The following is a 72,089-nucleotide window of genomic DNA, read 5'->3' as shown; positions in this document are numbered from 1 at the left end:
TAAATAAAATTACGTAACTATCATTAAACACCAAAATACATATAGTAATTATGCTAAAACAAAAGCGAAGAATCCACTTGTAGGTGGCGCAAATTAAAATGCTACTAACAATTTTAAAATCTAAAACCAATACTAATATTAAAAACAACTTACAAATTATGGATACATATCACATGCTGAGTTCTTAGTTATCTTTTCCAAACTGGCTTACATTATGAAAAGTGACTTATACAGTTGTCGAAGACAAACCAGTGTTACTATCTCAAAGCTAATAGTACACATTAAACTAATTTGGTCCTGAATCAGAAGTACACCAATTACAATGTTTCGATTGCAATTCCTGGGGAAAACAGGGGGGGTAAGCTTGAGATTAGATTTCGTGAGCTTGTGAAATTGGGGATGAGGGATATAACTGAAAAATTAAATTTTCCTACCCATCTTGTTGACACTGATCATGGTGCTCCAGATTTGCTTTCGCAACTGAAGTTGCTGCACAGAGGGGTAAGGGCAGGTTTTTGTATCTCCTCAAAGAAATGAAGATATTTTGATATTAGAGATCTCCCCTAGTCATATTTTTCAATGAGAAGAAAAAAATTCTAGGACTTTCTAGAAAGCCACTTTATTACTAAAAAAAGAGGCAAAAAATTCTCAAGTATGGCTCTATGTAATGAGGCGCGACAGCTCATAAGTCAGAACAAGTTTTATAGCTCATGAACCTAGCCGGTTTCCCGGTAGCCACTGACAGTGCATGTGTCTGTATCATTATTAACACCAAACCAACATACGTTTCTATAAAAAAAAATGAAGAGATTTTATGAGATATTTTGCAGTTTGCAACTTCCTTGACATCGTACCACTAGTTTATACTTGACAACCAGGTAAGTTACTTTTCATAATGAAAGCCCTTTTGGAAGAGATAATTATGCCCTCAGCGTGCGGTGTGTATCCATAATGTATAACTTATTTTTAATATTCCTATTGGTTTTAGATTCTAAAAAATTTTCATAGTATTTTAATTTGCGCCACTTGCAAGTGTTTTCTTTGTTCCTGTTTTAACATAATTACTGAAAGTATTTTAGTATTTAAAGACGCCACTATAATTTTGTGTATTTTTATTACAGTTTATTTTTTAAACATTTTTTTAAACAACTCATAAAAAATGGGGTGGAATAGAAATGACAGTAATAAAGAGGATGCTAGTTACTACCGACTTCACGTTCCGAGGTTAGTTGCATGGAAATGCAAGCAATAAGCTCAGTTTAACTGATGGTTGTTATCTGTAATGTCAAGTGGTGCTATGTGTTATTATATTTACGATGAGTCATCATGTCTTGAATATAATGGTATGTAAAATTGCGTTTTGTGGTAAGGTTGCATTTATATTTCAATGCCTGATTCACATTATGTTCTTGTATTCATGTAACATTGAAAATAGCTACACAGTAGCTGAAACCAATCTGCAATAAACAGATTAAAAATTTATGACCGATGCTGCTATTCCTCCTATCGTGAATCTCATCAATCCGGTCGAGGAGCAAGCTGTTCCTGATGGAAACAAACGTGAGGAATCTGTCTGTGGTATGTTGTATCTAATCTCATTGGACAGAATATTAGTTGCACCGTTAAAGGAGCAGACTGGTCACTTTGGAGCGCTCTAATTGGTTTGAAACAGGTACCAAGGGATCATGTGACCCCTACCGCTGACATAAGGCAGTGAAATGCTGTGTGTGTACCAGTTTGCATCTACATCTACTGTGAAATGTAGGGCAGAGGGTAGGACCCATTGTACCAGTTATTAGCGTTTCTTCCCGTTCCATTCATTTACGGAGCGCGAGGAAAATATTTAAATGTCTTCGTATGTGTTGTAATTAATCTAACATTGTCCTCACTATCCCTACATGGAACGATGTATTGGGCGTTGTACTATATTTTTAGAGCCGTCGTTCAAAGCTGTTTGTCGAAATTTTGTCAATAGGCTTTCTCGGAATAGTTTACATCTAGCTTCAAGAGTCTACCACTTCAGTTTCTTCAGGATTTGTGTGACTTCCTCCCACGGTTCAAACAAACCTGTCACCCTTTGCGCTGCCCTTCCCTGTATACGTTCGATGTCTCCAGTTAGTCCTGTTGGTGTGGGTCCCGCAATATACCAGACTGGGTCGCACGAGTCATTTGTAAGCCATCTCCTTTGTAGACTAACTGGATTTCCCCAGTATTCGACCAATAACCCGAAGTCTGCCATCTTACTTACTCACGTCGGAGCCTAAGTGATCATTCCACGTCATATTCCTATGAAGTGTTACACCCAAATATTTGTTTGAGCCGACAGATTCCAACCGTGACTCATTGATTATAATCAGAGGACACAAAGTCTTTTTGGTTTTGTGAAGTGCACAGTTTTGGATTTCTGAACATTTAAAATGTTCAGTTGGATGTATGGAATCAAATTACTGAATTACTTTCTTGTAGTATGGGTCCACAGCTTCTATAAATTTATTAAAGGATTTCATCTTGCTTTCAGCTGTAAAATTTTATTTTGCCACGCGATTTCGACATTAAACCACTTGCAAGCGTAAGATTTTGACATAAAGATGAAATCCTTTAACAGGTCAGTGAGTTTGGTCAATGAGGAGAGATGACAGAATGACAAAAAGAAGCTATCGTGTTTGGACATGCTACAGAGTATCGGTCAATCGTACAATGCCTGCCGAAGGCTACCGTCTAAAATTATACAATTCTTTTCGACGAAAACTGAAAGGTCAGTCAGCAATAAGTACGCAAGAAAAGAAAAAAAAGAATAATAATATTTTAAAATTTCCCGCGTAGGGTTGTTTTTACCCCCATCGGGCGCTTCCCCGGGTGGTGGATAGGGGAATGCTTCCTAGATATAGGTGGCACAGGGGAAATCAAATACCCAGGATGGACTAAAAACCAACAAAAAACCCAAGCCCAATGGTGTCTTTTCAGCATCTGGCGGCCAGTGGCATCTGGCGGTCTGTTCCTCTAGTTGAGGCGGCTGCACTAAAATCTTCTCGAACTCAAAAATCGAGTCGTATACCTGTGGTCTCAACAGAGATCATCACAAAAACCAAAATTCAACTTGAACGCATGGTGGAAAATACGACCACAGATCCACTACCCCAGGCACCAGTCGATAGACTGGATTCACCTGATCATCGGATTCTGGGGAATTAGGGACACCATGCGGAGAAGAATCGGAGCTTCTCAAACACTTCTCCCACTCTCAAAACGAAACTTAAAAACTTTATTGGCACAATGAATGTGAACAACCGCACTATAACAGCCAAATTAAAGCAACTCACCAACGCAATGGCAAAATTTGACCTGAAAATCACTGCACTGCAAGAGACAAGATTCACGGATGAATGACACTTTAACACACAGAATTACAGTATCTACAAGGGCAAACCTGCCATAAAAGAGGAAAACTACCACTTTTCGGAACTGGATTCGCCGTACACACTTCCGTGCTCTCCCAATGAAAGAGCCTCCCTGCTTTCAGTAAAATCAGCTAATAAAGCCTACACTTTTATCAATGTGCACGCCCCCACAAATCATCACAATAAGATCGACCCTGAAACAGTGGCCAATTTCTATGAAAAACTAGCAGAAACACAAATAAAATACCAAGGCACAATGTGAAAATCTTATTAGGCGATTTTAACCCTCAGTTAGGCAAGGGGAAAAACTATGGGATACCACTGGTCCCCACACCAAACACATTCGTACCAACAAGAATGGTGAAAAACTAGCAGTCACAAAACTGAATAAAACCGTGAGAACTTTCTTAATACCCAAAAACAGACCTAAAATAATTAGGATAGGAAAACGGGGATATCACAACAACACTCTGCGAAATCCAGCAAGATTGCTTCAAAAATGATACAAGTAATTTCTGTAAGACTTTCAGAGAAAACTTGCAGGGATACCAAGCGCCTAGTTTGTGCTTCGAAAGACCAGATGGCTCTTTGGAAACTAACACGAAAAATAACTGCAAAATCTTAGTCCAATATTTCAGTTCCGTCCTCAACTACGAACCATCCCAAGAAAAACTTGTATTCTCTTCTCCAGTATTCATACACCCAGATTCACATTCCCTGGATCTCAAAAACATTATGGAGATAGTCAAACAGTTGAAAAATAACAAAGTACCAGGAAAAGATGGGATCATTGCTAAATTCTGGAAACTAAACGATACTGTACTTATACAGAAAATACATCATATAACATCAGACATATGGATGACGGAGCCAATACCAGAGGACTAGAAATGCGCTCTAATTTACCCGCTACACAAAAAGGGCAATAAGACAGAGGACAGACATCAACAATTACAGACGAATTTCCCTGCTCCCAGTCGCTCACAAAATCCTTTCCAAACACTTTTAAACAGGATAGAATCTCAAGCAGATCCACTAATTGGTGAATAACAGGCCGGATTCAGAAAGGGACGGTCATGTGCGGAACAGATCTGGTGCTTAAAGACAATATTACAGATGAGGAAACGCAGAAACTCAGTAATTACATTCATAGACTTCAGAAAAGCATACGATTCAGTTGACTTTGAAAGCCTGTTTAAAATAATGGAAGAATTTGGGATCGATCGAAAGACACGAAAAATCACAGAACAGACACTTACAGAACAACATCCAAAGTGAAATTCATGGGCGAAATATCAGAACTCTTCGAAATCAAAACTGGAGTCCGACAGGGGGACGGACTTTCCCAATGCTTTACAATATTGTTCTAGAAAAGATCATCAGGGAATGGGAATCTAGTCTAAAGGGCATTCAAATTGGTATCAAAAAAGAGAACCGAATTAAAGTCAAGTGCCTTGCTTTCGCTGACGATATTGTAATTATCAGAAGCGATTCACGCAGTGGAAAAACTACATGAAATTTCACAAAAAACCGGACTGCAGATATCTTATGAAAAAACCAAATACATTGAAAGACAGCCATAAAATAAGACCCCTTTAATCACAAAATGGTAAAATTGCACAAGTCTGCCATTTTAAATACCTCGGAGAAACTATACAGTCCTCAGGATTAAACCGAATCGCCAATGAGCAAAGAATCACCAAGCTCCAGAAGGCCTAGAAGCTAACATAGATCCATCACAACAAGAAGTGCATTTCTACAGACGCAAAATTAAGACACTGTAGAACAGTGATTCTGAAACAATGGTGATTGATGGTCATTCAAAAATTAGGGAAATAGAGATGCAGGAAAGAAAAATGTTCAGGAAGATTTACGGGGCAATCAACAAAAACGGCATTTGGATGAAGAGCTCTATATAAAGATCAAAACAGTAACAGACGAAATCAGAAAACGCCGAGCCAAATTTTATACACATATCTACAGCATGGAAAACTCCAGAACAGCAAGGAAACTTTTCAATATTATAACAAAGAGTAAATGCGGCACAGAATGGCTGATAGAAGAGCAGAGGGATCTGCAGCGGATCCACATAAAAAAATCTAGAAGACCGCACTGACTGCCGGAGTAAAATCACAAGTGTGAAGTTTGAGGAAAGAACATTGCGCCAGCCTGTTAAAAAAATTGACAGAAGAACGGAAGAAGGAGGATTCTGAGAGGATGAAGAGAGAAAAACCTCCGGAGATGGAATTCTAATTCAAGTTCAAGCTCTCTCCTAAAAAAATAACAATCGTTATAATAGTAATAATTTTAAAATTTACTTTTATTAAATCTCAAAAACGTTATAAGTACTTTGATCATAAACGTTCTGTGTCATGGAATAATTATTATTAGAATTACATTCCATCGTAGCTTACTCCACATTAAAAGACGTTGTATCATATGAAGTATTACGGACATGCAATTTGAGCTTATTCTCACGAACATCATGGAAGTTGCTAATTAAAAAGGCTTTAATATGAATAGTAAGTAGAAGTTAATTTATCACGGATGTGTATATCAAGAATACACTTGCAAAAGAAAGAAAATTAAGTTTGCTCTTTCTTATTAAGTAATGCTGAGAAAAAATGTTCATTATTTCAAAACCTAGGCGACACGGGCAAGAAAGAAGGGATACAACACCGTGGCTATAAAAGATGTCGGAAGAATTTTCCTCATTTACGAAATACTCATAAAATCACTGTACAAGGGCATGGTAAGAAAAGAAACTGTACACTCCTTCATTGAAGTACGCGGATTCCAAAAATTGACTCAAGAATCAATTGTAATGCATTGTATTACATACATATAACTTTCCGAGATAAGTCACACCGTTGTATTATCACCATTACCACTACACAGTGTAAATTACAGTATAGTGACCATGGACACAACGCCACTGAAGTTGTCCCATTTGTCGGTGTATCAACGCCGACTGTCGAGTGTCTCCGCAAGGAATAATTTATCAGTCGCAACCATGTACGGCGTGACAGTAGTCGTCACAGAAGGATCCTAAGCGACAGGAATCGGGGACCAGTGTCACCCCATGCTAATGACAGCCAGTTTCAAATTCTCTGCTGCGAATCAAAGCAGCTGCTTATCAACCAGTTTCTGAAAGAACAATACGAGGGAAACTGCGTGTAATATTCACTTTTGTCATGGGGTGACCTCCAGCTGACGACGAAACGCAAGGATGCACGTCTTCAGTAGACTAAACAGACGCAGAAGCTGGACGGCTGATAACTGGAGATGTGCAATACGGTCAGATAAATAGCGATTTAGCCTCTAACGCAAGGAATCGAGTGTGCCAATGGCTCGATGGGAACCCGCAGTGTGTTGAGGGCGCAATTCAGGCCGTAAGTGGTTCTGAGGTGTTTTGCGTGTGTTATTTGTGTCCTGTTCCGGACCCATTCACTTACGTGAACGTCATTATGAAGCAGGATACTTATTTCAGCATTCTCGACGGTCAGGTGTTGTCCTTCCTTCAATTTCTTCCTGATGAGTTTGCCATGAACACTCCCAAGATGACTGCCTTATTCACAGTATTGCACACAGAGGTTTCTGGTTTGACGAACACTCACGCACCCTATCACACCTCAAGTGACGCGGTAAATCATCCGATTTGAATCCAGCAGAACATGTTTGGAATTCTTTGAACTAGGGCGTCAAACGTAGCAATTCGCGTTATTGCAATTCGGTAGTTCTACTGGATCCAGTCATCAGTCAGTGGAATAACTGAAGATAGATGTAAACAATCTTCCACGCTTACATGAGGCCATTATCGAAGTTATAAACGAAGTTTCGTGGTAGCAGAGTGATGTCTCTAGGGGATGGGGGGAGAGGGCGACTAATTTATTCGCCAGTTTGGTTATTTCTAACAGTTTTGCAACAAGACTGACATCACAGAACTGGCGATTCCGGAAAAAAGACAATGCGAGCACAACCGTGGAAAGGTACTGTTGAGGACGTGGTATTCATGCGCGTGTGGCGCATTTATGGGGAAATGAGATGATCCTGGGTGTGACATTCGTCGCCATTGAACAGCAGTTTAAAACTAGACCACCGTTCCAGTGCAACGGAAGGGCTACTAAAAGGAATATCACTTTCACAACACAAGATCTTAGGTAATGTTTAGAAATGACATTGCAGTAAGTGTTTCCCATCTGAACATCAACATAAAACATTAAAGACAGTAATGGCACTTGCCACTCCACGGAAAGTCATTGTCCCAAAATGCTAAAGAAAAGTGCCATTGGGCAATATTCCACCTAAACGGTTACTTAATATTTCCACAGGCGCTTCTGTTTTGAAGTTGATTAAAATGTGCTTTCTTGTCACTTCGCAGCTGCCGGTCATGAATATTTAGGGCCGAAGTTTTTCTATTAGCATATTAATTGTAAATAAATAACATTTTTATATGAAGGAACTTTTGCGTCAAAGTGTACGACTTATAGGTCCCCTCACGTAAGATTAAAATTCAATTTGCAATCTCTAAAACCGTCTATTGCTCGTTCACATGGGCAATTGTAAGAGTTCAGAATCGGTTCTGATGTTGGATTCCTGTTCTTTTGAACTGTTCCTTAAGTGCATCACATTTAGTCAGAGAAAAAATCGATGGTATGGACTTGACAAAAATCAAAATTGTCAGAGTCCTACACTTATTTTCTTGCTTTGCATTAAAACTGCACGGGAAATATTGTAGACGGATTATAAACAATCGTGCGTTTCTATTTACAGGTACGTCACATCTCCAGTAATCGTTAACAGCAATTACCGCTGTAAATGAGGTTTCTGCTGTCCCAATGTGTATAAGAGATGTGTACACATGAATCATTGGCAGATACATAGAAATCTCTTCTAGGACATGCAGAACGGTTTGATGATTTCGCCGGAGAGTACGTTAAAGATTTTTTTTTAACTAGACCGCGTGTGATGACGGGTACCTTATTTTCATTGTGTTCATTGCGAGTGACAGAAAGGAAATACCTCAATTAGTCCGTTCTAGGCGCTCAGTCCGGAACCGCGGGACTGCTACGGTCGCAGGTTCGACTCCTGCCTCGGGCGTGGATGTGTGTGATGTCCTTAGGTTAGTTAGGTTTAAGTAGTTCTAAGTTCTATGGGACTGTTGACCACAGATGTTAAGTCCCATAGTGCTCAGAGCCATCTGAACCATTTGAACCTCAATTAGAGTTACTACAACTAGTTATAGTGACAGTGTGCGTACATAACGGTTCTGCTAAAGAACGAGTAAGAGAGAGGAGGACTCACACACACACACACACACACACACACACACACACACACACACACACACACACACATGCACATACACACACAAACACACAATGTTTTGTGCATTGTCACTGAACTGCGACACAGAAAGAAAATGTAGCAGTTGTATAAAAAGGTAACCTGTACTTCAGTTAAATTGAATATAATATGCGGTACATTCTCAAATTATAGAAGTCGGCAGAGTATGGTACGTGTTGACTACATGTTTTACCAGTTGACTTACAATATTGTATCTGTTCTGACAGCCGAAGACGACATCCTATTCCTATTATTTACAGCACTGACATAACGGAGATGCAAACAACACTGATACAATGTAGGTGTTGAAAGGATATAACAGCATATCCACAAGCATTTCTTCATTCTCGAAGTTTATTTGTAAAATGTCCCATTTCTGTTAATGTATGTCTTGTGACAAACTGTGCAATGACAAACTGTAGAACTGTATTTTGTTTTCACATATGTCTAGGGTGTAATTGTAATACAATTTAGAAATATTGTGCTGTGTGTACGGTAATGCGACGATGTAGCCGGGGATATATTTTGACTTCCCAAAAATTGTCAAGACTGAGGAAATTCTGGTGTTAAAGCTGGAGAACGTAAATGGAAATGTCGGGAGGAGTAAGTGCGAATACATCGAGACGCCTGAATTAGTTTGATTGTGAGCCATTTTGGTAACGGATTTGTGGTTTGACAGTGTGTAGTTTCGGAAGTAGTTCCACAGAGACCTTCTGGTTATATTTGGCTAAGTGACCGCGCAATGGTGGCTGTGGAATAGTAATTCCCTAAGCCGCATTGTTCTTCAAATGGAAACTACTGCTGTGGTAAATTCGAAGGTTACTGAAACTTCGTGGTCATGGATTTGAAGCGTGAGCGAGGTTGAAGTTTGATAAGTGAGAATTCTTGATATGAGCTGTAAGCTCTGTTAATTAGATGCTGAAATATATCGAATTGTATTCCGTTCTTCTGAGTTGTATTATGGGGAGACAATACTTTAAGCAATCGACTTTGTGTGCACAGGAAATTGTAGTTTAAACAGACAGATAAGCTGACCGACTCTGCTGGTAATTCGTACATCTTGTGTATTGTGTGCGTGGAATAAAATAAAACTGCAGGCTCTGATGAAATAATCGTCAATCTGTAGAATTACGGAACATACTTTTTGCTGACATGTGAGGTTGTTAGAGAACAAAAATCTCCCCTATAGGAATCAACATGGGTTCCTCAAACAAAGATCTTGTGAAACACGGCTCATTCTGTTCGTCCATGAGATCTAGAGCGCCGCAGACAAAGTCTTTCGTGTTGATACCATGTTCCTTGACTTTCGCAACGTATTGGGAACAGGACCATACTGTCATTTACTGAGAAGACTTCCGAGCTTTCCGATTATCGGATCACATTTATACCTGAATTTATGTCTTTTAAGTAGTTAGAACTTAACGCGTCTTGGATTCTTCACATGTGTAAACAGCTTCGGGGGTATTCCAAGGGAGTGTTACGAAGCCATTGATGCTTACAACATATATAAGAGATCCACTGTGTAACGACGGATGTTCTGTGAAGCTGTTCGCCGACGATGCTGTTGTCTGAAGGGTCGGTACAACACCCAAGGACTGTTTCTTCAAGGACAGTTAGTTAACCCAGAGCGTAAATAAATAGAACGTACTGCACATGAAGGGGCGAGTAAATCCACTACTGTTTGGTTACACTATAGACGATAAATCATTGTAAAATATGTGGGTCTAGCCGTCCGAAGTGAGCTCAAGTGAAATGATCACTGAAGTCAGAATGAGATTCAGTGGGAGAATTCTAACAAAATATGAGAGTTGGAACTTAAATAGTGGCAACTATTTATTCACAACCGATACAAAAGAGTTACACATCTGCATCTGTTCCTGTCCTTCAAAGTAGTCCCTAGCGTTGTGTAGAACCCGTTTCCAGCGATGTGGAAGGCGTAGTATAACGTTAGAAGAACCTATTCAGTTGATGGTGCGAATGGAGAGGTCTACTGCCTGTCGAATCTCTGGAACACATCTAAAGCGAATACCACGAAGTGGTTCCTTCATCTTCGGAATCAAATCAAAGACACAAGGACTTCAGTCCGGGGAGTATGGTGGATGGTTCAGTACTTCCCAGTTCCATCGACCGAACAGAGCAGCCACAGCTTGCGCTGTATGCGCCCTCGCATTGATGGGTGGGTTGCGCATAAAGTGTCGCCGCTTCTTCCGCAAAGGTGGTCGCAGATGATGCTCCAAAAACGAACAGAAATACTGAGCATTGACGTTCTGTCATGGAGAAATGTAATGCGTTAGGATAACACCACCGTAGTCCTACACGAGAATCACCATAACTTTAGACCGTTCCATTCGCACCATCAACAGAACAGGCTCTGCTAACGGTATACTATGCCTTCCACATCGCTGGCAACGGGTTCTACACAACGCTGGTGACTACTTTGAAGGACAATAACAGGTGCAAACATGTAACTCTTTTGTATCGGTTGTGAATAAATAGTAGCCACTATTTAAGTTCCAACCCTCGTGTATTTGGTTCGTACATAAGACGTAGCAGTTTTGTTTTGCATGTTGGTATTCCGGTTGCTATGCGTTTATCGATTGCCATTTCATATTTCTTGTTCATTGTTGCTCTCTGAGTGCACGTATTGTCATTTTGTCATTTGGAGATAGTGAGTGGAGCTGTGGACACTAGAAAATGGAGTACCAAGTGGAGAAACCGGAACATTTACGACATATTTTTCTGTTTGAGTTCAATAGAAGGGTGTGCCGTGTGTGGGCATAATGCCATTGGACAGAGCACAGCAAGAAAATGGTTTCCTAGTTTTGAGGGAGATCATTTTGACATTAGTGACTCAGAACTTTCAGGAAGACCTTCAGGTTTTGATGAAGATAGTTTAAACACATTAATCCACAATGATCCAATTCAGTAAACTCGATGACTGAAAAATGTGATGAAATGTGATCAAAATGGTTCAAATGGCTCTGAGCACTATGGGACTTAACATCTGTGGTCATCAGTCCCCTAGAACTTAGAACTACTTAAGCCTAACTAACCTACGGACATCACACACATCCATGCCCGAAGCAGGATTCGAACCTGCGACCGTAGGGGTCACACTGTTCCAGACTGAAGCGCCTAGAACCGCACGGCCACACAGGCCGACAAATGTGATCACTCCACCGTCGTGCGACGGGGAAGATTCAAAAATCGGGTGTACGTGTACAACATGTTCTAAGCCAAAATCGTAAAAATCAGCGGGTGACCACTTTGCTTGCTCATCATCAATTGGCTCGTAAACAACACAGACAATTCCTATCCCTTTTTATACCTGGGATTCTCTGTCATGTAGAACTTTATGAAAGACATATTTTTACAGTCACTGGCGCAAATATGATGTATTTTATAAAATTCCTATCCTGTATCGTTACTTGTGGCAAATGGTGTCCTTCTGCTAACATAAGGATAAGAAAGGAACTACTGAGTCCAAACAAAGCAGTAAATGCAGTACAAAGTCCTACGCACATTCATAAAAGATAAAGTTATGCATCTGGCGGAGCAGCGATGGTGTGGTGTACTAAGAGTTGCTTCCTCGAAGTGTAACCATCACTGCTGACATTTATTGTCAAAAAGTGAGACCTTTTGTGGGCGTCTTGTCCAAGAACAACGACCAGGAAGACTACGTGAGGTGAAGCTACTCCACGATAACACCCTCCAGCATTCTGCTAGACTGACCAAAAACGCTATGCAGAAGTTGGGTTGGGAAGTTATTTCACACCCACTTTATTCACCTCATGGTGCGCCCTCAGAGTTTCTCCTTTGATGCTCTCCGCCAACCAACAATAATCTTTCTTCACGGATGAAGATGCGGTCCGAACATTGTCCGACAACTTCTTCGCTCCAATATCACGTGATTTCTACAGTTGGGGAATGGAAAAGTTACCCCAACCTTGGCAGCCTATTGTAAATAGTGAATATATATTGTTGATGACTAAAGTATCTGTTACGTGTATCTGTTGTGTTTCTTAAACTGATGGGAAAACGTTACGAACTTCTGCACCAACCCAATCAGTCATTCACTAAAGAATTGGCTTACAAAATACTCTTTCTTCCGAATCTTGATGATTGCTCACGTATTATGACTGTCATCACGTAGAATCAACATCAAACAGTAGTTAGCAGTCGCTAAAAACAGGAATCGCGTAACAAGGGGATTTTAACTGTTAAAATTCCGTGAGCACGCTTTCCAAGAACAGTCAGGCGACATACTGCTTCGTCTCACATATATCTCATGAAATGACCAAGATGAGAAAGTTTCAGAAATTAGAGCTCACATGGCGGCTTACTAACAGAAATTCTTCCTACACATCATTCGCGAAGGGTACAAGAGTGGGGAAATAATAGTAGCGCCAGAAGCACTTTCCACCACGCACCCAAGGTGGCTGCACTAGGAGAAGGTGCGTCTAAGCGGGAAGGGCGGAAAACATTGGCAATGAATACTTTTTGCCCTCAACAGTGCTGCTACCTGTCGAGAACACTAATTCCAATGTACGCCATCACTGTCGTCGGCTTTTTTCGTGATTTTCTAGTAAAAACTTCTCTGAGTTTCAGTCGTCTGATGTAAGATAAGTTGCTTATGTTATCCTTGTTACCACATGTATACGTGGAATTACAAATTTCTTTTATTATCAATGGTTAAACAACTTTTGGCCAAGAAACGTAGTTCCTTTTTGTTTCTTTCGGCTTAATAGTTTCATCTGTAAATCACTAATGACGACATGGCGGCCGGTAGGTAAAGGTGGCTTTACTACTCGTCGGGATAAGTGACTAAGGTGTTTACCACAATTAGACCTTGTGTAAGTAGGCTGTTTATGTTTTCTTTATGTAAGTTTGCTGTTTATGTTTTTTATTGGCAACGTTACGTAGCGTCGCCATATGAAACGTCCCCTTTGAACAATTTTACATGTGAAACGTCCACTTAGAACAATTATACAAGCCTGTGCTTAACCTGACACACAATATTATTTAGCGCAACGCAATCTGACTTTCAATAACCCCTACAAAACAATGGCCCTGACTAACTTTAACCTATACCTTTTACAAATCACTTACCTCACAAAAATCTTCGCTACTGAAGCTACTGCAAAACAGCGAGCGCCACTACTGCCAGCTAAATAAAAGATTCAAACCACTGAAGGTACTAACTACTGATAGGGATAGTTAGCAAATGAAAGATATTAATAGAGAACAAACAATGTATTTACCTTAATATTCATAATTGACATTCAGTCTTACAGATTATCAAAACTCCGCCATCTCTCTCCCCACGTCCACCACTGCTGGCGGCTCACCTCCAACTGCCCAGCGCTACGCGCTGTTCGCATCCAGCTATAGCAGTTCATGACAACAATGGCAGACAACAATTCAAACTAGCCACATACTGCACACAGCACAGCCAGTGATTTTCATATAGAGAGTGCTACGTAACGTTGCCAATAAAAAACATAAACAGCAAACTTACATAAAGAAAACATAAACAGCCTACTTACACTTGTTACTTCCATATATGATGCATAATACTACAGACCAGATTGACGTGTATGCCCTTTGGTATACAAATCTATCATCTGTCATTCTATACGTTTGTGAAGATTTTAATCAATTAATGGGTTATTTAAAACCGAGTCTGTTCTGTTACATTTGACCTAACACCAAAATCCGATTTAAAACGGTCTGCTGCAGCCGCTGGGTACTGTTTCAGATTTTAGGATATTAAGATATCTAGAAAACATGTCCGGAAATCAGAGAAACGAACACTGGATCCAGTTGCGATAGTACTGATCTCATTACCTTTATAAGTCAGCGTGATGGATTGCCGTCCTACGGGCCCGGGTTCCATTCCCGGCTGGGTCGGGGATTTTCTCCGCTCAGGGACGCTCAGGGACTGGGTGTTGTGCTGTCTTCATCATCGTTTCATCCCCATCCGGCGCGCAGGTCACCCAATGTGGCGTCGAATGTAATAAGACTTCCACCAAGGAGGCCGGATCTGCCACGCAAGGGGCCTCCCGGCCACTGACGCCAAACGCTCATTTCCATTTCCATTATCTTTGTAGACCCAGAAAAGTGGCACTATGTATTGAATGAAAAAATGCATATATTTCCTCATGTTATTGTCTTTTTCACTTAAAAATATTTGCTGTGGTACCTTATAATACGTAGATTCAAAACGTGTAAGAGCCAAGCTTCTATCAATAACTATGGTTTGGTGAAAATTAAATTTCGGTTACAGTGGCCACTTTACCCTACTTTCCCTTGTATACGTAAATGTGGATGTATCACTGTTCACTGAATAGTAGCATTCAGGTTCTGCTTCGCTACTTAATGCATTACTACCTGGTTGAGGTATGTGTATTTTTTTAGTCAGACCGTCACAAAAGTTCACCCAGGTTTTTTTTTAATTTCTTAATAATGTATTTGCTTTCTCCTGCGATGTATTTTAGGATAGCGGACACCGTCAAAAGTCAGGCCATTTCTACACCTTATGGGTTCTCAGACCCACTGGTTTCGGTGCTTCCATAATCTGTAAATTTTCTTTGCGTTTAGATTGTGTTTAGTATTTGATATTAATTTTAGATGATGGGAATGATACCTTTTTTCTGACAAGGGAAACGATATTATGCAGCTGGGATGCTGAGTGAAGTGGCTAGGGTCTCGAGATGGCTTTAAGCTAAAGTGATAAGGTGGTGGAACACGAAGTGCACCCGGTGTTACGAATAGAATGTTTGGACGTTTAGGTGGTATGTGGTCTGGGAAGCTATATATATCAGTTCACGTTGTGGAAACCTTCAAAAGGGTGACGTTCTGCAAAAATCTTGAATATGATGATATCTTCAGTACCTAAGGGAGGACTTTATATATTGTTGGGGTGTAGAGGAGTGTTGATAGGGCAGAATTCAGCTGCGGTCTGTTGAGGTTTTTTTGACATTTTTTGAAGTATGTAGCATGGGATCGGTTGCAGGTATTTCCGAAAGAAAGAGACTGAAAATCAGAACATCGTTTAAGGAAGTGGTGGGTAGGTACTCTGGTCACTGCAGTCTTGTGAAGGATGACTGTAAAGCCTAGTTTACACGACGACATTGACTTGCGCCACGCGTTGCGTGAAACGCGTTGCATGCAAATGGTTTCGTATATGTCTATAGACACGCCGCCATCTGTGTATACTTTAGTTTCGTCGTTCGTGAGTGCTGTATATTCTTGTCTAAAATGAAAGTTTTGGCAGCTACACGAGTTAATGCTTCTTTGCGTGAAATCGCTGCATAAGAAAAAAGATAAAAAAATTAAGGAACGTGTTTGCGTTCGCGAGTGGATCAAGAAAAGACATCAGCTCGGTTGCTCTGCGACGTTGCTAAAAGAAATGGTAGTGGAAGACCCAAGAAGTTATTTTAATCACCTCCGAATGACACCAGACCAGTTCACGTATCTTTTAAATACAGTGAGCAATGCAGTCAGGAAAAAAGATAGTGTAATGCGTGAAGCATTGCCGCCAGAGCTAAAGTTACAAATTACATTGTGTTTCCTGGCAAGTGGCGATTCATATTCTTTACTACAATATCTGTATCCACAATTGCCAAATTTGTTCCATGTATTTGTGATGGCATCTACAGGGACTTTCAGAATACATGAAGGAGAAACATAACACTGTTTAATTATTTTTTAATATTAGAATTAAAATTAAAAAAATTGCAGTAAGACCACACCATTATAGTTAAACTTAATTCATTGTGGCATCATAGTATAAGGTGATGGCTTCTGACTATGACAGCTCTTCTTCTTCCCCACCTAGGATTTCCTCGGCAGCAACTAACTGTTCTGGATGGACCTGTTCTTTCTTTCGCCGTTCGGCCAAGAAAGGCTTCCGCTTGTAGGTTATTAGGGACTGGATTTCCTCCATCAGTTCTATGTTATATTCTTATGGCAATTTGTGCATTTGCTTCATAATGATCTTGCAAAAACTGGCAATTTCGTCCTCTTCACCGGCCGCTGTGGCCGAGCGGCTCTAGGCGCTTCAGTCAAGAACCACGTGGATGGTACGGTCGTAGGTTCGAATCCTGCCTATGGGATGGATGTGTGTGAGGTCCTTAGGTTAGTTAGGTTTGCGTAGTTCTAAGTCTAGAGGACTGATGACCTCAGGTGTTAAGTCCCATAGTGCTAGAGCCATTTGAACCATTTTTTTCATCCTCCTCGTCAGGCTGATTTGTAATTGACCGTAGTGCGTCGGCAGCATTATCGAGATGCTGGAAAGGATCTTCGACACGTCTTTTCTTTGTACTGTGTTTTGATGCTGACTGCAAGCTACTGTTGCAAGATTGAACACCCACACGGTCACTGATTTTGTCCATGCTTGATGTAGGTGGAGATTGTGGTTCGTTTATTAGGGTGTCGTCCAATGCACACTCATTTTCGTCTTCTTCATTTTCTGTATTGTAATCCTGGAATGGAGAAAATGAGATTGTTATAACCAGACTTGTGATACACCTGATCATAATTTAGTATCATTCTAATAAACTGCAATGTTTGGATCAATAATACTGATAACGTTTTTACAAGTACTGTGGGGCGGCGGGTGGATTAATAGAATCAATGTTTTGTATTTATGCTGTTGTTTGCCGTTCTCAACACTGGCTCTCTAACTGCAATATTGGCAACCAGAAAGTGATTAGCAAAAACGTGAAACCTGTAATTAGAATTCCTAGTGCCCACTTCATCTGAGAAATACATTTATAGCTACAGCTTATAGCTCTGAGGAATTAGGAGATTGTCTGGGATTCATAATCAAAAAACCATTCTCTCTAAAATGTTCACTATATTCTGAAAGTCACAGACCAAAAAGAATCCACACAATCCAACTACCAGAGCAGTTCAGAGTCTAATGCGCTGATGCAACTATAACTGTTCAAATTAAATGTTTAAGTGAATGCTCGCCATAATTTGATGATAATGTTCATCAAACGCCACGCTAAATAATGGTAGAATGTCTGTCCCGCAGCGGCACGTGAAAATACGACATACGCAAATTGAAGATAGATCATTAAAGTCATCCCAGAATTAACACTTCACTCAAAACGATTTCATGGTTACGCATATCCCGAGTAACTTATTACGGCATCCGAGGCTGTTCATAGCAATGATACCGAAGCGACGCGACTCCCAGCACAGGTGGTGCGCTAATCAGCGTCTGGAGAGAACTGGGGCCTTTTTCCTCGCGCAGCGTTCTTATATATAAAGCCGCGGTGCAGATGGCTAAGGGAATGCCTGATCAAATCCGCTCTCCCCACTAGCCACTGAGCTAGTAATGCACCACTTTAAGCTATCGAATAAATCATTGCTTCCTTTGCTGATGGCCGATGAAGCTCTCAATTTAGATGTGCAATCAGCACACAGGTAAGTAATCATAATAAAAGTCTGACGTGGCTAAGTCAAATATTTTGGGCGAGAGAATTAATTTAATTACACTACACGCAGTAGACGATCTCTGAACTTGCCCTTTGGAGATACGCTATCGCTATAGTTTTATAGTTATTCAGTTGAAACTTCTCACATCTTTATGATTATAGCGGATCTCCATTTTACTTAAATTTAAACATCCTAGCCTTATTTATTCGCCTACTTAATCTATCTTGCTTCCTTAATTTTTAAGACAAAAACCAGACAATCATGAATTTCAACTAAAATTTTAATTTGTGATATCCAGAATACTGTTTCTACTAAATTATTATGAAAAAATATAAATTTTTAAGTTTCTAGCTCTTTTCTGTTGCGCCAATGATTTTTACAGAAAAACATCCAAATTTCGAAAATGGTTAAAGTTATTGAACTGATATTCAACACATAATGATTTAGTATTACTCCTGATATTCTAGAAACGTTTCAGGTTATTTACTTGATTTTTAAAGTATTGCGCAACATTTATGACGTCAGAGCTAGTTACAGCGGACTAGGCTGGCACACAATGGAAAGACTGATGTGAATGTTATACCGCGTGAGTAGGCTGCTTCCCTACAGTACCCTAGACTGAAAATGAAAGGAGAGACATAATGAAAAACTTCGAAGTTAGATGGAAGTTCCCATGCTTTTGTGCAGTAGTTGTGAAACATGTAGTGATTAAATGTAAACCAAAAACTCTTTCTCAATTCCACAATTATAAGGGAACTTTCAGCATTGTTCTTTCTGCTGTAGTAGACAGTAAATACTGTTTTATTTTTGGCGATATTGGGCAAGCAGGGAGGGCGTCTGATGGTGGCATTTTTGCAAGCTGCACATCAAAATCGGCAATAGAATCTAGAACTCTCGGTCTGGCAGAAGATGCAGTCTTAGTTGGTGATGATGCTTTCTCGTTAACACCATATTTGGTGAAGTCTTTCTCAAAACATGGCCCACTCAGCGTAAAAGAAAAAATATTCAATTACAGACTTTCGAGATCTCGACGTGTAGTAGAAAATGCGTTCGGGATTCTCGTGTCGAAATTTCGTGTTTTTGAAAAACCGATGCCACTCCGTCCACAAATAGTGGATAAAATTGTCAGGGCTGCATGTGCTATCCACAACTGGCAAAAAAAAAAAAAAAAAAAACAGCTCCCCAGCAATATGCACACCCCCAACTGATAGATTAGGAGAATGTGGAAAGTGGAATTTATCAGCCAGGGACATGGAGGAGTATAAATGCTGGCGGGCTGATAAACGCAAAGCTACAAGTCGGCAGCAATAATTATTCAAAACAGGCTGCATTAAGACGAGCATGGTTTGCAGACTATTTTGTTGCAGATGGTGATGTACCGTGGCAAAATGTAAGGGTTTCAAAATATGTAGCAGTACTACAAACTGTAAATGTTAAGCACTGATGATTTTTTAAATAAATGAATATTGAGTAAATAATTCGACTTACCAGATTTGTGTATTCTTTCCTCATGTACACAATTTTCCTTAAAAACGAATCAGCCATCTCGAACCATGGGATTTTAGTCTTGTAGATGTGGGCTGTTCCACAGCCATATGTTTTGCTGCCTGCATTTTTCTTAGTTCATTGATATATGTACTCCGAATTGAATGTATTTTGCCCTGCAGCTCAGGCATCGTCAGTCCTTCAATGTTTAGATCGCGTAGGATGGCCTCAAGTGCAGCAACACGTCGCTGCTTGTTTTTGTAGTCAGCATCATTAAAACCCCACAGGCACTTATGCATAGTTTAGATGTCCAAAAAGAGAAGAATTTCTTCCGTTCCCCGCTTCATATTTCTGTTTGTTTACACTATACTGACACACCTAATCTCAAAACTCGTGCAACTAATGCCGCCAAAGTCGGAACGAACCGAAACTGCTTAGTTTCACAGTCGAGTTGCGTAAACGCTCTCCGCGCATGCTCGGTGGTCAGGTAGCGCCGTTGCACGCAACCTAGTGTCGTCGTGTAAACTAGGCTTAAGAATTTTAGATAATGTTGCGCTGGAATTTAAGACACAGATAGTCCACTGTGTGGCGGCGATGTAAGATAAAGACCTCATTCGTTGCGATGTCGTCAAGGGTGGGAGGTGAGGTAGAGACGAAACTAACGATGGAACAAGGGTTTTTGTTGCATCTTTGGGGTTTACAGTTGTCAACTCCATATGATGTTATGCTCATCTCCTTTGGTAACAGCAGTGCACATCGGAGGCCAGGGAAGTTCTGGAGGCTGTTAAGGATGTGATTAGGTAAGACGTGCTGATAGTTTTGGATCGAAAGTGGAATAAAGGGATTAGATTTACATGGAATTCTGGTCTGAGGGGGATTTTATTATGTGTCATTGAAGGGGATGAACATTTGGAATTGTTAGGGATAGAAGGTATTTTCTAATTTCGTGGGACAGGGTTATGGATTTCAAGTGAGAACAGGATTCAGGGGATTGATTATGTGGAATGGAAGATTTGGTATCAATATCTTTTATTTCGTATTTCGTATTTTGATGCTTATTTTAGCCATTTATTTATGTGTAAGTGTAAGGATGTCAGTAGGAGATAGTGGGCGGTATTTGGTGTTGATGTGAAGATCCGAAACAGCTGTCTGTGAAACAATCTAGGCAAATTACAGTAAAAGTAAAAACGGGTGGCTGGTAGGGAGTTAGAGTCTCCATCATCTCGAAGACAGGACTTCTACGGTGAAACAGCCGCAATCTTATTTTGTTTATCAAAGCAAGAAACAACTTAGGCACTAATATTTCATAATGAACGGCCCCTATACAACAACAACGGTACGCCACTTTCGAGGCAGTTCTGCGCAAGCGCAACAACTGCAACTGTCTGATGCTGGTCAGAAAGGCATTTTCCCAAGACCGAAGTAAATGCAAAGGCTGTCCCATTGCTCACTGTTTACGATTTTCAATTCACAACACATCTGCGCAACACCATTCCCGAGATAAGCAGTCGAAGTCCACACGGTACAGTTTCTTAGAAAGGTGGGTGGTTCTACAGAGTTATTCATAAGGACCTCCGGGATTTCAGAATAGGAATGCGCGAAAACTATGAGATACACAGAAAAATGGAGCGTCTCTGCAATCTTCGACCCATTATATGTACCGTAGCGTAGTTACGGAGCGCATCACTGGGTTGCAGGAATGTCGGAACATGTAGGCAAATCATGGGCTCCGTATTGTCTTATCGAATTAGTTCGTGTCTGTATATAGGCAAACTAATTAACAGATTTCCAAAGCGTTGCCTCTTCCATGGAAGCCTAAGCCGTGACGCCAGTGAACTGCAATCACCTATTCACGTTTGCGCATACTGAACACCTGCAATGTAAATTACATACTTAGATGCTTCATCTACTGATGTGTGTCTGCTTTCTGTATCTCTTGTATTCTTCACGCAGTCGACGTCTGAAACCCTAGAGGTACCTACGAATAATGATAACGTGACTAGTGAGTCTAAGACATGCTCCACATATACCTCCGGGAGATTTATTACTTCTGTAAACCAGAACTCAAATAAACACTTGTGGAAATGCGTTTGTGAAGCAACGGAAAATGTGACGCTCAAATACATTAGTTATTGTATCTGTAAAGTTGTCTGACCCGGTGTTTTCAGGAAAAAAAATTGTAACTCACCATTGAGGAGGTCTTTAAATATAGGACATGTATACATACACTAAAAAAAATCGGTGAATGGATGCAGGCATTGTGTTGTACAGGTGCCGGATGCCACTTTGTGGGATGAAGTTCCATCTCTGTTGCATTTTGTCGGTCAATACAGAGAGGGTTAACACTGTTTGTGGATGACGCTGGAGTTGTCATCCGATGACGTCCCATACGTGCTCGAGTGGGGACAGATCTGGTGATCGAGCAGGCCAACGTAAGATGTCGACATTCTGTACAGCATATTGGGTTGCATCAACGGTTTGTGGGCGAGCGTCAACCTGTTCGAAAACCTCCCCTGGAATACTGTTCTTGAATGGCAGCATAATAGGTCGAAACACCAGATTGTCGTGCAATTTTGCAGGCAGGGTGCATGGGATAACCACGAGAGTGGTCCTGCTGTTATACGAAACCGTACTTCAGACTGTAACTCCAGCTGTAGGTGCAGTGTGTCTAGAACGCAGACAGGTTGGCTGCAGGCGCTCAGCTGTCCTCCTTCTAACACGTGGCCGTCGCTGACACCGAGGCAGAATCAACAGAATTCCACCCTAACCTCCAACGAGCTGTCGGTTGACAGCACTGAAACCGCAAATGATGGTGGTTTGGGGTCAGTGGAATTCACTCTACATGGCCTCTGGTTCGGAGCTGTCCTTGAAATAACAGATTTGTAACACTTCTTTGTGTCACTGTGGTGCCAGCTGTTGCTAAAATTGCTGCTGCAGATGCAGTATGATGTGCCAGAGCCATACGCCGAACACGATGGTCTCCCATCTAGGTAGGTCCTAGTGCCATGTGGCCGTACGGAGTCCGATCTTCATGCGCCAATACATTGTCGTGACCACCACTGCCAGCAATCATGTACAGTAGCTACACTGCTACCGAGTCTCTCTGCAATACCGCAGAAGGAACACCAAGCTTTTCGTAGCCCTATTACACGACCTCGTTCAAACTCAGTGAGTTTTTGATAATGGCGTCCTGTCGCCTTGAAGGGTGGTTCAAATGGCTCTGAGCGCTATGGGACTCAACATCTGAGGTCATCAGTGCCCTAGAACTTAGAACTAAGGACATCACACACATCCATGCCCGAGGCAGGATTCGAACCTGCGACCGTAGCGGCCACGCGGTTCCAAACTGAAGCACCTAGAACCGCACGGCCACACCGGCCGGCCGCCTTGAAGGCATTATTGACTAACATCAACACACTACGTCCAAACTGAGCGGTGGATAACTCTGAAGACCGCTACAGAGTGTATATAAAGCAACCTGATTTGCATTTTCATAGTGGCGCTACTAGCGCCCTCTCTTATGTGGCTGGCGCGAAATTTGAACAGACGTGGTCTTTAAGATGTAAAAACACGCCTACCAACTTTGGTTTTGTCGTAGAACACCTTACTCGTCTTGGGATTTTTTCGGACATTGTATTTTCAATCATTCCTTTAATGGAAATACCACCACAGAAAGCTGCACCAAACTGTCACAATGATTATTGATCAGTATACTTTGTTCGAAAGTTGTCGGAGACAAAAACATAGTGCATGATCAGTTAACTGGATGTTTGTGTGTGAATAAGGTAGTTGATTCCCAGCAATCAACATCTATTCTCACAACTATCCTATTCAAAGTAACAGCCGACATGAAACTGGATATGGGTCGACAATAGTCTACTACATTGGTCCTTCTCTATTTCGACCAAGTTGTCGACACTGTTATTTCGAAATACTATTTGCAAAATTAGGAACACCTATTCTTTGTCAAGGCTCGGAACTGTATGGATTACATCCCACAGGATGCCTGATGTGTTGGCAGAAGAGCCAACAGCGTGTTGCTAGAGGAGGCCGAAATGCACGCGTTTAAGCTCACGCAGACTGGCGTGAGGTCTGGAACAGTTATGGGAATTTATAATAGCAAATAAAGTACGTAGTTGATGTAATACTTAACTTTAATCCATAATTGGGGTACATCGCTCTTGACGGTACATGCTTTACAATCTCAATATAAACTGGTAATGGCGCCTTGCTAGGTCGTAGCAAATGACGTAGCTGAAGGCTAGGCTGACTATAGTCTCGGTAAATGAGAGCGTATTTGTCAGTGAACCATTGCTCGCTAAGTCGGCTGTACAACTGGGGCGAGTGCTAGGACGTCTCTCCAGACCTGCCGTGTGGCGGCGCTCGGTCTGCAATCACTGACAGTGGCGAGACGCGGGTCCGACGTATACTAACGGACCGCGGCCGATTTAAAGGCTACCACCTAGCAAGTGTGGTGTCTGGCGGTGACACCACAATGCCAACATTGCATATTGAAGGGTACACAAAAAAACGCCAAGGAGAGACATGGCACGTTTCCGTCAAGGGTTAATGTTCCGTTTACAAGGTGTATCAGAAAGGTTTAGCGAAACGTTCAGGTTTAAATGGTTCACATGGCTCTAAGCACTATGGGACTTAACATATGAGGTCATCAGTCCCCTAGACTTAGAACTACTTAAACCTAACTAACCTAAGTACATCACACACATCCTTGCCCGAGGCAGGATTCGAACCTGCGACAGTGGCAGCCGCGTGCTTACGGACTGAAGAACCTAGAACCGCTCGGTCACAGCGGCCGGCAAACGTTCAGGAAACATTCCTCACACATAGAGGAAGAAAGTACCGGTATGTTACATGGACAAGACTGCAGATACGATTTGTTTCCATATTCGATCTCAGTTTCTACAACCCTTCAACACGTTTGTCACGGGCAAAACACCTGAATAGAAGGTGTGAGAAGAGTATGAAAACTTTCCTAAACGAAATGATAAAAATTAAATCTCTGATGCGCTGATGTAAAGTAGAGTAAAGGAATCGTCAATAAAAAGATTGTTTTAAATATCACTATGCTTAACTAGGCACGGTCCTGTTGGAGATGATATGCCATTACCTTCCTCCGACCTCTGACCTGACTCACCCCGCCAGTGATAAGAGGACCTATGGTTTAACGTGGATTCCGAACCACGGTGCAAATCGGCAATTTTCACATCAACAAACATTGCCAGAGGCGAAATAAGTAGTGACTGACAAACAAAAATCCTGGGATTGAACGTAGTCGAACCCGAGACATTTAGATTTGTAGTCTGACAGTTCACCATTTTTTCTTCGGGGTCATCCGCACGACAAACATCTGCGCTGACCTCGTTTCTTTCTTTCATTCCTCTCTCTCTCTCTCTCTATTTTAAAGGAAGCTTCCTGCGCCCAAAAGGGAGGGGCTGGGGCGGAGTGGTCGCAGTCCAACTCCAGGCCACCACGACCCGCTCCCTCCCTGCCGGAAGCAAGAAAAGTGTAGGGAACGTGGAGTGGAGGTACAAAGCGCGTGAATGATTTATTTATTTATTTTTTGGAATACCACGGAGAATAGCAGGAAATTGATCTCGCGAGGAGGAGAGAGCAGAAAATCACCGTACTTGGTGAAGCTATGGAGAAGAACATTACGATGACCAGAGAATCACCGGTTCTAAGAGTGGAAAAGGCGTGGGTCAACTCCTCACTGCAGTAACACTCTAATTCCGGAGTTTAAGAAAGACACTGCAAAGGAAACTGGAGAAAAATTATCTGTATTTTGGGATAGAGGACAACTGCACAATGGCGTTCATTAAGAAAGCGCTAAAAATGGAGGTCATTTTTCTCGCCGTAGGCACACTAGTAGTGAACTGCATGTCCTCAAATCCAATTCACGGAGTTCGTCTTCGATTGTGAGAATCTTAAGTCCGGAAAGAGCACGTGACGGGGTAATTGATAAGGAGGAGTACATCTAATTAGGACTAGCATTTGTCGCACCAAGAACCACACACTTATCGCCGATCCGTACACCAGGCGATGCCCGTACGTGTCCAAAGCATCACGGGCGACACACAATGGAGTGTCTGAAAGTGAATCCCGTGAAGGTGTGACCGACATAGTTGCTTCCCTTGGACCGTGAGGTACCATGCGGACTGGGCATCAGGGGCAAGGTAAGGAGAGCACACCTGTCGCCAGAAGGCAGGCCAGTTGACGTGGGGATGCTTCCCCTCAGCTAGATTCGGTGAACCGTGCTGCTGAAGAAAGCCACAGATTGCCTTCGCGTATGTCAAGCGCATTGGCAATATTCCATTGAGCCACCGAGTTGATGTATACTAGAGAACTGTGTATTATTTTCCAGCCTTTCACAGTACGGGCGAGAAGTTCCGAGCACAAGAGTTTTCAAACGCGCCGACAAATTAACATCTAGTGTGTTGAGGTCCGGCGCGGGGAGGCCAAGGACTCTACAGGACGACGGTTAAACTTCCCGTCGGACCATCAAGATTTAGGTTTTCCGTCATTTACCCAACATCGCACCAGGAAAATTCCGGGATGATTCCTTTAAAAAGAGTATGGCGGATTTCATTCCCCATCCTCCCCTAATCGGAGGTTGTGCTTCACCTCTAATCACCTCGCTGACGATGGGACCTTAAGCTCTCATCTTCCTTTATTCCTTCCTTCCTTCGTTTGTCTGGGAGTCGAACATTAACTGCAGGCCATTTCGTGTAACAGAACGTTTCACGCAATGTTGGTGTGTTCTGTTTCTGCGGTTTTACCATGAATAATGGCTGTCGTTACCTCTTTCTTTCAGCAATTCGCAGCAACAGGAGAGCAAGGCCACAACGGCTAATATTACAAGGCCAGATCAGTTTCTCATCCAGACTCTAGACCTTGCAACAACTAAAAAGGCTACTTCCCCTCTTCAGAAACCACGGTTTAGTCAGACCTCTCTACAAATGCCCCTTCGATGAGGTTGGCTTACGGTACGGCTACCTCCGTGAACAAGATAACGGAAGAAGTAAAACGTAGTGATAATATAGCGCTACAGAAAGGTCATTGACTGAGTTTATAGGAAAAGGAACGATTGTAATGGTAAGACTGAGATCGGAACAGTCTAGGGATCTGTTCCTTAAAGTGAAGAACAAGAATAAGAGAAGACTAGAGAACGGTGTCCTGAAGTTAGAAATCAATCTACTTTACGCAGGTAGTACTGCGTCACTGAAGAGAAAAGGACTATATATTAAGGTTTTCTCTTAAGCAGGGAGCCGGCCGCTGTGACCGAGCGGTTCTAGGCGCTTGATTCCGGAACCGCGCGACTGTTACGGTCGCAGGTTGGAATCCTGCCTCGGGCATGGATGTGTGTGATGTACTTAGGTTAGTTAGATTTAAGTAATTCTACGTTCTAGGGGACTGATGACCTCAGATGTTCCCCATAGCGCTCGGAGCCATTTGAACCATTTTCTTAAGCAGGGGCGTTTTGTTTACGATGTGCACTGTAATTACGTGATATAACGTGCCTAACGATAATAATTTTTCACGAAATATGTAAAACATACAAAAGTAATTAGTTTCCAAAATAATTAATGTTTCGAATGGTCTGAAGCACATCGATGACAGTAAATATCACACTTCCCATGCTCTTTTGTCCTTATCTAGTTCTTATATGGCCTCTTCCTTTCGCTTGTCTGTCATTGAATTTTTTACATCGTTCTGTAACTCCAACTTTCACATTATATAATTTTTTTTCTCTTCCGATATCGCGCGGTTCATTTTTCACTTTCACACACGATTGTGTTTCACATACACACACACACACACACACACACACACACACACACACACAAGCACTCACAGTTCTTCCTCAGTTTCCTCATCCATTGAGTTTTTTTTTTTTTTTTTTTTTTTTTTTGGACAAAACTTCCTTGGTGGCGCCCATCAGTTTCTGATGTACTCACTGTTTCTCCCACGTTACAAAATATACGCTAGAGTACTGCCCTCACTCATCGTTTCCATGGCAGCGAAACGTCTAAAGCGTGCGGTCAACTCGTCTGGCAACTCATTTACTCCAGCAGTCTCTCGGAATTGCCGCCAGGCTCTAATTCAGAAGTTTGCAGCGTCGGGGCAACGTCAAACTTTCGGTAATTCCAAGCAGGAACAAACCTTGTTCAGAGTTATTATGGCTGCAGTGAAGGTGGCGGTTAAACACCGGCACACGTTCCTTTTGGGCCACCGTGGATTGCGGGCATTGCTTACGGCTACTGCGACTACAGGAACATACCTTCATGTGTCAGTGCTAGTGAGGTAGCCTTGCTGAACAGTATGCACGTACACGAGCTCTGAGTAGAATGTATTCGCTGAGCCCAGAAAAATATAGTTACATAAGCGTCTCGTCAGTGCTACTTTGACAATCATACGAATATTCGAGTCGTGGCCTCCAGATGGATTGTTCGTCATCCTATTCAATAATGGACCCGCTTGACTTTACGGCTATTTTATTCTCTTGCAAGAGACTAATATCGATGTGACGCTCAATATCTTGGAGATGAAATCAGATTGTTTGGACAGACGATATAGCTCTGGATCCCGTACTCAGAAAAAAAATGTGAACTTGAGTTTGACCTTCAAATGAGATATAAACTATGTGTTAGATAGAGACCCATACCCGAGACTTGGATTTTTGCTATCAGTATTCTTACCGATTGATCTGTCGAGACAAGAACAAAGAGTCAACCTCGCAGCTTAAGTTCTGTCAGTAACACTATCTTACTTCTTGAGCTGCACAGAAGTTCTCCAGAACATCTCTACCGACTAACGCTCCTACAAGAGTGGATATCGTAGAGTTTCATTCTATAAAAAACTGGAATAGTCGCATTACACTTATCCGAACTTGCTGCGTGGTGATCCCCTTTTTGAACTATTTTCAAACGTGCTGAAATATCATTCGCGGTACAGCTTTCCACGAATCCATCACACACAGCTTCAGTGTGAACGACGGTTCCAAAATTCTTTTGAGTTACATATTCACATATTATCTGGGATGCAGCCTGTCGAACATAAACTTTGAATGCATTTCGTTAGCGTCAAGTAATGAGTGAATCTCGAGGCTACAGTGGTGTTTACGAAGGCTCGTACGTAGTTTTTTGGAGTTACCGACGTGCTGCACATTCTCATTTTCCCCATTCGGATACGATTTCTCTTTGGCGCCTTGTACTATTACAGTTCATTGAAAAATACAAAGATATGTAAACAGGCACAATACGACGCTGTGGTCGGCAAAGTCCATATAAGACAAAAAGTGTCTGACGCAGTTGTCAGATCGGTTACTGCTGCTACAATGGCACTTTGTCAAGATTTAAGTAAGTTTGAAAGTGATGTTATAATCGGCGCTCGAGCGATGGGACGCAGAATCTCCGAGGTAGTGATGAAGTGGGGATTTTCCCGTACAGTCATTTCACGAGTGTACCTTGGATATCAAGAATAAGAACGGGACCGTTCAACGTGACAGAAGTGTACCCCTTCAGCATATTGCTGCATATTTCAATGCTGAACCATCAACAAGTGTCAGCGTGCAAACCATTCAACGAAACATCATGGATATGCGCTTTTGGAGTCGAAGGCTCACTCGTATATCCTTGATGACTACATGACACAAACTTTTACGACTCACCTGTGCCCGTCAACACCAACATAAGGACTGTTGATGACTGGAAACATGTTGCCTAGTCGGACGAGTCTCGTTTCAAATTGTATATAGTGGATGGAAGTGTACAGGTATGGAGACAACCTCATGAATCCATGGACCCTGCATTTCAGCTGAGGACTGTTCAAGTTGATGGATGCTCTGTAATGGTGTGGGTCGTGTGCAGTTGGAGTGATATGTGTGGGACCCCTGATACGTACGTAAGCATTCTATCTCCCGCATCCATTCACGTCCATTATGCATTCTGACGGACTTGGGCAATTCCATTAGGTCAATGCGATAGCCCAGACGTCGAGAGTAGCTACAGAGTGACTCCAGAGACATTCTTCTGAGTTTAAACACTTCCGCTGGAAACCAAACTCTCCAGACATGACCATTATTGAGCATATCTGGGATGCTTTGCAACGTGCAGTTCAGAAGTGATCTCCACCTCCTCGTACTCTTACGGATTTATGGACAGCCCTGCAGGATTCATGGTGACAACTCCCTCCAGCTCTACTTCAGACATTAGTCGAGTCCATGCCACGTCGTGTTGCGCCACTTCGGCGTACTCGCTGGGGCCCTACGTGATATTAGGCAAGTGTTCCAGTTTCTTTGGCTCTTCATTGTGTATTTGAGAAATGTCGTATTACTACCACCTTGAGATGCTGGTAAAATACTGTATTTACACCAACAGTTTCAGCCATATGACCATCATCAGGTTCAAAAAAGTATTCACCACATGTTAGGTGATATATGGAGTAAAATCGTTATCGTCAGTTTAGTTTAGTTATGTCATGTTCCGCAGATAATTTTCATGATTATTTTATCCACATGATGTGGAACAAGTCAGATTACAAGATGTATATACACTCCTGAAAAGCGCTAATGTTAATATTACTGACATTTTTATTTCTACACATGCAACTACATTTAGAGGTACAATTTTTTTTACCAGTTCTGAAACAGAAACTCGTCCATGGAATGATTTTAAGCTAGATTTAAAACTTGGTCTGCTACCTGCCAGACACTTTATGTTGTTGGGCAAGATTTTTGTTGTTGAATAATGTACTCCTTTTTGAGCAACTGACAGCTTCAATAACGGACAGGAAAAGTCATTTTTTCCTCTAGTGTTGTACGTATGAACATCACTGTTCTTCGCGAATTGAGATGGATTATTTACACTCCTGGAAATTGAAATAAGAACACCGTGAATTCATTGTCCCAGGAAGGGGAAACTTTATTGACACATTCCTGGGGTCAGATACATCACATGATCACACTGACAGAACCACAGGCACAGAGACACAGGCAACAGAGCATGCACAATGTCCGCACTAGTACAGTGTATATCCACCTTTCGCAGCAATGCAGGTTGCTATTCTCCCATGGAGACGATCGTAGAGATGCTGGATGTAGTCCTGTGGAACGGCTTGCCGTGCCATTTCCACCTGGCGCCTCAGTTGGACCAGCGTTCGTGCTGGACGTGCAGACCGCGTGAAACGACGCTTCATCCAGTCCCAAACATGCTCAATGGGGGACAGATCCGGAAATCTTGCTGGCCAGGGTAGTTGACTTACACCTTCTAGAGCACGTTGGGTGGCACGGGATACATGCGGACGTGCATTGTCCTGTTGGAACAGCAAGTTCCCTTGCCGGTCTAGGAATGGTAGAACGATGGGTTCGATGACGGTTTGGATGTACCGTGCACTATTCAGTGTCCCCTCGACGATCACCAGTGGTGTACGGCCAGTGTAGGAGATCGCTCCCCACACCATGATGCCGGGTGTTGGCCCTGTGTGCCTCGGTCGTATGCAGTCCTGATTGTGGCGCTCACCTGCACGGCGCCAAACACGCATACGACCATCATTGGCACCAAGGCAGAAGCGACTCTCATCGCTGAAGACGACACGTCTCCATTCGTCCCTCCATTCACGCCTGTCGCGACACCACTGGAGGCGGGCTGCACGATGTTGGGGCGTGAGCGGAAGACGGCCTAACGGTGTGCGGGACCGTAGCCCAGCTTCATGGAGACGGTTGCGAATGGTCCTCGCCGATACCCCAGGAGCAACAGTGTCCCTAATTTGCTGGGAAGTGGCGGTGCGGTCCCCTACGGCACTGCGTAGGATCCTACGCTCTTGGCGTGCATCCGTGCGTCGCTGCGGTCCGGTCCCAGGTCGACGGGCACGTGCACCTTCCGCCGACCACTGGCGACAACATCGATGTACTGTGGAGACCTCACGCCCCACGTGTTGAGCAATTCGGCGGTACGTCCACCCGGCCTCCCGCATGCCCACTATACGCCCTCGCTCAAAGTCCGTCAACTGCACATACGGTTCACGTCCACGCTGTCGCGGCATGCTACCAGTGTTAAAGACTGCGATGGAGCTCCGTATGCCACGGGAAACTGGCTGACACTGACGGCGGCGGTGCACAAATGCTGCGCAGCTAGCGCCATTCGACGGCCAACACCGCGGTTCCTGGTGTGTCCGCTGTGCCGTGCGTGTGATCATTGCTTGTACAGCCCTCTCGCAGTGTCCGGAGCAAGTATGATGGGTCTGACACACCGGTGTCAACGTGTTCTTTTTTCCCTTTCCAGGAGTGTATAATGAATTTCATTAGCGAATATATGCATTCTGATGGTTCAGTTAAAATACCTAACTCCTTGAATAGGTGCCTACATGACGTCCTTGGGTGAACACCATTAATTATTCTCACTGCTCTCTTTTGTTCAATGAATACTGTATGTCTAAGTGGTGAGTTACCCCAGAAAACTATTCCATAAGACATTATTGAGTGGAAATATGCGAAGTACGTTAGGAGGCTGTTCTATTTATTACCAAGACTAGTGATCATTCGAAGAGCGAAAGAAGCTAAAGTTAATTTTTTGAGAAGCTCAGTAATATGCTTCTTCCAGTTCATGTTGTCATCAATGTGAACACCCAAAAATTTGAAGAAATCTACCTTGTTAACTGAGCCCTGTTCACATTCTATATCACTTGTCGGTATCACTTTGTTCAGTGTACAGAACTGGATTTAGTGAGTTTTTCCAAAATTGAGGAAGAGTCTATTTTCTGAGAACCATTTAATAATTCTTTGAAAGACATCCTTAACAATATCTTCAGCTGCTTTTTCTGGAATGGGGTTTATTATAACACTTATGTCATCTGCAAAACGTACTAGTTCTGCTTACTGAACGTTAAGTGAGAGGTCATTCACATGAATAAGGAACAGCAGGGGACTCAAAAATTGAACCCTGTGGGACTCCCTTAGTGATAACTCCCCATTCACTGGAATGTACCACACTCCCAACATTATTTATGTTATACAGCACAACTTTTTCCTTTCTGTTCGTTAATTATGATTCAAACCAGCCTGAGTTTTTCTAAGATTGTGACATGATCCACACAGTCAAATGCCTTGGAAAGATCACTAAAAATACCAACTTGGGATGATTTGTTATTTAGGGATTTTACTATTTGATGGATAAATGTGTAGATAGCATTCTCAGTCTAGTAACCCTTTCGGAATCCGAACTAAGACATGCTGAGTAAATTATTTTCACTTAAATGTGAGACTACTCGTGAATATATAACTTTTTCGAATACTTCAGAAAATGAAGTCAGCAATGAGACTGGTCTATAATTATTTAAGTCACTCTTGCCGCCTATCTTATGAAGAGGTTTGACAATTTCGTATTTCAATCTTTCTGGAAAAATTCCCTGTTCCAGCGAAGCATTACATATACCATTAAGGACTCCACTTATTAAATTAGAACAAAGCTTCAAAATTCTGTTAGAGACTCCATAAACACCACATGAGCTCTTGTTTTTCAGTATATTTATAATTCCCTTAGTTTTAATCGGGGCTGTTGGTGCTACTTCTAAAGGCCTCAAGTTCTGGGGAATGACATTTTTAATATATTTTTTAGCTTCTTCAACTGAACCCTTTAACCATACTTTTGCTGCTGCATTCAGAAAGTGATTCTTAAAAATACCTGCAACTTGTGAATTATCACTCACATCATCATCATTTAACTTTATTGCTATGGTATGCTGTGCACTGTCAGACTGCCTTGTCTCCCATTTGACAATATTCCATACAGTTTTAATCTTATTATGCGCATTATTAATTTCTATCAGAACACATAAGCTTCTCGACTTCTTAATTACTTTCATTAAAATATTACAGTATCTTTTGTAGTATGCAAGTAACGTCGGATCCTGACTTATTCTGGCCTGTCCATATATTTCCCTCTTCCTCTTACACGATATCTTAATTCCCTTAGTAACCCATGGCTTACTTGACTTTGTAATGGCTTTTTTGGATAATGTATCAGGAATGCAACTCTCAAATATTGAGACAAATTTACGGTAGAATAAACTGATTTTGGCATCAGCATCATTTTCTGTGTATACTTCATCCCACTCTACCTCTTCTAGGCTGCTCTTAAAACTCTGTACCTGTTCACATCAATAAGCCTCCCTGTCTTGTATGAACCTGCCTGAAGCCTGTAAGGTGCTATATGTGTTATTTCCATTAACTGTGCATCGTAATCAGATAGCCCATTCACAAATGGGTACACATTAATTGTTTCTGCCTGAGCACTGTCTATGAAAATGTTATCGATAAGTGACCTATTATCCTGCTGCACACGAGTTGGAAAATTTACAACAGATACTAGATTGAAACGACCAAAGATTCTATTTCATTTTTTCTATCCGTATCTTTTAAGAAATCTACATTAAAATCACCACAAACCACTAACTGCTTCGTTTTGTCTGACAGGTAGCTCAATAATGCCTCTAGATTTTTCATGAATAGCTGTATGTTACCTTGAGGGGATCTGTAGACTGTTACAATTACTACAGAATTATATTGCAGTAGCAACTCACAAGCACATGCTTCAAGGATCTGATTTGCTCAAAAACTATTTGTTTCAATGTTTTTGACTTTGTGTCCAGTTTTTATATAAGTAGCAACTGCTCCTTTTTCCGTGTTGACTCTACATGAATAAAATGCTAATCTGTAATCCCTTAAATTTAACTTCTCCATCCCTGCGGTTACATGGTGTTCAGAGAGACACAAAACATCTATACTTTCAGAAATTCCACATTTTCCAGGCGCACAAGATGATCATCTATCTTATTTTTCAATCTTATAATGTTCTGATGAAACAAATTTTATTTCTTTCGATACTGCTACAGACATTATGGCACTGTTCTATTTTAATCTCTTTCAATACTCTCTGTCTGTAACTTGACTCTAACCTAAAAAATGTGTCCCTCTGACTCCAGTAACCACAGGTATTTTGTCTTGTGTGCATGTGGACCCTCTTACATTTTCTGCAAGACGATCAACTAATCTATTATTCCCCCTCCTATTCAGGTACAGGCCACGGTGATACCCGTAATAGAAATGACGTCATCAGCCTAAAAATACGTGAATGTCTACACTCCGGCACAGTTTTCGTAGATTGACGATATAGTTTATATTTTGATATGAAAGCAGTGGTTTTATCACCTGACGGTAACGGTTTTGTATTTCGACTGACATGATGCGGTGAATACTTTTGTGAATCTGAAGATGGTCAGACAGCTGAAACTGGTTATATAAATAAAGTACCGGGTGATCAAAAAGTCAGTATAAATTTGAAAACTGTATAAAGCACAGATTAATGTAGATAGAGAGGTACAAATTGACACACATGCTTGGAATGACATGGGGTTTTATTAGAACCAAAAAAATACAAACGTTCAAAAAATGTCCGAAAGATTAGCATAACAAAGTAAGACAAAGCAAAGATGATATTCTTTACAGGAAATGCTCGATATGTCCAGCATCATTCGTCAGTAACAGCTGTAGTCGAGGAATAATGCTGTGAACAGCATTGTAAAGCATGTCCGGAGTTATGGTAAGGCATTGGCGTCGGATGTTGTCTTTCAGCATCCCTAGAGATGGTTCAAATGGCTCTGAGCACTATGCGACTTAACTTCTGAGGTCATCAGTCGCCTAGAACTTAGAACTAGTTAAACCTAACTAACCTAAGGACATCACACACATCCATGCCCGAGGCAGGATTCGAACCTGTGACCGTAGCGGTCGCTCGGCTCCAGATTGTAGCGCCTAGAACCGCACGGCCACTCCGGCCGGCCATCCCTAGAGATGTCGGTCGATCACGATACACTTGCGACTTCAGGCAACCCCAAAGCCAATAATCGCCAGGGCTGAGGTCTGGGGACCTGGGAGGCCAAGCATGAAGAAAGTGGCGGCTGAGCACAGGATCATCACCAAACGACGCGCGCAAGAGATCTAGCAATATCGGGTGGAGCGCCATCCTGCATAAACATCGTACGTTCCAGCAGGTGTTTATCAGCCAGGCTGGGGATGATGCGATTCTGTAACATATCGGCGTACCTCTCACCCGTCACGGTAGCAGTTTTGCTGTCCAGCGCCATGTGTCGGACATTTTGTGAACTTTTTTTTTGTTATAATAAAACTCCATGTCATTCCAAGCATGTGTGTCAATTTTTACTTCTCTATCCACATTATTCCGTGGTTTTTTAAGTTTTCAAATTTATACTGACTTTGTGATCACCCAGTATTTTACGAGAAGCCCAAGGCGTTAAAATGACATTTTCAAAGTGTCAGACATGTTTGGGGCTGGGAATCATAGGCTGAATGGGATTAATCCTTTTTTTAAAAAAAGTTAGAGGCTTATTGTGCTCGTCATTTACAATTCGTAACGGCCGCAGAGTTCTATAAGATCCAGCATGGATAAAGTAACATAAAAAAATATGTGATATTTTTAGTACTGATCGGGCTACAGTTATGACAGTCATGTCGAACAGCATGTAATTTGTTGGCAGAGTTTCCTGTAAGAAGCGCGTTGAATGTTAAACGTTGTGTGGAGAGAAGCGTCAGCAGATGAGTATGGCATCGTCAGACAGAGGTGCTGGCGTGTGTGTAGCGGCGCAGCCTGCGCACCCGGCCGCCAGGCTCCGCTGGCCGCAGCCGCGGCTGCCCCGCGTGCAGCTCCCTCTCTACAAGCAGCACGTGCCGCAGGAAGCGCCGCATCTCGCTCTCGCCGGCCTCGCCGCCGGTCGCAGCGCCCGCGGACAGCGCCTCTCGCGGCTGCAACTGCACAACACGTTGCCGTACAGCGAGGCTAGTCTCGACATCTATGCACACGTGACCATACAATAATACAAATGCTTTGAATGACGCACATAAACCATTAAACTGCCGAATGTGAGCAGCTTAACTAATTTGTAGCATCTACTTTATTTATTCTTTTCATAGCACGGCCAATTTCGAAATGAAATGTTCTATTATAGTTTAGAGCCATCTGCAAGTCTGTGAAACTGTGTGGACATAAATTCCAGAGGGGCATGAAACAGAGTACTGACGTTCATTGTGGGCAAAACCACCCCTTCCTTCCGTCTCCTCGACTTCTGTATCACCATTTGTGGCCGTCCTATCACCCTCACCCCCACCCTCAAATACCTTGGCGTCACCCTTGACCGTCGCCTCTCCTGGACCCCCCATCTCTGGACAATCCAAGCCAAGGCATACTCCTTTCTGGCCGCACATGGGGTCCGGACCCCTCCACCATCCTCCATTTCTATAAATCCCTCATCCGTCCTATTCTCTGCTACGCCCATCCCGCCTGGATCTCCACCACTCCTACATTTTACAAATCCTAGAACGCCATGCACTCCGCCTCGCGTATCGCATCTGCCTCCCCTCCCCCGTGCAGATCCTGTAAGACCTCATTACGTTCCCACACCTCCTCCTTTTCCTCGAATGGATGTGGATCCTCTACACCTCCCATAAACTTAATCCCCCTCACCCACTTGTCTCTCCCATCCTCTACCAGCCCTGTCTGCTGCTGCGCCTGTATTCCCACATCCCACCTGCTCGCCATCTCTCCACTCTCCATACCCTATCCCAAGGTGGCTTCCGCCAGCTCCCCCTCCCTGATGATGCCCTCCTCCCCTCCATCTACCCCTCCTACCAACTTTTATCCTCCCCTTCCGGCCCCTGTGTCTTTTCCTAAGGGCACCCTCTCTCCCTTCTCTCCCTCCCTCCTCTCCCTCAGGCTTCCCTACCCCCCAACCCCCACCTTCTTTCCTCCCCCTCCCATCTTCTCTGCCACTGGCATCTCCACCCTCCCCACTCCCTCCTCCCCCACCTTTTCCCCTTTGGCAGGTTCCCGGACTCGTACACATACAGTGAACAATCGCGCGGCGGAGATCATCGCCTAGTGTTTGTGTCTGCCTTCATGTTCGTGTTCCAGTGTTTCGTTTGTGCTCCATCGTTCGCGTGTGTCATCTCTGTGCGTGTCGACGTTTCTGAACGTTTTTTATTTTGGACACTGCTCCCGTGAATGGCTCCGTGTGTTTTAATTTTGTATGTCTACGTTTGAAAATAAAAAAAAGGAAAAAAGAAACAGAGTAAGTTTCATGCAACAACATAAATATAACTTTACTGTGAATTAAAAACAAAATAAAAGCAGTCTGCTACAGATTGCATTTCTGTTACATAAAAATCTGATGCTGGGAAACATTCAACACCACGAAACTTCCTAGCAGATTAAGACTGTGTGCTGCGCCAGAAGTCGATCTGGGACCTTCGCTGCTAGCGTGCAATTCCTTTGCCGAGCACGACTCAACACCCGCTCTCTCAGCTTCCACCAGTACCTCTTCTCCTACCTTCTAAACCTGTGATGTTTGCTTTTAGGAAGTGTGGAACGACAGAAACTGCAATAGGCTCCGAATAATAACGGGTAGTAGTAGCAACATTATGAAAATTTTGGATTGAACACACATCTAACGGGTGATTACACATCGCTCCCTTGTCATTCTGTGTCCAGCTTTACTGTAGAATCCTTAGATTTTTTTCTGAGTCAATTGATGAGAACTGCAAAATATAGCAACAATACCAAAAAATACCAAATAAAATTTATGGAATATGACTGATAAGTAACAGAAGGCGACAAGTATTTGGTTGAAAATTGAATGAAGGTTATTTTATTATGTAAAACTGTAAGTATCTATCATCTAGGATACTTACAAGACCTTAAATACTTTGTCCCTGCCAAAAAAAAAAAAAAAACAAAAAAAAGAGCTGAGCTTCAAGCACTTAACCACATGGTATTTTTTGATAAAATGAGTTCGGAGTTCACTGACAACAACGTCCTCCTCCACAAGAGAACATTAGAGTTGTTAGCAGGTCTGGTAGGGTATGTGACGGGTGTGAACAGAATCACATATTAAGTGATCACTGTGAAGTACACGAAGATGCTGCATACTAATGTGAGGCAGAGTTATCAGCACCTGACAGGGCTTACTGTGGGGGTATCCAGTTTGGCGGCTGATAGGATTATGCATTATTCACATTGATGGGGCATTCACACGTGACAGTCCCTGGTGTTGGACTGCATGGGAACGTGAGAACAGTCATACTCGTCGGCAAGTTTCTGGTCAGCCACATCTGACCTCCTCAGGGGAGGATCGCCGTGTTGTGGACAAAGCACACTGTAACCTCTTCACGTCTGCGCTGCCATCCGAGAACAAGTAATGCACTCCCTGCAACATTCTGTGCCAACTCACAGCATCGGAGATTAGGATCAACGAGACAAGAGAATTATTGAACCACGTGGAGGTTATTATTAAGACCAAAACACAGATGGCTGCGTTTGGATTGGTGCCTTGAATAAGAAGCACGGGCTAGTGATGTAAGGCGCGGCACTCTATTCAGCAATAAACGCAATTCTGCACTATCCCGGATGACCATCGTCTGCGAGTATGGTGGCAATCTGGGGAGAAATGCCACTGTTCCGACGTTTTCGACAGACACAGCAATGTTACTCCTGGTGTCGCGGTGAGGGGAGCCATTGGGTTTGACTTGAGGTTACGGCTGGTAGTGACTGAGGGACTCCGACAGCACAGTGGTACATCACGGACATCCTGCAACCGCATGTATTATCTCTCATGTGACACAATCATGATGCCATTTTGCAACAGGACATTGCTCGTATTTACGTGGCACGTGTCTCTATGAACTTTGCTTGATGTTGATATTCACCTGTGGCCAGAAAGACACCTTGATCTGTTCCATACAGACATGTATGGGACCACCTTAGGCCTCAGCCCCGTCCCTGTGCAACGTGATATTGATAAGTGGGTACATGCTGCCGAGATATTTGGAAATTTTACTCGTTTTTGTAACCACTGAAATATCACATACACTCTCAACCCATTAAGTTTCATTTCTTTGCTTCCTCCACTTCTTGATGCTTCACTGATTTTGTCAGGCAGTGTATTATAAATTTTATTAAAAAAGAAAGGAGACATGATACACAAGTTTTGAATGGGCAAAATATGACGAAAATATTATTTAATGAATTTCTAAAGTCCACTAACATTATAAGAACAGGTTATGAAGTATATCGCCGCTTCTGCTACAGCAGTGATATAAAAACATCGCTGTTCTTCGTCACCTCAGCTATCGCCACGTTGTCTGGACACTTACTACGAATACATTTCTTCGAAAAGAACCTACATCAAAAGTACACTATATGACGGCTTCAGCGAACACTTTCAGTGAGGTGTCTGAATGTCTAAGGAGGAATGGCAGCCCATCCTTCATCAAGTGCCAAATACAAAGAAGGAAATGATTTTGGGTGCTGGGGTCTGGAGAGAAAGAGACGTTTTAACTCATTCCAGTGGTCCTCTATTTGGCTCTGGGAAAGCCAGTCCATTTGTCATTTCCAAGACCCATTGACTCACAGATAGTGCTTTATGACAGGTTGCATTGTCATGCTGATACAATCATCGCCTACGAACTGTTCCTCTACTGTACACGACACACAAAACTGTAAAATGTGCTCATATCTTCCTGCATTAACATTTTCTTAAGTGCAGTAAGGGGACCATACCTACCAACGAGAAATAACCCATACCATAATAAATCTCCTCCATATTTCAATGTCGACACTCAGCATTACTGCACGCAACATTCTCCAGAACCCTTCAGTCGAACTGCTGCATGATATAGCGTGATTAATCAATCAAAATCACGCATTTCCAGTCATACATTGTCCAGTGGCGTCTCTCTTTACACCACCTCAAGTGCCACTTAGTATGAGGAGCTGCTCCACTATTGCACCGCATTCTTGTGAACTACCTCAGCACATTGTGCTAGCTGGATTGCTGGTAAAATTTTGGAACTCACAAATGATTCCTTCCGCTTATTTCATACAATATTTTACAACCTCCCTCCACTATGCTCTATAGGCTCAGTCCGTCAGTACATGAGATCTGGCTGGTCTTGGTTTATCTATGGTTGTCCCTTTGTGTTTCCAGTCCGCAGTCACGTAACCGAAAGTAGTCTTTGGCAGCTTTAGGAGGGGTGAAATATCCCTTCTCGAGTTGTTACTCAGTTGACATGCAATGACAACTCCACGTTCGAAATCACTGTGCTCCCCTGACCAACCCATTCTGTTGTTATTGTTTTTCTACTAACACACAATATTACTCGTCTAATTTATATTGCCTGGTCCATTTCTCGTGGCATCCAGTGATCATTTCCACATTACATAGCGGTGTCTGGATATTCTTGATCAGATAGCGCATGATGATACTGGTAGAATGGACCTAGTGTGTCACTGTGGGGGCACCACACAGTTTGGCTGGGGTCTTGACTTATACGTCGCAGTATAGCAGTACTGACAGCTAAACATTTTTTAAAATTTTTCCAGATCCTACCAAAAGTTTCTCGCTAAATCTTTGGAAATGTGGGGAGGGACGATCTTTTCAAGACTGCCCTTGATTACTATGAAAGCGCTGTGGCAAACCTGTACCATGTCACTTTTTCTTCCGTGAGCTGATCTTACGAACTCTCTTTGTCCGAGGGGCGTTGGTGATGGATGACGATACACCCTTCCCTCCAGCAGCAATTTTTGGTCACATTTATTTCGATAAAAATCCCATGAGCAGCTAGGTAAGTGAGGGTCAACTCAGGAGTAGCTCCGCTTACCTGAGCATGTCTTATACAACTGGAGTGTGGCAGGAGCCTCGAAGGTTGCTCGAGTTTTGTGGAGTTAATCTGCAAATTGTTACTTGCGCAGGAAAGTCTGTTCGATAGCCTCTTTTAGCAGGGTAAACTATTTAATTGGGGAGTGATATCTAATGAACCATGAACCAAGGACCTTGCCGTTGGTGGGGAGGCTTGCGTGCCTCAGCGATACAGATGGCCGCACCGTAGGTGCAACCACAACGGAGGGGTATCTGTTGAGAGGCCAGACAAACGTGTGGTTCCTGAAGAGGGGCAGCAGCCTTTTCAGTAGTTGCAGGGGCAACAGTCTGGATGATTGACTGATCTGGCCTTGTAACATTAACCAAAACGGCCTTGCTGTGCTGGTACTGCGAACGGCTGAAAGCAAGGGGAAACTACAGCTGTAATTTTTCCCGAGGACATGCAGCTCTACTGTATGATTAAATGATGATGGCGTCCTCTTGGGTAAAATATTCCGGAGGTAAAATAGTCCCCCATTCGGATCTCCGGGCGGGGACTACTCAAGAGGACGTCGTTATCAGGAGAAAGAAAACTGGCGTTCTACGGATCGGAGCGTGGAATGTCAGATCACTTAATCGGGCAGGTAGGTTAGAAAATTTAAAAAGGGAGATGGATAGGTTAAAGTTAGATATAGTGGGAATTAGTGAAGTTCGGTGGCAGGAGGAACAAGACTTTTGGTCAGGTGATTACAGGGTTATAAATACCAAATCAAATAGGGGTAATGCAGGAGTAGGTTTAATAATGAATAAAAAAATAGGAGTGCGGGTTAGCTTCTACAAACAGCATAGTGAACGCATTATTGTGGCCAAGATAGACACAAAGCCCATGCCTACTACAGTAGTACAAGTTTATATGCAAACTAGCTCTGCAGATGATGAAGAAATAGATGAAATGTATGACGAGATAAAAAAGAAATTATTCAGGTAGTGAAGGGAGACGAAAATTTAATAGTGATGGGTGACTGGAATTCGTCAGTAGGAAAAGGGAGAGAAGGAAACATAGTAGGTGAATATGGATTGGGAGGAAGGAATGAAAGAGGAAGCCGCCTTGTAGAATTTTGCACAGAGCATAACTTAATCATAGCTAACACTTGGTTCAAGAATCATGAAAGGAGGCTGTATACATGGAAGAAGCCTGGAGATACTGACAGGTTTCAGATAGATTATATAATGGTAAGACAGAGATTTAGGAACCAGGTTTTAAATTGTAAGACATTTCCTGGGGCAGATGTAGATTCTGACCACAATCTATTGGTTATGAACTGCAGATTGAAACTGAAGAAACTGCAAAAAGGTGGGAATTTAAGGAGATGGGACCTGGATAAACTGAAAGAACCAGAGGATGTAGAGAGTTTCAGGGAGAGCATTAGGGAACAATTGACAGGAATGGGGGAAAGAAATACAGTAGAAGAAGAATGGGTAGCTCTGAGGGATGAAGTGGTGAAGGCAGCAGACGATCAAGTAGGTAAAAAGACGCGGGCTAATAGAAATCCTTGGGTAACAGAAGAAATATTGAATTTAATTGATGAAAGGAGAAAATATAAAAATGCAGTAAATGAAGCAGGCAAAAAGGAATACAAACGTCTCAAAAATGAAATCGACAGGAAGTGCAAAATGGCTAAGCAGGGATGGCTAGAGGACAAATGTAAGGATGTAGAGGCTTGTCTCACTAGGGGTAAGATAGATACTGCCTACAGGAAAATTAAAGAGACCTTTGGAGAGAAGAGAACCACTTGGATGAATATCAAGAGCTCAGATGGCAACCCAGTTCTAAGCAAAGAAGGGAAAGCAGAAAGGTGGAAGGAGTATATAGAGGGTCTATACAAGGGCGATGTACTTGAGGACAATATTATGGAAATGGAAGAGGATGTAGATGAAGATGAAATGGGAGATAAGATACTGCGTGAAGAGTTTGACAGAGCACTGAAAGACCTGAGTCAAAACAAGGCCCCGGGAGTAGACAACATTCCATTAGAACTACTGATGGCCTCAGGAGAGCCAGTCATGACAAAACTCTACCATCTGGTGAGCACGATGTATGAGACAGGCGAAATACCCTCAGACTTTAAGACGAATATAATAATTCCAATCCCAAAGAAAGCAGGTGTTGACAGATGTGAAAATTACCGAACTATCAGTTTAATAAGTCACAGCTGCAAAATACTAACGCGAATTCTTTACAGACGAATGGAAAAACTGGTAGAAGCCGACCTCGGGGAAGATCAGTTTGGATTCCGTAGAAATGTTGGAACACGTGAGGCAATACTGACCTTACGACTTATCTTGGAAGAAAGATTAAGAAAAGGCAAACCTACGTTTCTAGCATTTGTAGACTTAGAGAAAGCTTTTGACAATGTTGACTGGAATACTCTCTTTCAAATTCTAAAGGTGGAAGGGGTAAAATACAGGGAGCGAAAGGCTATTTACAATTTGTACAGAAACCAGACGGCAGTTATAAGAGTCGAGGGGCATGAAAGGGAAGCAGTGGTTGGGAAAGGAGTGAGACAGGGTTGTAGCCTATCCCCGATGTTATTCAATCTGTATATTGAGCAAGCAGTAAAGGAAACAAAAGAAAAATTCGGAGTCGGTATTAAAATTCATGGAGAAATAGTAAAAACTTTGAGGTTCGCCGATGACATTGTAATTCTGTCAGAGACAGCAAAGGACTTGGAAGAGCAGTTGAACGGAATGGACAGTGTCTTGAAAGGAGGATATAAGATGAACATCAACAAAAGCAAAACGAGGATAATGGAATGTAGTCAAATTAAGTTGGGTGATGCTGAGGGAATTAGATTAGGAAATGAGACACTTAAAGTAGTAAAGGAGTTTTGCTATTTAGGGAGTAAAATAACCGATGATGGTCGAAGTAGAGAGGATATAAAATGTAGACTGGCAATGGCAAGGAAAGCGTTTCTCAAGAAGAGAAATTTGTTAACATCGAATATAGATTTAGGTGTCAGGAAGTCGTTTCTGAAAGTATTTGTATGGAGTGTAGCCATCTATGGAAGTGAGACATGGACGATAACTAGTTTGGACAAGAAGAGAATAGAAGCTTTCGAAATGTGGTGCTACAGAAGAATGCTGAAGATAAGGTGGGTAGATCACGTAACTAATGAGGAGGTATTGAATAGGATTGGGGAGAAGAGAAGTTTGTGGCACAACTTGACTAGAAGAAGGGATCGGTTGGTAGGACATGTTTTGAGGCATCGAGGGATCACAAATTTAGCATTGGAGGGCAGCGTGGAGGGTAAAAATCGTAGAGGGAGACCAAGAGATCAATACACTAAGCAGATTCAGAAGGATGTAGGTTGCAGTAGGTACTGGGAGATGAAGAAGCTTGCGCAGGATAGAGTGGCATGGAGAGCTGCATCAAACCACTCTCAGGACTGAAGACCACAACAACAACAACATCTAATGAACAAACTAGAAGTCATTAATGATATGGTGTCGACAACCCCCCGCAGAACACGGTTTATTATGTAGTCAACGGCATTTCCTAGACAGTACATAAGAGTTAGATTCCGATAACTGGTGGAGACTGCGAGTTCTTTCCTTTCAGAAAGGTATTAATTTGGTCTACGTACACGAATTGGAAGAGCTGTCGACTTCTCATATTAGGTTTAACAGTTCGAATTGGAAGGTGGAACTTTTGTTAATAAGCACTCACTTGAGCATCTGTCTTTCCCAGGTGTGTTAAGCCTCCACAGATATGCGGGTCTGCCTGCGTTGATTGTCGTTTCCTCAGTATCTCGTGTAAACAATGTAACTAATTAACTTAAAATGAAAAAAGCTTCAAACGCTTAACCGCAGGGTATTTTGTGATGAAATGAGTTCGGAGTTAACTGACAACAACGCTCTCCTCCAATTGTTCTCTAGGAATATCGGTGTATGAGTAGCAATAGCCTCACATAAATGTGGAAAAACTTGTACAAACGATGTTTTTTGAAAAACGCTGTCTGATAGAAGTGAATAACTCAGATATGCTCACAGTTTAACTGAGGACTTTCGTAAGTCCAGCGTCTGGTGGAAAAATCTGCGAGGTCTAGGAATAGTCAGACTCAAATCTACAGCGAATCCTTTAGTTCCTACTGAAGATCTAAATCTGTATTACGGACGTGGATGCCTTTACTTGACCAACGTCAAGGGCGCAAGTCATCGATCTCTTAAACAATCAGTGGTTGGTACAAACAAAAAAATTTTCATGCAGCGCGTAACCTTTAACATGGTGAGGAAGTTAACTGCAAGAATTCTTTCGGCAGCTGGAGGGCACGAAAATATTACAGCGCAAATAATAATGCCACTACTGGCCAAAAGCGGACATTTTAACCGTCCTCTGACCATCAGTAGCTTCCCAACACCCTGGAAACACAGCATCATAAAAATTTACTCTAAAAGGAATCCGCCAAAGACCTCTTCGACTGTAGGCCCATTTCCATTCTGCCAGTAATATCTAAAGCTTTAGATTACATAGTTCACGGTCAGATTACTATTTGATTAACGTGAAATAACGTTTTAGATTAATATAAGTCGGGTTTCGGGGGAAATCGCAGCATCGAGACTGCTCTTATGAAAGTGACTGACGAACTGATAGAAGCTATGGACAAATCAGAAGCGAATATTATGTGCTTCTTCGTTTTCAACAAACCTTTCGACACTGTCGACTTTGACATTCTACTCACAAGCTAATATTTTTCTACGATGGCTGTGCAAATGCCATTCAGACCTTACATTCTGCTAACACAATGTAATCATCGAGACAAAAATGTAACAACGTAGATATGTGGTGTCAGGGGTCCCACAAAGACAGGAATTGGGTCCATTTCCTCATTATATGTTAATGATGTGTCAAGTATTCCATCCCACTGCAAATATCAGTTACTCGTTCATGACCTTCGGTTACACCTATTGCTAATCCAACAAACCGGAGCACAGCCATTCAACATGTCAATTCCTTTGCAGAAGATAGGTTTGAAAGCCATCTGAAACACAAGTAATCTAAGTCACTCGTAAAAGACTTATTACGCCTCAGTTCATAGACTCTCTTCTGCCTTTAATCCTAAACGGTACAAAAATAAATTTGTCTTCTTCTGCATAGAACTTGTAGGTAATTCTGGACCATCACTTTCGATAGACTGAACACATAATTGGAGTCTTTAAGAAGGTGTCACTTTAGTGAAACACAGAAGAATATCTTATCGAACTGAAAAAGAATCTCATAGAATCACTAATACTCCATGCACTTAATTAGATTAATCTTATTCTCCAACGACTTTCATATGAGAGCTCATCGACTGGGAAAGGCGATGAATGCTTGTGTGCGATACATCTGTGACGTTCGCTATTTCGACATATCACTAACAACTACGAACAGCTAACGATACTGCTTGCCGATACCCTGGGTTTGCTCTTTCTTCTTATCATTGCGTCCCCTCTTATTTATTTTCAACTCTTACACTCTTGTCTGAACTACACTGCAGAATTATTCGTTCTCAACACAGTAAAATCCTTTGTGAACCACCACATTGTAAAGGATCGTCTCAAAATAATTTCTGTATCAGGAACATGACTTAAGAAAAATCTTCCTCAAAATATCAGACAAATTAAAGTACTTTCAAATTTGACAGCTCATGGTCCTCCTTTCATCAGAATAGCTATCTCTTCGACATACCTATCTGCAGCACATTCTTCAGCCCTTCACCCCATCCACGACCACTTTTCTCTCCCAATTGTCTACAGAGTGTATGTTATTGAAAAACTGTTCTTCCTTAACAGCCATTCTCACTATAATTTTAATTTTCTCCTCTTTGATTACCTCTTCCATATTTGATGATACTGCTCCTGCATATCATGTCATTTCTCGAAACCCAGAATCTACTCTGTAGGAATCAACATGGATTCCGGAAACAGCGATCGTGTGAAACCCAACTCGCTTTATTTGTTCATGGGGCACAGAAAATATTAGATACAGGCTCCCAGGTAAATGCCATGTTCCTTGACTTCCGGAAGGCGTTTGATACAGTTCCGCACTGTCGCCTGATAAAAAAAGTAAGAGCCTACGGAATATCAGACCAGCTGTGTGACTGGATTGAAGAGTTTTTAGCAAATAGAACACAGCATGTTGTTCTCAATGGAGAGACGTCTACAGACGGTAAAGTAACCTCTTGCGTACCACAGGGGAGTGTTATGGGACCATTGCTTTTCACAATATATATAAATGACCTAGTAGATAGTGTCGGAAGTTTCATGCGGCTTTTCATGGATGATGCTGCAGTATACAGAGAAGTAGCAACATTAGAAAATTGCAGTGAAATGCAGGAAGATCTGCAGCGGATAGGCACTTGGTGCAAGGAGTGGCAACTGACCCTTAACAAAGACAAATGTAATGTATTGCGAATACATAGAAAGAAGGAGCCTTTATTGTATGATTATATGATAGCGGAACTAACACTGGTAGCAGTTACTTCTGTAAAATATCTGGGAGCATGCGTGCGGAACGATTTGAAGTGGAATGAGCATATAAAATTAATTGTTGGTAAGGCAAGTGCCAGGCTGAGATTCATTGGGAGAGTCCTTATAAGGAGGAGGAGGAGGAGGATATTAGTGTTTAACGTCCCGTCGACAACGAGGCCATTAGAGACGGAGCGCAAGCTCGGGTGAGGGAAGGATGGGGAAGGAAATCGGCCGTGCCCTTTCAAAGGAACCATCCCGGCATTTGCCTGAAGCGATTTAGGGAAATCACGGAAAACCTAAATCAGGATGGCCGGAGACGGGATTGAACCGTCGTCCTCCCGAATGCGAGTCCAGTGTGCTAACCACTGCGCCACCTCGCTCGGTAGTCCTTATAAAATGTAGTCCATCAACAAAGGAGGTGGCTAACAAAACACTCGTTCGGCCTATACTTGAGTATTGCTCATCAGTATGGGATCCGTACCAGGTCGGGTTGACAGAGGAGACAGAGAAGTTCCAAAGAAGAGCGGCGCGTTCCGTCAGAGGGTTATTTGGTAAGCCTGATAGAGTTACGGAGATGTTTAGCAAACTCAAGTGGCAGACTCTGCAAGAAGGCGCTCTGCATCGCGGTGTAGCTTGCTGTCCAGGTTTCGAGAGGGTGCGTTTCTGGATGAGGTATCGAATATATTGCTTCCCCCTACTTATACCTCCCGAGGAGATAACGAATGTAAAATTAGAGAGATTCGAGCGCGCAAGGAGGCTTTCCGGCAGTCGTTCTTCCCGCGAACCATACGCAAGTGGAACAGGAAAGGGAGGTAGTGACAGTTGCACGTAAAGTGCCCTCCGCCACACACAATTGGGTGGCTTGTGGAGTATAACTGTAGATGTAGATGTAGACTTTAAATTTGCTAATGTAATCAATATTGTAGACATTCTTTGTTATTATTTTTATTATTATTAATAGTATTCGCAGTTATAATTTACATAGGTTGTAATAATTGCTCTGATAATCAGTTTTCAGGTGGCATAACTGAACCAGTACGTATAGGAATTGAGACTATTTTCTCGTAAGTGTTGTTTCTGGTCCGATAAAAGGTCCACATACCAAGTCCTAAGAATAGCGATACTTTTTGATTACCTTTTACCACCCAACAAACCATATAACAGTCTCTAAAATGACTGCAAAATGCGCTCTGGGACACAGTATAAATAAACAATAAACACATGAATAAATAAATAAAAACAGTACTAGTCGTAGTACCCTTCTAGACATGTCTGTCTACCTATTAAATGAGGCACTGTGGGTGTTCAAGACAACTTGTAAATTAACATTTACGTTTCTGATGCAGAAGGAGCCTGTAATGGTTCTGCGAAACTGAAGAGCTAATTTAAGCTCCTGTGGCAATGCATTCAAAAGATATGGCATTGGCGTCACATTTTTTGATATCTTGCCAGTATCGATATTTATAACAGGCAAGAATTATCGAAATTCTCGATTACTGGAATGGAAGGACTAAATGGCCCAGATACTGGATGGGGGCTAAATATGGACTAATCGTTGCTGAAGGTCATAGAGGTGCTGTAGCCTAGTGTTTGAAGTGTTAAACTGCTAGAGATGGAGCCAACAAGTGAAAGCGAACAGCTGATTGCTTGATGCTGAAGTGGTTGAGTACAGTGGTACAGAATGTGTCATTTTGCCAATTTTATTTTATTTACCAGTAGTTGTTACAGCAAGGCACTTTTTGCTAACAGGAACTTGTAACTGGTATTCCACGGTCTGTTTGGCATACATTATTTATTGCATAACGTATTTTGGCCGTGAGCTACCACAATAAACGTTCTTATCGAGTTGGTCTAAATATGGGCTACATAACGGGATATAAATAAGGGCTAATCCAAATTTACACCTTATTGTTGTACACCTGATGCAGAATGGTTGATTTATAATTTCTGTTGTTTCAGGATGCTAAGAAAAACACACAAATACATTCAGAAGAATAAAAGAAAGACGCTGGAATGAAGAGAACAAGGAGAAAACTATTGCAGCTGTCCGAGGAAAGCGAATGGGTCCCTGAAAGCAGGAAGGATGTTTATGCACCTCGAAATAAATGGTTCAAATGGCTCTGAGCACTATGGGAGTTAACATCTGAGGTCATTAGTTACGTAGACTTATAACTACTAAAAACTAACTAACCTGAGGACATCAGACAAATCCATGCCCGAGGCAGGATTCGAACCTGCGACCATAGCAGCAGCGCGGTTCCGGACTGAAGTGCCTGGAACCACTCGGCCACAACGGCCGGCTATGCACCTCGTTCGTCACTCCGAACGTAAAGTGAAGAGTATGATGTGACCCCAGCTGTACCAGTTCTTAAGGGAGAAAACCCTATTCAGGTGAAGAATTGGAGGGACAGCTGCTTGAATACCCACTTATCATGGGACAAAAATCCCACGAATATACTAGAGCAGAACTGAGGTGGACGGCATTTCAACTACAAACTCCTTTCAAGTAAAATGACACTGGCAGAGCCTGGCTAGATCAAAGGTTGTTCATCATTTCACAACCCTTGTGGAACATCATTTGCAATGGCACTAGGCTTCAACAAAGAACCTGTCCAAGCCTTTTTTTAACCTTTTAGAAGAAGCGTATGAAAAGCACAAATTGACTGCAGAAAGAATATTCAACCTGAATGAAACAGGTCTTCCAGTAGTACAGATCAAGATCCCATATGTCATAGGGAGAAAGGGCAAGAAGCGAACAGCAGCTCTGACTTCTGCGAAGTGAGATCCGACAGTGACAGTTGTTGCCTGCAGTGCAGCTGGGCATTTTGTTCCTCATATGGTTATTTTTCCAAGAACGAACACTGCCAAAGTTTCGATAGACAGGGGTTCACCCATCATGGTGGGTGCAAGGTAATCTGTTTCCAGATGGCATGCTAATTTCCTTACAACAGTCGGCCAGGAAGAAGTCACAAGTTCTACGGATTTTAGGCGGGTATACTGCTCACGTACGGAACGTGAACATCATTGACAATACTGGAGCAAACCATGCGACGATCATCTCTCATCCTCCTCATTCTACCCATAAGTTTCAGCCTGCGGATAAGACATTCATGGGGGAACTGAAAGCTTATTGTAGTGAGGAACTGAGACAGCGGGCTCCATCCTCCCATCGTCCTGTCACATACTATGATACAATGGAGCTGTTTGGAGATGCATATCTCAAAGTCCAGACTGGGGAGATTGCAGTGAACGGATTCAAGAAACTGGAATATGTGCTTTGAACATAAGCATCTTTTCTGAATATGATTTTGTAGCTTCCGAAGCTGAAGCAGAGAAGACAGGCAGTTTCACGACATCAAAGACAGCCAACATCACTCCTAACGTTGTTGTCCCACCACCATGTTCGACTTCTAATCCCGCTACACAGCAGGCTCTTCCGGGAACGACAAAAAAGTGAGTCCTTTCGAGATTGCTCCAGTTTCTGGCATCAGAAAATTAACAACAAAGCATGGTCATAAATCTTCATGCTCGTGTCTCGTTCCTAGAACACCACGCCGCTACGAATTGTCTCTATCGTTGGGACAATCTCCTGTCAAGAAGGCTAAGAGGAAATTATCTTTCGGTGACAGTGGGTGTTGTAAAGAGAAAATCAACACTCCAGTAGTAAACACACAGACAAAGGAAAGGCCTTCAAAAAGGAGACAACAGTCCTCAGATTCGGAGGACGATGGTGCAGCTTTGAAACGAGTTGTACAAGACGACAGTGACCTGGAACTACCTCTAAGAGAATATCCGGATGATGTGGACGAAAACTGCATTTTTTGCGAATGTCTTTTTTTATGAGGACTCACGAGAATTTGGGTCAAGTGTTTTGAATGCAATATGCGGGACCACAATGAATGTGCAGGTGCTGAAACAGATACGTACATTAGCGACTACTGCAAACAGGCACTTTTCGTTAGTAAAATACTGTCACGTGTTTTTCTATATTTTGAACTATAAGTATTTGTACTGTTCTGAATGCATGTCATCTTATGTGCGTATGTTTAGCTTTTCCACTGCCAGTAAGGCTTTCTTAAAAGTAATGTCAGTTCCATACATACTGGTGTTCTTTTTACAGCTGTTTTATAGCATTTTAGAAGTAGCCCGTATTTGGACCCTATCGAAATAAACGATATTTTTGCAGTCCTCTCTAGTTAAGCTATCTGATACAATCTTTACTTCGACTCTGTACGTTCTAACCTCACTGTTAGAAAGTCAACATATTTTAAAGTTCCTCCAAGGTGTATTGTATTTGAAATGTTCAGCAACCTTGACAGTATACCCTTTAATGAAAGTGGTAATCCGTTTTTGTGCCATCTTCTGTTCATAATTAAGTTTGTACGGAACACTCGGTGCCCGAGTCCTACTCGCACGTACGTGGATTTTTTAATACAAGTAAAGATTTAAGTACAATTTTTATGTACGACATAAATTTGATGCTGGACGTACTCACCGATAGCACACAGAAAAGAAGCAAAAATGTGCAGAGCAAGTGTGTAAAAACGGAAGACCGTGAGTTAAACACCTGAAACAAAAATAGCCGAGTCAACAACCCCTAACCTCAAATCACAACGAAGAAAAAGTACTTGTTTGAACTTACTATGTGAATTAGTAATTGAATTGGTTTTGCGACAGGTAGAGGGGAGAATGAACAAAATAATCAATTTAAAAGGTTAAGCCCTAGAAATGTACATAGCTTAATTATACTTTAGTACAAGTAGGTCATTTCTCGAAGAAACAGCCGATGCAAGGCATCATTTGCTCCGTGTGTATTAGATCAATAATTGCATGAAAGAACAACTAATTGTAAGAGAATATACGTGTATCTAACTACGAAAATAATATCTTCAGTGTTTGTCTGCAAGGCCTATGAGAAGCTGAAGGATTGACACGTATAGGAATTGGCCAAAAATATGGAAAAACCGCGAGAAATGTATGCTTCAACCTGCTAGCCAAGACTAAAGATGGCACAATTTTATTTGACCACGAACGACACATGTGCAATGCCCTGAATATGTTGCTAATGTCAGTCGTGGTCAGAACATTGTTATTTCTAGCTGCGGCTGCATTGCATCAAAGCTACGTGAATTCGAACCTACGCAAATTGGTAGGTTCTTCCGTAATCAAGGTAGCCGAAGTGTTTGGTGTTTCAAGACGAATCTGTAGCAAATCCTTCAAAATTTTCTGTGGTATCACATAACATGCAAATTACCAATGAGGGCGGCTCATATTGGGTGCAGTAAAAAAATGTTGTGAGAAGTTGCCAGCTGGTGGTTAGCATCAACAGTTGTAACAAGCGCAATACTGTCATGTTAATGGTTGTGCTTAATTTCTATATATAAAAGGCAATGTCCTGACTGAGTGACTGTCAGTCTCATTATTGCCAGCCCACATCGCCAAGGACAGAAATTGAAATTTGGAGAAGGTGTGGATCTTATACTGTATGCGTTGGTTAAGAAGCGATTCTTCCAGTTTCAACCCTAAGGGGGTGAAGTAGGGATGAAGTGTTTTCTTGAAAAATATTGCTATTAAGGCAATTTCGAAGCTATACCAATGAAAATTGGTATTTGGTCTCTCGGTCAGAAATAAACAAATATGTGTTTCAACATTTTTGGAAATTAAGCACTAAGAGGGTAAAACAGTGCATGAAAGCTTTTTTTTGCAAATACATAATTGCTAAAGAACTACATCTATGACAGTTGGTATTTGACTTAGAAATAAAAAAAAAATACGTGTTTCAGTGTTTCTAAGGGAGTGCAATACGGGATGAAAATTTTTAAGAAAATATTTCGTTGCATTAAAAATATTTTAATGCTAAATTAATGAAAACTGGTATTTCACTTATCGCTTAGATATAAAGAAATATTCGTTAGCGGATGAAAGTTGCTATGGAAATACACTCCTGGAAATTGAAATAAGAACACCGTGAATTCATTGTCCCAGGAAGGGGAAACTTTATTGACACATTTCTGGGGTCAGATACATCACATGATCACACTGACAGAACCACAGGCACATAGACACAGGCAACAGAGCATGCACAATGTCGGCACTAGTACAGTGTATATCCACCTTTCGCAGCAATGCAGGCTGCTATTCTCCCATGGAGACGATCGTAGAGATGCTGGATGTAGTCCTGTGGAACGGCTTGCCATGCCATTTCCACCTGGCGCCTCAGTTGGACCAGCGTTCGTGCTGGACGTGCAGACCGCGTGAGACGACGCTTCATGCAGTCCCAAACATGCTCAATGGGGGACAGATCCGGAGATCTTGCTGGCCGGGGTAGTTGACTTACACCTTCTAGAGCACGTTTGGTGGCACGGGATACATGCGGACGTGCATTGTCCTGTTGGAACAGCAAGTTCCCTTGCCGGTCTAGGAATGGTAGAACGATGGGTTCGATGACGGTTTGGATGTACCGTGCACTATTCAGTGTCCCCTCGACGATCACCAGTGGTGTACGGCCAGTGTAGGAGATCGCTCCCCACACCATGATGCCGGGTGTTGGCCCTGTGTGCCTCGGTCGTATGCAGTCCTGATTGTGGCGCTCACCTGCACGGCGCCAAACACGCATACGACCATCATTGCCACCAAGGCAGAAGCGACTCTCATCGCTGAAGACGACACGTCTCCATTCGTCCCTCCATTCACGCCTGTCGCGACACCGCTGGAGGCGGGCTGCACGATGTTGGGGCGTGAGCGGAAGACGGCCTAACGGTGTGCGGGACCGTAGCCCAGCTTCATGGAGACGGTTGCGAATGGTCCTCGCCGATACCCCAGGAGCAACAGTGTCCCTAATTTGCTGGGAAGTGGCGGTGCGGTCCCCTACGGCACTGCGTAGGATCCTACGGTCTTGGCGTGCATCCGTGCGTCGCTGCGGTCCGGTCCCAGGTCGACGGGCACGTGCACCTTCCGCCGACCACTGGCGACAACATCGATGTACTGTGGAGACCTCACGCCCCACGTGTTGAGCAATTCGGCGGTCCGGCCTCCCGCATGCCCACTGTACGCCCTCGCTCAAAGTCCGTCAACTGCACATACGGTTCACGTCCACGCTGTCGCGGCATGCTACCAGTGTTAAAGACTGCGATGGAGCTCCGTACGCCACGGCAAACTGGCTGACACTGACGGCGGCGGTGCACAAATGCTGCGCAGCTAGCGCCATTCGACGGCCAACACCGCGGTTCCTGGTGTGTCCGCTGTGCCGTGCGTGTGATCATTGCTTGTACAGCCCTCTCGCAGTGTCCGGAGCAAGTATGGTGGGTCTGACACACCGGTGTCAATGTGTTCTTTTTTCGTTTCCAGGAGGGTATGTCAAGAAGAACACAAAAGGCATTATCAACAAAAACTTTGGACTCCAGCTACCAGTATCGCTTTTTGGTTAGAAGTTCATACGGAAAAGGCTATATATGGCCTTAATTAGCGTGAAAAGGTTAGAGGATGTTTCAGTTTGTTAACAACATATTAACTCGATTAAATAAAAACAAAAAATCTCTATAGGCCACACAGTCTATGCGAGGAAAGCAGCGGGCGCTAAGGTAGTAATTTTATATTTGACATGTCGATGTGCTCAAATGTTCAAATGTGTGTTAATTCCTAAGGGACCAAATTGCTTACACACTACTTAAACTAACTTATGCTAAGAACAACACATACACCCATATCCGAAGGAGGACTCGAATCTCCGGTGCGAGGAGCCGTGCAGATGTGTATTGATATTCTTGGTAATGGGAAGTGCATATGCAATGTGAAGCGACTTGCAACACGGATGGTCCGATGATGACAGCGTAGTTCTGTCGAAACCGGTCTACCAATGACATGGTTTTTTAGCGATCTTGGCTTGTGACATTTTTGTCAGGAATCACAATGTGACGACGAACATTAGGATGGGAATAAGGATCAGATTCAAAGTCAGCAGACCAAGTGGGCGATGGATGGAAGAGCCTCCACGTCCTGCAGATGCCGTGCAGTCTCGCCGACGTCACTTCTCTTCTCATCCCTCTGTTTAGCACATCAAATCATCGAATTTTTCCTCCTCTCTGCGTTGTTATTGGCGGACGAAATTTGCAATGCTACCTAATGACTGATCGCCGTTTTGTGCCCACGCTTCTAAGTGCAATATGGAGGTTTTCTATTTTGCGTTGAGGTGGTGACTGACTCGGGAAATGGCGTCTTTCTCATGTACTCACTATCGAAGATGTTCCCACTCTTGATCGCACACTGCTCCGTCATTTTTCTGCATTCCTATGGTACTGTGAGAGCGGCCACATAACACTTCTTTGAAACAGCTGTCTCTGCATGAGGGTTTGAGAGTCGTATACTTCTGCTTCGTCTAAGAATCTGCTGGCGTTCGTGATTTATAAGCAGTCTTCTTACTGTTCGACAAACATCTTCTTAAGCAAGCTGACTTTTCCTCAGTTCCATAGTTTTACACGCCTTCCTGTGCGAATTCTTGGCTCTTTGTGTCTACGCTCCATCTAAGAGTCTGCAGACGCCTATCTATCAGCACGTTTCTCGCTTTTTTAAGGCAGGCGAAAACAGCTGGTTCCATTCAGGGGTCTTGCCGCTTCAACGTGTGCGTTATTGGCAGTTTAGTGTCTGTGCTTTATAGTAGTGCCTGCAAGGGTCCACGAATCTATCTGCGCGTTTCTCGTTGTCCACCGGGCCCTTCGCAAGGTGTGCCTATTCTTAAATTATCCGAGGGCATCCACCATCTTATCCCCCGGGTGTTTGCAGAATGCATCTCTAGCGCTCACTCTATGAAGTCTGACTTTTCCCCATGACTCTCAACTACGTGGACGAAAGTGTGTGTTGAGTAATCGTGGCAGACCGTCATTGAAGAGGATTGTGATAGAAAAGTCACTGCAGAACTGAATTTCGCTCTCCCTGACTCTGCCAGGGAATTGCAGGGCGAGTTAGTATTTCAAAATCAGTCATCAATCATGCAAATGCACGTAACAGGAAACGTGGTGCCGAAGCCATAAATACGGAGTACGGAGCAATGGAAGAAAGATATTTGGCTGAATGAATATTGTTTTACGCTATTGCCAACTTTTGGCCGAGTTTACGTATAATGTACGTCGTCCCAAGCCTACGATGCAAACTGCTTGCGGACAGGAGCGAAACATGGAGGGGCTTAGGTGATGAATTAGGCATCGATATCGTAGTATTCCATGGGACCCGTAGTTACTGTGAAAGTAGCATTAGTACAAATGATTATGTGGACACTTTGGCTGATCAGGTCCATCCTATGGTACAATATGTCTTCCCCAATGGTGATGCTGTGCTTCACAGAGCTCACATTGTCCAGGGCTGATTCTGTGTGAACTATAATGAATTGTCGCATCTCCCCTGCCCACCAGCCATCAAATCACAATGTTACTGTGCCTTTGTGGTTTACTTTGGAGAGAAGGGTGCTTCATCGCTATCCAACGCTAACATCGTTACCTCAACTTGCCACTATTTTGCGGGGAGAATGATATAAGATTCCCTCGAAAACCATACAGGACCTGTATTTATCCATTCCATTCAGAGACGGCTGGAAGCTGTTTTGACTGCCAACTGTTTTTCTATGCAATATTACGCTTGGTAATATGTGTTTCTATGCTTTTGTCCAACCAATATATCTGACTGCCTCCTTAAGTCTCAACTAAATTACGCTCGTGACTCTCACGAAATTTGCGCTACTTGCTGAACTTATCTTAATGAAGCCAAAAATTACAAGAAACGTTGACATTGCTTTGCTGTTTCGGGAGGTTGTAACATGGAGACGATTATAAAACAGAAAAAATACGTTTTTAGAAAACTCAGTGTCTGACATAGGCTTCATACGGAATCTGATAATGGAAAGTGAGATGTTGCCATGGTTCCAAATAAAGTTACCCGTATGGCGGAAATGATTTTGTACACATCTATTTATTTAACAAGTAGATACACATGTGATCACTGGTAGTGCTTGCCAAGCAGTAAAGTCAACGGTTAATTATACATGGGACTCTGAGTAGGAAAATTCACATTATAGAAGATTCAGACTCTCGCAGATAAATTACAAAAGAATAACAAAAAAAAAAAAAAGGTTCAAATGGCTCTGAGCACTATGGGACTTAACTTCTGAGATCATCAGTCCCCTTGAACGCAGAACTACTTAAACCTAACTAACCTAAGGACATCACACACATCCATGCCCGAGGCAGAATTCGAGCCTGCGACCTATGCGGTCGCGCGGTTCCAGACTGAAGCGCCTAGAAGCGCTCTGCCACTCCGGCCGGCACACGATAACAGAAGCAAAATTTTTCTAGTAAACATGTGTCTCCAAATGAGCCATTCGTGAAATGATTGTGAATGCACGGTTACGAGTCATCACTCATTTCAGTACGAAGTATTATCCCAGTTGGTGCTAATGTACGAGAGCTACTCGTTTATTAAGGTCAAATCGGTCGCAGAACGAAATCCACAGTGAAAAACGAAAGAGGCTTTGTACAGATGCGTTGGGTAAGGTCCCTAGTATGCCCGCCGATAGCTTCACGTCGCTCTTTTCAGTTCTGAGAGCACAGTAAGCACGTAAAAATGCCTAGAAAGTAGTGTCTGCTGCCAAGTGTGAGTGCCTGCTGAGAAATTTCTCATGATTTTGAGTAGCCGACATAACGTAACTGTCATGCATTTCCTTCTTCATGACCGAGAGAGGAGTCGCAGTGGTTCACATGTTGTACTCTCGTTCGGGAGGAAGATGGTTCAAAGCCGCGTCCGTAACAGCTTCAGAAAATGCCGGGATGGTTCATTTGAAAGGGCACGGCCGACTTCCTTCCCTAATCCGATGGAACTGATGATCTCGTTGTTTGGTCCCTCCCCCAAAATCAACCAACCAACCAACCAACCTTCTTAATGACAATAATATTCTCAGCAGCACACTGCAGGGGCGGTGAAGACGCTTCTGCAGCGTTTTCGATGGGAAGCGTTTGATCACCCATCATAACGCCCGGACTTGGCTCCCTCTGAGCCTCATCTCTGCTCACATGAACCGCTGACTATGAAGACAACATTTTGGTACAGACAACGAACTGCAAGGCAGATTAGAATATGGGTGAAAAGCAGAGGCGGCTGCCTTCTATGAAATGGGTATTGGAAAGATGGTGCACCGCTCCGATGAATGTCTAAGTCAGAGCAGCGACTATGCAGAGAAGTAGTTGGAAGTTGTAGCCCACTGTTGCAAACAACACATTTTTGATTTTCATTGCTGACCGATCAGACCTTTTTAAATATATACCCTCGTATAAGCGTAGACTCTCGCATATGAAATACAAAATTTTTGGTACAGTTCCCTTCTATTGTAGGGTTAAATGTAAGTATGTGCAAATGAAGGATGAATGAATTATGTAAGAACAAACAAGAAGCTTATGGAAGGAGCGTCTTTATAACTGCTTGAACGATATTTCATCCAGGGTTCACAAAGGCGGGACGTAGTTGGGAACTGAACTCAGAAAAGCATTTAATGCTACTATAATGTGGTTCTTGAGTCACCGGAAAAACTTCTATGACGAGTAGTGGACTGCTAGAGAAGAGAAACCAGTGTCCAAGGACAACAGTTTCTCTGTCTGAGGAACAAGACAGAAAAACATGTCTCCTCGTTGCGTCTGATGGGACAAGGTACGCTAGTAATTCACTTGTAAGACTCTGATACGTATTACGTCTTTATCCAACACACTAACATGGTAACAATAACTGGTGCTAAGATAAGCAACCAGTGGGTCTCCTTTGATTGATGATCTATACTTCACTCGAATATTACAACATAGCATTATTTTAACGTATTTGAGGAACTGCCAGACGAATGTGGAACCCACCGTTTGACACGTCTCTTCCTGTTTCACGGAAACGGCAAGTCTCCAGAACACTAACTACCTAGATGTACGTATCGCCTCCAAATGCCTTAGACGTTTGTAATCGTAATTTGGAAACACCCTGTATAAGTGGTCTTCACGGTTACGGTTCGTGGAAGGTATCGGCTTCAAGCAGACTTACCGGAAATTAAAGTGGGGAAGCTATACCCCGCTAAAGTTAAACTAGACTGTGGAACTTGTGGCGCCAGAAAGCTAACAAGACAATTTCCTGTGCAGTTGCAATGAGTACAAAGACTGCTCTTTTGACAACGTGCGTTCTAATGCACTAGTAACTATATCCGAGGGACATAGAAGAGAGGATTAAAAACTGTAACCCTGTAATGTAATAAGAAAATATGAGACTGTCCTTTATCATGAGTATCAGATTTGTTTTTAATTATGTAATTGGCTGGAACTAGTTACGCATCACTGACTAATTCATGTATTCTGAAGGTGTCATTAACCAGTCAGTCATTATTGCAGGAACTCTTCTGACGAGACATCATAGAAGGTCATTCTTACGATGTAAATAAAAAAGTAAATAATCTATTTATAGTGTCTATGTCGCACATAAGAGAGACATTGTCGTGGATACGGAATCGGCAAAATTCTCGAAGCGCAGTAAATACCTTCCCAGAAAATATGACGTCTAAACTAATGGTTGAGTTAATGCTAGTTTTAAAATACGACAAATATTGAAGTTTGTAACCATACAACAGCTGTCCAATAGCCTCTCGTGACTAACGCATTTTGCATCACCTTCTATAATCCAGATTGGTGGAAACTGAAAATGGGGTTCCCTCTGAACGGAATGAATGTTTTATCTTGTCTGTAAATTCTCTGTCTGAGGTTGTTCCATGCTTCTAAGTTTGAAGCTGATATCATTGACCTGCAGCAGCCTATCCTGCATATCAGTCTGAAGAGTTGCAAATCATCCCCACGCTGCTTTCCATGTTTCATCCATTTCCAATTTCGGACAAAATTCCTCGTTATCAGCATTCTTTCACGTTTAATACAAACAAAATTCCCAAATAAAACTGAAATAACACGATAAAGATTATACTAGTGTGGTTAAAAAAAAGTCCAAACTGCTATTTATTAGTACTTAAGGGTCAACAGAAGCGTCCGATCTTACCCGTCGGCTTTGACCCGTGACGTAAGCGTGTTGTGGTGTGTGACGTCATTACGGCGCGGAGTTTGATTTGCGATTGTGGCGTGTTTGTAGATGTCTTGTTTTTGTTTGTCGTGCTCTCTGGTGGTGTGTTCATGGTTTTCGTTTGTTTCGTTTGTTTCGTGTGGTGGGGTCAGTTTTCTGTTGCTCAGGTGTTGGATTTGAAGCGGAATTTCTATTAGTGAGTTTTTTTTTTTTGGTTATTTATGTATGTTTTGTGTATTGGGTATATGTTGGAAACATCCGATCTCACGCGTCGGCTTTGACCCGTGACGTAAGGGACCTACACATTGATCTGTAGCGTAGCCCTGAATACGAGGTTAGGTTGGGAGTTTTTTTTTGGAATGCGGCCGCGGCAGCGGCCGCCTATGATTCGAAAATATTGATTTGACACTAATGAACATGTATACGTAATATGAAGCAATTTGATGAACATATTGATCTGTAGCGTAGCCCACTTGAGGTTAGGTTGGGAGTTATTTTTTTGGAATGCGGCCGCGGCAGCGGCCGCCTATGATTCGAAAATATTGATTTGACACTAATGAACATGTATACGTAATATGAAGCAATTTGATGAACATATTGATCCGTAGCGTAGCCCACTTGAGGTTAGGTTGGGAGTTTTTTTTTGGAATGCGGCCGCGGCAGCGGCCGCCTATGATTCGAAAATATTGATTTGACACTAATGAAGCCTGTGGGGGGATGGGGGGGCACTGCAGACTCCCCCCCCCCCGCATAACGACACATGATGATCAAATTTTGAAAAAAAATGAAAAATTTTTTCCGTACCTGCTAAACTGCATAAGTGCCGATGTATGTAGGTGTAAGGGAAGCTTTCGTTTCTTAGTTTTCTATTGGGGGATGTGATCGGTAGGTTCTGTTGAGCTATATAGGTTAAGGGAAGTGTCCGATTATGGATAGGAATGTGTTTTTTGGTATTTGGTCAGTTTTGTGATGTTGATTTATTTCGTTGTTTTGCGTGGTTTTGAATGGCGGTCGGTGGCTACATTTCTGTATATTTAGTTTCTCCGCACCCAAAAACCCCTAATTTCCCACGCTTGTCCCGTTACAGTCATTAGGCTTTTTGTGAAACTTGTGTATTTCAGTGTTTACAATACGTATGCGATGTTTTTATATCCGCCATATTGGAATTGTTTATAGTCGTTTCCGCGGTATTTGTGACGTCATGGGTCAAAGCCGACGGGTAAGATCGGACGCTTCTGTATTTCCGTACTTAATTATCGGTTCAGGCGCTATATCTAAAATTACCTAGTAAAAGAATTTCGGACAAGTATATTGTTGCAAATTATGTACACCGTCCATACAAGTCATTAGTGAACAATAAAATACAAGAAATAGGAGCCCATATCGTTAACTGTTATCCAAATCCCTATGCAGCCAGAAATAAACAATTTTCGTTATTTCTCGAGGGAATCCCGATATGGCTCCTTCAAGAAAGCTTCAACTGATATGCTTCATTATTGTTGTCTAAGTGGCCTCGACGTCGAAGAATTCTACTGTTTTCTTTTTTCCTATCTGTCACCGTTTACTTGAAGAATCACTAGTATATTATTAGCAACTAAGTATCTAACATTAATACCTCAGGTGTGTCTCGCTCTGGTTCTACCATTCTGGATTTCTAGCAGTCTGTCACTATCCCCACCTTTCAAAATTGTCTTATAATTATTTTGTTGTATGACAACGTATGTTACTGAAGGTTTTTTTTGTTAATAAGTATAATTCGTTGAGTAGTTTGATATAAAACATATGAATAGAATACATCTCTACGAGATAAGAGAGGATCGCAGAAGTTACTTTTGCTCAGTTATGCGGCAGATGTCAAGTTGGTATGGACGTTGTTCTCCAAACCTTCAGAGTGATTTTTGCAGTGAGACCTGGGAAAGAGAAGTTCTATACGACAGAGAGATTCAGTCAGTAACACAAGTTCACGTCTTGCTGACACGAATAAGGCTTAATTTTTAGCAGACGAGAAACAGAGAGATTTTCAGTGCACTTAAAAAATTCAGTTCATCTTAAAAGTAGGCTGTCTTTTCGTCTTGCTACAGCTTGTACATTATTCTCCTTGCCCATGTTGATAAAAAGTGGAATCCATAAGAGGAAGAAAGGGAAAAAAAAGAAAAGAAAACAAGAAGCAACTCACCATTATGCAGGATTCTGAAAGTCTTGTTCGGAATATTATTATAAATATTCTGTTTACGTAGCGCTGCCTTAAGCTCAAAGAGAATAGCTAATGTAATGGAGTAGCACAGAGAAGATAAAATTAAGAACAGTGCAGCAAAGAATAAATACATGGAGAAATAAATTATCCGCGATGCCTTTAGCTTTATGTCGACCTATTAATTTCGCTGTTGCTAATAAGATATCGGGTGTTAGCTCCGTATCGTGTACGTTTATTAGTTGGTTACAGATTATGGCACCCGGAAAAGATTTGTTACAGCCATCCGCCTTTAATCTTAATACAAATTAATATATGAAACGTATGAGAAATTGTATCAACATACTGACATCTATATCCTATCACCCTTCCCTTTATTCCTATAGAATACAAACTTGCACTATCTCCCCTTCCTCTCCTCTCTCGCAAGCACACACACACACACACACACACACACACACACACACACACACACACACACACACACACTGCCCCCACCTCTGACACTATGATCTATCTTGCTCTGGTATAGCATTTGACAACCCATTGAAATTAAGGAGGGTTTAAAGTTTAGTCAATGGGGATGTCATTACAGACGAAGTAATAGCTCATTTCGAGGATGAATGAAACCTATTTTGAGGAAGCACCTTAAAATTTTCTTCTATCTATGAGAACCCTACAACGTAGACTGAGGGAAGGAAAATCTACATTTATAGAACTTTTCAGAGTTAGAGGAAGCTTTTGATATCGTTGACTAGAATACAGTTTTTAGAATTCTAACAGTATCAGGCGTAAAAAGGTACCGAAAAGCTACGTACAGCTTGTTGAGGAACCGGCTTGCAGTTATGAGTTAAAGGGCGTAAGAGGGAAGGTGTTGTTGTGAAGGGAGTGAGACAGAGTTGTAGACTTTCTCCCATATTATTCAACCTGCACTAAAGCAGTAAAGGAAACCAAGGATAAATTTGAAAATGGAAATAGAGTTCTGGCCGAAGAAATAAAAGCTTTAGGGTTGCGATGACACAGTAAGTCTGTCAGAGACGGCAGTGGACTTGCAAGGGCAGTTGAACGGTATGGATTGCTTCTTGTTCTGACATGGAGACTAACAAAACATGGGTAATGAAATGCAGTCGAATTGAACCAGATAGAATTATATTGATTTAGATAAGTAAATGGAACGCTAAAAGTAGTCGATGAGTTTTGCTTTTTGGACAGCAAAATAACTACGATAGCACAAGCAGAAATAATATAAAATACATAATGACAATGGCAAGAAAAGCGTTCCTGAAAAAGAGAAATTTGTTAACATCGAATACAAATTTAAGTATTAGGAGGTTTTTCTGAATGTTATATGGAATGAAGCCTTATGCCGAAGTGAGCTGTGAACATTAAGCAGCACAGACAAGAAGGGAAAAAGAAGCTACTATTCGAAATGTGGTACTGCACAACAGTGCTGAAGTTTTTATGGGTAGACAGAAGCTGTAATGAAGAGGTACTAAATCGAATTGCGGAAAAAAGAGTTTTAGGCAGAACCGGACTACAAAAAGGACTCGATTGATACGTGGCATGCGGTATTCTGAGACCTCTAGCAATCGTCAGTTTGGTAATGGAAGGAACCACAGGTATTGAGGGTGGGGGGGGGGGGGGGGGTGATACTATGGCTTAAACATAGTTAACAGGTTGAAATGGAGGTAGGTTGCGGCAATTATGCGAAGTTAAAATACTTGTACGGGATAGACTACCGTGGAGGGTTGCATCAAACCAATTTCGGGCTGAAGACCACAACAAAATTTTAGGAATGTAACAGGGAATATGAATGGAAATAACTGTGCGGAGATTAAAACCCTGGTTCACCAGAATACGTCTCTGTTGTCAAAGGCACTGGCGGCGTCGCTTGGTCACAACCGTCTCTACTCACGGTTGCAACAGACTTAGGACTGGTGGAACAATGTAAAAATTGGATCGATCCTCGATTGTTCCAATCAAGGTTTTCGGGAGGCTTTCCTAGGTTATAAGTCAAATGCCGGAACTAATACAAGTATGGTCCTTTGTAAATTATACTAGATATTACTATTAGAGTGAAACTGCAAATCACTTGATTTCAGCACCCTAGTTAAGACAACCAGTGCCTGGTATTGGATATGCCGCTTTCATCAATGAATAATAAATTAATCAACACAAACTACTTTCTGTGGATCTCCTCATAGGACTTCGTACTACAAATAAATAAACTAGTTTCAATAAATTAATAAAACGAAACCACACACAATAGTCGTACGTACTCAAGATCAAATAATTCAATACAAGGAGCGGAAAGCATCATCTCCTTACCTTAGCCGCAAAGGCAGCGTTTGTGAAGCTCTGGGGATGTAATGTAGGTCGCATATCTCCTCCATAGGCCCTTATGCTGTTTGTTTTACGTGGGCTGTGCCAAAGGTACTCAACCATTTTGTACGTTTTAAACATGTTCTAATCTAAATAATAAATAGTTTGTTTGGAACAGTATTTCCACTTTTCATTTTTTGCTATCCCGTAGCTTCTAAAATCTGACTACACATATTCTGGGTCGAAGCAGTATAGGAGTTATCATTAGCTACACGATATCCTTTGATATATTAAAACCGGTGTACACATGTTGTCCGAGTACGTTCAGAGGTACTTCTTTTGGACTTAAAGGGATCTCGTAAACCATACACGATGTGCGCTGACTCTACCGACAGACTTTAAGCGGTTTTTTCTGAACCTCTTGTTCTAATGAACTATTGCTATCTTTCTGTTTGTTAGCTTAGTTGCTACCGTGACTGAATCAAATTGAGTTTCTTTATTATTTATTAGTTTTTATATACATTAATAAACGAAAACATTATAATCGTCTTTTAAGGGGCCTGATTCAGCCACCTTGCATGTGACTATCATTTGTAAAAATCTGTTTTCTCTGGAATTAGTTTTGCAGCCTAATTTTCTGCTGTAATTTTTATTATATTTCTATCCTGTGCTTGGAGAAAGAGTTCTTAGCGACCAATTTATTTAATTTTGTGCTTTGCGTCAGCGACATTTCCCTTTTCCTGTAATCTGCATCTGCAATAAGCGCTGTAATATTTGGATGTGTGGGTAACTGAATCTACGTAGGTACCAGTAGGAATCAGGAATCAGAGTAGTTTTTTTTGTGTAGAGTGCTGTGAATTTTCCATTGAGTCCTGTTTAGAACATCCCCTAGAGTGTGGTGTTGTCTAGAGCAACAGACATCGCACCTTTTTAGCGTCTTGAGATTGGTGAAGCACCCACCGACTAAAGTCTTGGAAATTTTCCGTGGAGTTCTGTCCGGTAAAATGTCATGATCCAGTACAACTGTCTGCCTTCTTTTCTAGCGCTCCCTCAATTGGGCAAGTATCCGGCTGCCCCCCCCCCCCCGCCCCCCCACACACATTCCTCTCTTCTCGCCCCCCCCCCCCCCCCCCCCCCGCCGCGCTTCCACTACTTTCACACTTTCTTTAGAACAGAGAAACACGGATGGCTAAAAGAGGCGAACAGAAAGCTTTCTGAGGTCATGATTGCTGAATGGATACTTGTGAGTATATCACGCTGTCCAGAGCACGTACACAGCAATTTTTAATTTTGGCCCAGTTTGCTTAAACTATTTCCTTTACAATGCAGGTAATTAAAGAGTTTCCTTAAATTAACACTCACGAGATTTATTCTGAAAAAAAAACCATTTTCATCTCCATAGTTAGCATGAATTTTGGTGATTCCGAAGTTTGAGTTAGGTATGGTGATGAATCACTGCTTTCGGCGTGGTCGCTAGTTGGATTGAAGACTTGCTTGCGTAGCTACATACTGACGTTCTCTTGTATCTCTGAAGTGAATATTTGGATAGATTTATTGTGTTTTTGAACTATGTCTGCGATACCTGTGCCCATGTTATCATCGTGTCAAGTTCTCAAGCTTCTCTGGCTATTGATCACTTTCACAAATTAACGGTAAATTCTGTTTTCCAGTTTGATCAGTTTTTAATCGTAGTTGTGTTTCCTGTAATGATAATTCACGTTGTATTTGCACATCCTTGTAGTACCAGTCACCATGTGAGCCTTGAGTTGGTTCTGTTTTACGCTCAGAGACTGGTTAATCGATAAGTTCTCGTCTCACAGAGCAGAACGAATACTTATACGTATATGTGAATTTGACCATGTCAGACTTCGCTAATTTTACTAGACCTTTTGACTGGCTGGCACAAAAACTGGTTTCCACCCACGATAGTTCCATATAACTGCATGATACTCAGCTTTCTGAACAGAATAAATATGTACAGGCCATGAAAAATTTCCATAATTAAGCCTTTTGTAATTATGGTAGACTTACAGTGAGGTGACAAAAGTCATGGGATACCTCCTAATGCCATTTAGACCTCCTTTTGCCTCGCATACTGAAGTATCTCGACGTGGTATGGACTCAACAAGTCGTTGAAAGTCCCTGCAGAAATATTACACTATGCTGCATCTATAGCCGCCCATAATTGCGAAAGCGTTGCCGCTGCAGGACTTTGTGCACCGACCTCTCGATTATGCCCTTCAAATGATCGACGGGATTCATGTAGGGCGATTTGGGTGACCAAACTGAGCCGTGGCGGGACTGGTGCCAGTAGTATCTCTGACATGAATACGTGTGATTTCCGAGGGCAGAGGTTTGTCTTTGGGCTTGGGCCGGCTCGAGATATATGTACCGGCCGCGAGTATGGGAGAGGACACAACACTTTGAGAACGTTATGCGGGGGTGCGTGAGTCAGCGATTGGCTGGCGGACAGGCAACCTCGTGAGCTGTGGATGTGCCCCCTTCCTTGGAGGGACACGCTGTTATGGTCTGGCGAAGCGATGGTTTGACATCTTCGCAAAATCGTCCCAGCATCAAGACACCAAGTTAAGTATGCTCTTGGTACAGTAAGACGTTGCAAGACGTGTGATATTATGTTTGTTCGATTTCATTTGAGGCCTCTTACTAAGCGCGTGCTCTGCTTCCACATAACATCGATGAATTTGCAAATGTGTGTCCTTCAGTTCTAGTCAGTGTCGGTTCTCGTGAGCCAGTTCATATCCCACTCTTAGTGTTTGTTTATCAAGTACTGTTTCACTTGAAGGACTTCCTAGTGAAATTAGTTGTTGTTTAGCCTCGATTTTAAAGGGTTAATTTACTGGTAAATCTTAACTGTTAAAGTTAGTGAAAGTTTTTCTGCCTCTTGTTGTCGGGTGTGGTCTTTGTTTCAGTGAGCGGAGGCAGTGGGCAACCGAAACACTGAGCTCCCCTTTAGCTCGTGTGTTCCTCTTCGGTAGCGTTTGCTTGGTTCACATTCTGGTGGCCTACTCGACGTCGGTTTGCAAACGGAGCCATGTCTTGGTTCTAAGTTAAGTATTACTTCTCTCAGTCGGTTCCACCATTCCTTGTTAAACTTCAGCCTTACAAGCTTGGACCTTGCTTCTGTTGTTACACATTTATCATTGTACAAAGTTGTAACTATCTATGCCCTAAACGTTCATATTACAAGTCAATGGGCACTTGAATTACTTAGGGTTCGCTCTGCAAGATTGCGTTTGACAAATATGTTTTAAGTATTCATGTTAAAGCTGAGACTGTGTGTCCACCGTTATTTTACCATTAATATTAAAGTTGGAATTGAAAGGGTCTTGAATGTGTCTTAACTAGTGTTGTTTGTAAAAGTTATGATTAAATTCAGCCTTAGTGGGTTCTGGCAATTTTGGTGGGAGATCGTGGGAGATGATTTATTAACTTGTTTATGATTTTATGTAATGAGAGTTTCTTAAATATTTTACCTGTCTGGCGGTTCTCAAATGTTTATGGGAGATGATTTATTAACGTGCTTATGATTTTATGTCTCTTAAATAATCTTGCCCGAGTGGCGCCTGTCAAATTTTGTGATTGTTTTGGGGAGCTAATAAACCCATTGGAATTGAAATGTTCAGTTTATTGGGTCAGCCCTTCCACTCCCTATACATTAAAGGTTAAACAAACACGTGTAAAGTAAAAACGTTTCACAAACTATTCGCTCGAATTTTTCAGAATGACATGACGCATTGGCATCCATTAAAATTCCATTGTTGTTTGGAGACGATACATCCACGAATGGCTGCAAGTGATCTCAAAGTAGCCGAACATCCAGAGAATCGATCCATTCCATGTAAACACTGCCTACACCATTATGGATCCAACACCAACTTGCACAGTGCTTTGTTGACAACTTGGGCCCACGACTTTGTGGGGTATGTGCCACACTCAAACACTTCCATCAACTCTTACCAACTGAAATCGGGACTCATCTGACCAGGCTACGGTTTTCCAGTCGTATAGGATCAATCGATATGTTCACGAACCCAGGAGAGATGCTGAAGGCGATGTCTTGCTATCAGCAAAGGCATTCGCATCGGTTGGGGATGGTGGTGTGACACGTCCCGCCGTCCAGGAGAGCTGTCACACTTGAATGCCTTGTTAGTGAGCCAGCGCCTATTAATAAGCGGCTGTGCGCCTCTGTTTTCCTAATGCGTCACTCCAAGTCATGTACTCATATCACCTGGGTTGGGCCAGTGGGCCCCTACTGCCTGTAACTTGTGTCATGCAAACCGCTGCGTTTACTCATTCCAGGGGGTCTACGGCCCTGTGGCCTCCATTCTACTTCGCAACCGCTGGTAGTGTAACTTACTGTCAACAGGCCCGCGCCTGGCTGTAACTTGTGCGCTCATAAATATTGCACCGAAGCTAACCTGTTCCCATCTTAAACGGCGGTGCCACTACACCATATTTAGTCGCACTGTCCTGACGAATACGTTCATTGTAAGTCCCACGTTAATTTCTGTGGTTATTTCATGCAGTGTTGCTTGTCTGTTAGCAAGACAACTATATGCAACGCGGCTGCTCTCGGTCGTTAAGTGAAGGGCGACGGCCATTGCGTTTTTCATGGTGAGAGATATTACCTAAAATGCAGGATTCTCGGCACACTCTTGACACTTTGGACCGTGGAGTATTGTACTCCTTAACGATTTCCGAAGTGGAATGTCCCATGTGCCTAATTCTATCAATCATTCCGCATTAAAAGCCTGTTAATTCCTGTCATATGAAATAACCACATCAGAAACCTTTTCATATGAGTTACCTGAGCACCAGTGACAGGACCGCCAATGAACTGCCCTTTTGCACATTGTGTACGCGATACTACCGCCATCTATATATGTGTACATCGCTATTCCACGACTTTTGCCACTTCAGGGTAGAAGTTTGCACGTTGAACAGCCTTTAATCGTAGTGCACGCTGTGTCGTTCCTCCCACAGTTTTCGATGCGTGAAAGACCATTAGTTTTGAGACTCGGAGCTGATTGTGCCTCCTGAAGTATCCACGTCTCTCAGCTGTCTTAACGAAGACCGTGTACCGATGTAAATATGAAGACTGCTTAGTACTACCCCATTTCATCTTAAGAAACCATATTGCTAAGACTTGTTACTTAATACACTATGTTCGCTCTGAAAGAGAAGAACTTTCTTATTAATAAACGTGTGTTTTAGGGAATGTGATAGTTTTGTTCTCGCTCTCATACATTTTCCGCCTGCTTCAAATCTCCTCTGTGAAATCACTGAAAAAAAAAAAGATCCTGCTGCTTAGGAAGTGTGTGACGAACATGTAATGAAACCTAACCTATATCGTGGTGTCAAAGTCTCAGTATTAATTTTCTGTTGGTCATTCAATTAATTTACAGGGTTAACAAAATATATCTTCATAGGGGCTTCGCATGACATTGCACACAGCAGTACTGGGGTATGGGAATGCTATTTCCTCCATTTACAAATGTTATAAAGCTCTTCAGAAATCAATGATGTATGATTAAAGTGATGTTCAGAAGAAATCTAAAATGTAGCAAAAATTGGGAGTAGGGACTGTAACTTGTCAAAGAGTGGAGACTGGTTTTAACCTGTTGGTTCACCTTTGTGACACAATACAGCAGCGATTCTTCACGACGCGGATTCGACAAGTTGTAAGGTTCAAATGGTTCAGGTGGCTCTAAGCCCTATGGGACTTAACATCTGGGGTCATCAGTCCCCTAGACTTAGAACTACTTAAACCTAACTAACCTAAGGACATCACACACATCCATGCCCGAGGCAGGATTCGAACCTGCGATCGTAGCAGCAGCGCGGTTCCGGACTGAAGTGCCTAGAACCGCTCGGCCACAGCGGCCGGCAAGTTGTAAGGCACCCCTTATTTTGAAATAAGAGCGCATTTTACTTTATTTCCAGTTTTGCTGTTTCACATACAAGAAGTGGCTGTATTCAGTGCTGCACTGCACACGGAGTAAGGAGCAAGCGGTAGGTTCCCATGCTGGCTAGCAGAAGCGGTTGGTATTCTGGCGCTTTCGGAGCCAGTGGGATGACGTGCCGATGCAGAATTCTCTCGTGACACCAACAAAGAGATACATAAAAAATGGTTCTGGGCACTATGGGACTTAACAGCTGAGGTAATCAGTCCCCTAGTACTTAGAACTACTTAAATCTACCTAACCTAAGGACATCACACACACCCATGCCCGAGGGAGGATTCGTACCTGCGACCGTAGCGGTCGCACGGTTCCAGACTGAAGCGCCTAGAACAGCTCGGCCACCCTGGCCGGCAAAGAGATACATAGAAAAAGTACATTTATTATGGCGCGAATCAATTAATTTTTATTAATAAATATTTAATAACGAATATTGCCTTTGCCACTTAGACATTGGGAGGAGTCTACGGGTCATAAATAATACCTTCCAATAATTTTATATTGTTAGAAAACGTTGATATTATTAAATAAATGAATAACTTTGGCGTAACCGAAGTGTACGATCTCTAACGTAAAGATTTAGGTGTTCCTTTTTCCCATGCGCCATTCGAG

Source organism: Schistocerca cancellata, chromosome 1 (genome assembly GCF_023864275.1).
Source record: "Schistocerca cancellata isolate TAMUIC-IGC-003103 chromosome 1, iqSchCanc2.1, whole genome shotgun sequence".
In the NCBI taxonomy this organism is placed as follows: domain Eukaryota; kingdom Metazoa; phylum Arthropoda; class Insecta; order Orthoptera; family Acrididae; genus Schistocerca; species Schistocerca cancellata.
The sequence above is the reverse complement of the archived record's forward strand: the minus strand, read 5'-3'. Positions refer to the sequence as shown.